At 38.6% G+C, this 72,089-nt stretch overlaps 1 protein-coding gene across 1 annotated transcript; it reads left to right on the top strand.

Moving 5' to 3' along the window:
* Positions 1-13,068: 13,068 nt before the first annotated feature.
* On the top strand, positions 13,069-66,227 carry RhoGAP15B (RhoGAP_ARAP and RA_ARAPs domain-containing protein RhoGAP15B). Its single transcript, XM_067156186.2, has 13 exons — positions 13,069-14,771; positions 20,420-20,710; positions 23,996-24,170; positions 26,864-26,981; positions 31,629-31,874; positions 32,403-32,615; positions 34,475-34,671; positions 44,935-45,171; positions 50,148-50,387; positions 55,089-55,208; positions 55,298-55,380; positions 62,630-62,671; positions 65,987-66,227. The coding sequence occupies exons 1-13, from the start codon at positions 13,069-13,071 to the stop codon at positions 66,117-66,119; spliced, it is 3,798 nt and encodes a 1,265-aa protein (XP_067012287.2). The 3' UTR covers positions 66,120-66,227.
* Positions 66,228-72,089: the final 5,862 nt, after the last annotated feature.

The following is a 72,089-nucleotide window of genomic DNA, read 5'->3' as shown; positions in this document are numbered from 1 at the left end:
AATATTTACGTACAGTTAGAATAAAAATGTAACATACCCTTGGCTGTATAGTCGAGGATTTTTAAAGTCGCTGGCCTGGAAATGATCTGAACAGATCTTATAATTCTTATATAAGCGTAACGTCCCTTCTTTCTTGTACACCTTATCCAAATCGCTTCTGTGACATTTCAAAACCCACAGATCACACCTACAACAACACATTGGTATTGAAGGTTAACTGCTGCGCTATACAATAAAATATGCGTATTACATTTTATGCCAGTTAAAATATGGGTCGAGCAGGTCAGGAGATTATGAAGTACTATAAAAATCTCTGTCATTTGAAGAATATATATGCAAACACAATATTACTTACATGTTCTTGTCACGAGGGAACCTGAAGAACGACCGCGCATTTTTCTCTACTTCGTAATTACTGCAGCCAAACACAGCACATACCTTTCCCCTCATGTTGAGAGGAGATATCAAGGAATGATACACGCTACTATTTAATTATGTCAACTCACTGAAAACGCATAAATAACACCAAAAACTTCACACAAAAATACACGTGCTCTTATGAGAGAATCAGTACTGTTCAAATCTATCCGCTAGAGTGAGCTCCAATAGCTGTCCCTCGATATCTCGTTCAGTGTCGCGTATTTTCTCTACTGTATTTGACTGTAGTTAATCACTGCACAATTTCGTTAGAGATATTTTTCTCCCTTTCTTTTTTTTTTTTTTTTTTTTTGCACACATTAGCATGATACCGGTAAAGTATTGGTACTGGGTAGGCATACATTGATTGTTACAAAGTTCGCATATACAATCCTCACTTGGAAAGTGAAATATTTTGTTGGTGCATAGCTTGTGGTGAAAACCATGCACTACAGGGCTATTGTAGCCACCTATGGATTGGAAAATATAGTATATGGATATATCTTGGAAAGAGGCAATTACATAGTATAGAGAAGGTGAACGCATTATATGTAAAGAAATTGCTTTGCCTATCAAACTACACTCCATCACACCTCGTATATCAACTGTCGAGGGAATTATTCTTTGTAGAAGAGTTCGTGGGACTTTCACCAATGTGATGCGATGATCAACCGCAACTGGACTCAGGGAGGCTATGAGTTGAGACACGTTGTGACCAGACTCTCAGTCCATGGGTTGCACCAACGTCTGTGTACTAAAAGTGAGTTTCCATGAGGCAAGTCCGGACTACAGGTGCAAAAGGTGCGGCGAACTTTGTGAACGCTATCACTTACTTAAGTGTAAACTGAGAATAGAATCCTTAACAAAATTCTGTATAGACGATTGTTCTTAAGAATTTTGTTCATGCACATTTGTACGCAATAAAACATTTATTTAAAACCATGTACTGCAAATCGCGTGATGGCGTGTGTCAGTTTGCAGTTGGCCTGTCTCCAGTCTTCTGTCAGTATGGCATCACCGCTACCGTGATTATCGTCACCGTCACTCTTTGGTCGCGGGCGGCCAGTATGGAAATACTATTGGTAGTTGATATGATGACTATGTTGGGCAGTATTTTTCGGAAGATTCGGGACATTAGAAGTGGGAAAAATAATATTCACCTTTATAATTTTGAAGTTTTAATAATGCATAGGGAAAAGTTGTTAACATAATGTGCAATAAATTAACAAACGAAATGTAATTATTAGTGTCGTGTCTCCGGGATACCAATTACTACTACTAAAAAGTTTTCATTCATCCCCTGAAGGGGGAGGCGGGCCTCTTAGACGGTGACGCCGTCTCTCAGGCTGGGAGATTTGTTCGGTGAAGGAGATTTTCGGAGGAGGTGAGGGGGTTGGCTGCCGTGGCCTATACTAGGAACTGTCCTGGCATTCGTCTTATTGCAGGAGAATGGAAAACCACAGAAAACCATTCTCAGTACAGCCGACGGTTGGGGCCAGCCGTGAGGTCTAGCCCGGCCCCATCTCCCGAAGCAGAGGCGTAGAACCGCGATAAAGCCGTGCCACCCTTCCTCTGCTCGGTTGGCCGGTCAGAATGCAGAACTGTTGGGTTGCGAAGCCACTTAAGGGCTAGAAACCCACTCTGCATCTACCGACCGATACCAATTGCTTACAGTACTTAAGTGTAGGTTTAATTATTATTTTCTTTGCTAGTGGCTTGACGTCGCACCGACACAGATAGGTCTTAAGGCGACGATGGGATAGGAAGGACTAGGATTGGGAAGGAAGTGACCGTGGCCTTAATTAATGTACAGCCCCAGCATTTGCCTGGTGTAAAAATGGGAAACCACGGAAAATCATCTTCAGGGCTGCCGACAGTGCGATTCGAACCCACTATCTCCCGCATGCAAGCTCACAGGGTTTAATAATAAAATTACTTTTATGACGAGTGTTAATCATACAATATAATATCATACAAGTACAACATACAGTAGGTGCTGATATTCAACCTTGAGGTTCGTTACAGAAACAATCTTAACCTTATTCATGTTATACACCTACATTACAATACCTAAGTGCGATGAAGATTGAAGAAAATGGAACTGAAAAACTGAGGCATATTATATTGATAGTTTCTTCGCTAACAACAGATAAGAAATTGATGAATTTAATACAAAGATTCCTACCATATCTATTTATCATTCAGTACTGTGTTACAGTGTAAACTGTTGCACACTTCTAAGCTTACCGTATCATAGTTACAAAGTACTGTAACAAACATTCATCAGCTTACAAATGGACACACTAGCTGTTCTGCATGATAATTTAAGTCCTGCCACAAACCAGTTTCTCCCGGTATATCTCTATAAGCCAACAACATTTACAGGTACTCTCTCTTTGCTTGTTGACTGTGCATTTCCAATAGACTTATAGGGTCTACTTTATCACAAAAGGTGAAAAATGAAAACCTACCACCTGTTTTCTAGTCAATGACCGGGTCAGGGATGAGAGTTATCTACTGTTGAATGAAGCCCCCAACTTGTGGCGAGGATAGGAATTGTGCCCGCCTCCGAGGCCTGTCGCACTCCTTTGGGGCAATGATTAATGACTGACAGATGACATGAAATGATAGTGGAGAGTTTGGCTGAATTAAAGATGACAGAGAAAACCGGAGTACCCGGAGGAAAACCTGTCCCGCCACCGCTTTGTCCATCGCAAATCTCACATTGAGTGACCGGCATTTGAACCACGGTATCCAGCGGCGAGAGGCCGGCACGCTGCAGCCTGAGCCACGGAGGCTCTCTTTATAACAGAAGGTAAGAGTAATAAATATTATGACATGTTCATCACTCTAAAAAAAACAGTCCAACACCAATATAAATTGAAAAATCACTGTACTTTCCATATATATTTATGGATTGTAAAAAAAAAATTAAAAATGTGTACCTATTAAGTGATAACATTGTACCGTCAAATGGGGTTACTTGGGACTACAGTCCGACTTGGAACAGTTTGAACCCATATTTTGGGAACTCTTTGCCGACACTTGCTTCGAGGCAGTATTACGGTAGGGCTATTACTGAGGTTGAATTTATATACATTGTTGATCATTTTCAAAGAAAATAACCATTAAAACTTTGTATGTATGAGCTGAGACATTGAAATGAGAGAACTGTACATATCGTTATTTACTAACCGCACTATTCAACAACATCGCACGTGCATTGCATTCTGTTTTCCTCCCAATCTAAGCAAGTGAAATTTATTCAAGTCATGAATTGCAATTTTGGGGTTACTTGGGACGATGTCCCAAGTTACACTTGTTTTAGAATGTGCTACAAAATTAATTTAGAACGGGTTTCATTATTATATTTCAGACTAACTATCATGGTGCGTCGGTATCTGTACCGGCGGCAGTTAGGACCCGAAAATACCATGATTTTTCGGAGGAAAATCTGCAACTTGCTTTGGATGCTGTTAAAAAGAAAGAAATGTCGTTGAGGAAAGCTGCTGAGATGTACGGTGTTCCTAAGAGCACAATTGCTCGCAAAATATCCGGAAAAAACACAAATAAATAAATATGGACGTCCGTGTATATACATAGAAAGCTCATAAAATTGATCAACAATAACATGACATTGACCATTGTTTGTTGCGATGTGCTTCGTGTCGTATGTTCCCAATCATCTCCGATAGATAGGATTACTGCTGCGTGCCGAGTATTATTTTTATCTGCTTTACGTCCCACTGAAACAGATAGGTCTTATGGTGACGATGGGATAGGAAAGGGCTAAGAGTGTGAAGGAAGCAGCCTTGGCCTCAATTAAGGTACAGCCCCAGCACTTGCCTGCTGTGAAAATGGGAAGACACGGGATACCATCTTCAAGGCTGCCGGCAGTGGGGTTCGAATCCGCTATCTCCTTTGATGGAAGCTCACAACTGTGCGCCCCTAACGACACGGCCAACTCGCCCGGTCGTACCGAGTGTAACAGCCTACCTGAATATTGACGGAAAGTAGCTGGGGAGTTAGATAACTTTCTTCTTTAGCATGCCATTCCTCTGGTTCATAAATTGAGTTCTGATACTACTGGTACGTAACACACTGGTTCATCATAGCATTCGAGCTATTCAATCCCTACTCTGTGGCACTGATTGGAACGAGCAGTGTGCATATTTAAAGGAATAATGACAGAGGAGTGTTCACGGCTGTTTCCGGCCTGGTCATTCCAGCTCTGGAACTTTGGACTGTCAGATCGGCACCGTAGTACTTTTCGTTAAAAGAGAAAATGTGCGGGTTTTCATTTCATCGAGTATTTTATATGATAGCATTGCTTTTAATTGCTACATTACTACTCATGTTTTTGTAATGACCTATGACGATTTCAGGTAGGAAAACCACAAAGTCAGTTTTTCTGAGAATCCCGTAGCGAAGCACGGGTACATCAGCTAGTTTAAAACAGTTTAATGTGCTACTGTAGGCAAGGGCGACCATATCCGGGGGGGTAAGGGGAGGGGGCGTGTGTCCTCCCCCCTAGCTCCCAGGAAAAGGAAAAAAATCTAATTTAGTCAGGTGTTTTTCTTTCAAGAAAATGATTTAAAAGTCGGTATTACGTAGAAGTGGTAGTACCGCCCCCCCCCCCCACTAACAGGCTGTGGATACCGTGGATATTATTCTACCGTGGAATACAAGTCGTCATTCATCTTCCAAAATATAAAAATACTACATACTCCCAGGTCTAAGGTCCATCACTACAAACTGTCATATGGGTGCCCATGAGTCTGTGGTTATGCTGGTATGTTCTTTTCCTGTGTGTTCCCAAGCATAATGTACTATGTAGAGTTGTAGAAAATGCGTTCGAATATGAACATAGAGCATTTCCGGATCTATGTGCATATAATATATTTTCTTCTATGTGTGCGTCCTGAAAGTTTGGCCTAGGCCTATCTTATTGTTACAACGAGAATATCAAAATATTAAGGTTTTGATACTTCGCATCGTTTACGATCGACGCTATTATGTGGAACGAAATCTCAGTACGTTCCAATAAAAACTGCAGCAGCAAATTACTGTTTTTTTAAATACGTAAATATTGTTGTGGCGTAATGGTTACTGTGATTAGCTGCCACCCTCCAGAGGCCCGAATTCAATTCCCGGCTCTGCCACGAAATTTGAAAACTGTTACGAGGACTGAAACGGGGTTCACTCTGCCTCGAGAGGTCAACTGAGAAGAGGGGAGTTAGATTCCCACCTCAGCCATCCTTGAAGTGGTTTTCCACTTCTCTTCCAGGAAAATGCTGGGATGGTGCCTAACTTAAAGCCACGGCCGGTTTCTTCCCTGTTCCTTGTCTATCCCTTCCAATCTCCCCCCCCCCCCCCACAGGGCCCCCTTCAGCATAGCAGGTGAGGCCGCCTGGGCGAGATACTGGCCCTCCTTCCCAGTTTTACCCCCCGACCCAAAGTCTCATGTTCCATGACACTGCCCTTGAGGCGGTAGAGGTAGGTTCCCTCGCTGAGACCGAGAGCGAGACCAATTACAAATATGTAATTGTAGTTGGTCTTGCCGAGGGAAAAGCCAACCCTGGAAGGTAAACGGATTAAGAAGAAGAAATATTGTTTTCGTAACGGAAAAAATCCACAGGCAACAGCACAGGATATGTCCGACTGCAAGAGACTGGTGGAATGTCATAAATGGACCGACACCAGGATCAAGATTCAGATCAGGCAAGCGGAGACACAGAAAAAACGAGAGAATGAAGTGGTACCGTATTGGGAAGAACGAATGCGTGCTGATTAGGCCTAAGTCGATCGTGATCCTGTGGGGTCGCAACAGATCAAATAATAAATAAATAAGTTATATATCTATTATTTCACATAGAATTACTATTACCATTAGGTTTATTGTGTTTATTTGATCTTTGGGGTCATCGATTTCGTTCAAAGTGCGAGAGGCTGATAAATAAACAGGTAGGTGAACATTTCCCATTAAGCCGGCATACCTGCCGGCAATTTGGTCTAGTAAGCGCCCCTGACTTCTGCGTGGATGTCTCGGGTTCGAGACGGTCCAGCACCTAATATCTTGTTTTTTCATTTCACCTTTCTTTTTCCTCTACCATTTGTATCTGTTTCTTTCTTTCCTCTTTTTGCTCATACGAACTAAGAAGACATTCATTCATTCATTCCGCTAGGCAGATTTGAACCGGGGACCACTATATATGTTTGCTCGTATGTCAGTAACTCGCAAACTGCAGTGAATGATGATTCATATGTGAGCCGAGGTAAACACTGCAAGCAAATGTTTTGTTTTTAAATACGGTAATGTGATAAGAAAATTGAGATTTATCTATGCTGGCAAGGCTCGTCTTTGTGCATGTGCGTTATCTTTCAATGGGATTGATTGTCTGTTTGCGTCAAGTAAATGAATGATAGATAAACTGGATGCAGGCAATATTATCACAGAGTTCACTTCGAGGAATGCTAGATGTAACATATTGCGACCTCCGAACAAAGTAGAGCACCAAATGTGACGAATATAGTTGGATGATCGTAAAACCTCTTATATTCATACTAGATAACGACGTCTGTCTGACTTAGTTTGACCTCAAAAGCATATAGGCCTGACACCGAGTAGGAAGTCGGCCTCCCTAACAATGATGCCTACCTGTCTCAACCCCGATGTTGATCTGGAACTCTCTGAAGACGACATTTTCATCGACCTCCGCACACCCGGCGTTCCTGTTGACAATATCTACAGACTGGAGGATGGCGCAACTTCCACACCATCATCACAGATTCTAGTATATCTAGGCAACGAGGACGACGTGCGACGACTACAAGCCACCGGCGCGACTATTAACCATAGAACCTACGCAATGGTGCCCACTCCTTCGTACATCCTAGCCCAGCTATCCGTAAACTCCTCTATTGTTCCCTTCGCCAACATGTCTCAACCTCGGACATCGCATCAGCAATCATCGCCTTCCTTCTCTACAACTACAACCACCACGACCACTACAACGTCCGCCTACACCCCTTCGCAACTTCCAGTTACTACTGCCACGACTTGTCACCCTTCGCCCGTAATGTCATCTTCCCTCCCAATTTCCTCAACTACTGCACCCCAGCAACTCCCTACCACCTCAATGACTTCGATCGCCACCGCTCCGCCGCTGCCACCTACACAGGACAACATCACAGCCGCCGCCGCCACACCATCTTCACCCCAGCAGTCGTCACCATCCTTCCACGCCATGTCAAGTTGTGTTCTCCGTGGGATAGCACCGGGCATCTAAGAACGGGACATCATACAGGAACTCCAAGCAGAAGGCGTTCCAGCTCGACGCGCATTCCGGATTCACAACGTCAACGGCCCCACATACAGTATATGTGCGACTCCATCTTCCCACTCCAGATGACGTCCATCATCTTCTTAGCACCGGCGCCCGAATCCATGGACATCGATACCGAGTGGAGCCTTCTCGCTCCCCGCCCTCAACAGTTCGCCAACCCCTCAACAACCCACATCGTCACCCCCCGGCCTGGCCCTTCTCCTGTTCCACCCCTCAACCCCTTTGTCCACCCTCCCCCCCAAACTAGTCACTTCCTCCTATCCCTTCCAACATTAGATATAATCCGCCTTCTCACCACATTTTATTAATATATATATGCCTATATGCTTTATTACGTCGACTAGGTAGATAGATAGAGATGTGGGCCACCCGGCCGAGCAAAAATATTTGGAGCTGCTGTGGAATTTCGTAGTCCTTAATGGGGAGATGTGTATATAATTCCCGTATCTATGCTATTTTACAGGGAATTCATTTGGCTAAACATAAGAGAATCTAAAAGGAAGGATTGAAAGCAAAAAAAAAAAAAAAAAAGTCATGTAAAATATTATTTTCGGCCTTCGCAAAAATAAAATCCGCTCAATTATTGGTACGAATGCAAAAAATAAAAAATAAATAAAAATGTAGCACTCATGTGATTATTTCAGAACTTATTAGCCTACAGTAGGGGAATCACGACTGTTGCACTTTGCCCTGATTGTAGCAGTACCGTACCTGTCAAGCAATAAGAAAATTCAGCTACTCCTTTTCATTTATTCTTTGTGCATTAGATTCCAACGATATTCCAAATAATGCAAGTTCTAAAATTTGTTATAAAATATTCACAGGTCTATGATGTTATCAACGTGTCAACGCATCAACGCTTGAGCCCGTGAGGCAATGAATCACAGCAGTAAACAACACTGATAATGTTTAATGCGGCGAATGGCCAAAAGTAATTACAGGATATACACATGAATTATTCCTTACTTAGTTCCTGACAAAGCGAGGCATGATATCTATCACAACCCCGCCACACCACAAGCACACACATTCTGGTACGTGATACGCCTTACGTTGGCAGCACTTATGATGAAACCCGTGAACAGCAAAGCGGGTCACCGATTGTCTCAATTCGTAACCGCTCGCTATCTGTCCACTCTGTCGTTGTCATCGCATCTTCCTCTTCAGTTCGTCCAAGAGGTCTCCATAGCTCGTAGTGTAAGGCAGATGCATCTGAATCCGAAGATCTTCAATAAAGAAGTTTTGTCTTGTCATTTCATGTACTAAACGAGATGGGATGAATTTTGATGCACTTAGAAATCTTTTTTAGGTAGATCGCTTTTACCTTCTCCAGCTCTTTTAAGTCATGTTTGCTAAGATAGTCCCAAATGAGTTGTATTCCGTAGGTAACCACAGGTGTTATTTTAACCCTAAACTAAATCCTTCCGGTGTCAATAGTAGGGATGGCAACGATTTATCGGTTTTTATGAAATACCGATATTTTCCTTCCGATTTATCGATATATCGATATCGAAATTTTGATTCGATTTATCGAATAATATATCGGTTTTTTCATTAATATATCGTTTTTCTTTGAATTATTATTTTCATTAACAACATCCGCACTAGAGAACGCCGATAATTCTGCAGGAGATGGTGCTAGTGAAGGTGGAATTGCAACCTGGAAATATCCAATCTAATCAATACCTTGCTCTGAGCCTCTGGTAGGCCGGACTATAATTCGAATACAAACGGTGGAATATGTAACACAGTTGCCTCCGCATGGCAGTTTACACAGCGCGAAATACGTTCTAGTTCCAGAGTCACCGCTAGACTTCGTGTTAGCCCTCCACCATTTAACAACACAGACTATATGGAAACTGTGAAGGAAAAAGGTAAGTTTAGGTGAGATAAGCCTTAAAATTCATTATAAAAGGCGTTGATTTGTGTATTCAGCTTGTGATGAGTATATGGTTTATATTTAAACGTAAAGTTATGAAAATAGAAGCCTCCGCGAGTCGGGTGGCAGCGCGCCAACTTCTCACCGCTGGGTTTCGTGGTTCAAAACCCGGTCACTCCATATGAGATTTGTGCTGGACCGGTTTTTCTCCGGGTACTCCGGTTTTCCCTGCCATCTTTCATTCCAGCAACACTCTCAAATATCATTTCATTTGTCAGTCATTAATCATTGCCCCAGAGGAATGCGACAGGCTTCGGCAGCCGGGAAATTTCCTATTCTCGCCGCTAGATGGGGCTTAATTCGTTCCATTGCTGACCCGGTCAAATGACTCTAAACAGGCTGTGGATTTACATTAAGAAAATGTTTTGCGCATATTGATAAATATACAAGAGCCGAGAGAGTATTTATTGTAAACATTCTATTCACAAGATGTTTATTGCGCGTGATAAACAATAGTTTATTGCTGTGCACCATTCTGCAAAAGTAAACTTCAGAAAGGTAGTGGCATTTATTTCCACGAGCAAATGTGGAACTACGAGAAAAATGGGTCTTAATTATGTCATGTCGCGGTGACGAGAAAAATAGCATGTGGCAACCTTCCTCGAAGTCTGTAGTATGCAGTGAACATTTTGAAAGCACGTGTTTTAGCATTTCTACTAAAACTAGTCGCAATCAATGCCAACACTTTTTTTCAGGGTATTTGCATGGCAAGACTAGGTTACGTACTAATACTAAAATGTTTTAATTCCTCCCCTGAAGGAGGAGGCGGGCCTCTTAGATGGTGACGCCGTCTGTGAGGCCGGGAGATTTGTTACGGCGAAGGAGATGCTCGGAGATGGTGAGGGGGTTGGCGGCCGTGGCCTATACTAGGAACCCTCCCAGCATTTGCCTTACTGCAGGAGAATGGAAAACCACGTAAAACCATTCTCAGGAAAACCGACAGTGGAGACCAGCCGTGAGGTCCAGCCCTGTCCAGTCTCCCGAATACAGAGACGAAGAGCCAACCTTCCTCTGCTCGGTTGGCCGGTCGGAGTGCAGAGCTGTTGGACCACGGACCAGCCGTGGCCACTTGTGGGCCGAGACCCACTCTGCATTCATCGACGAAGGCTCTGTGAATTTGTTTGTATCTATCTGTACATAATACTGAATGATTAAAAATTTTAATTTGTTTGTATTTAATTCCGAATTTGATTGATTCCTTACTTTATAAGGTAAGGCGGAAGCTAAGAATTTAAGTCCGTTAAAATATGCAGCATGCTTGAATATACTATGAAGTATTTTCATTTTTATTAGGATGTGTACTTTCCGGTTGCAATTATACTACCTGATTCGTATGAGCTCATCTTGAATTACTCGGTGATACATTTATCTTTCTTCATTAAACGTCATAGAAATATCACTTTCCTACTCAAAACGCAATGTTTTATATTTGTAATGTGCTTTTATGTGCAAGTTATCGTAATGCCAATTGGAATCGTGCTGAGGAATGGAGGGAAAACCTCACATCCATTGGCGATATTTGAACTGCTGCTACTTTGTCAATTTAGTACTTGAAGAGACCGTGCATGCTGAGGCCTTTACTTATCTCGTAGGCATCGATAACACCTAGGGACGTTCCGATATAATAAATATCGATATTTCATTCGATATCGACATGCCGATATTATCCTACTATCAAAACAAAATAGCGATATATCTCGATATAAAATTATTTCTTTTCCAAAATACAAGGATTTGAAATTATATTGAAGTTCTATAAATCGGGGATCTATTAACAATATGCAACTTGTTTGAAGCCATCAAGAAATATTTAATTTGTTTGTATCTATCTGTACATAATACCGAATGATTAAAAATTTTAATTTGTTTGTATATAATTCCGAATTTGATTGATTCCTTACTTTATAAGGTAAGGCGGAAGCTAAGAATTTAAGTCCGTTAAAATATGCAGCATGCTTGAAGCCACCAACAATGTTTTGATTTGTTCGAATCTGCTTCTATGTATTACTAAATGATTGGAAAATTTCATTTGATTTTATGTCATTCTGAATCTGGTTTGCACGTAACTTTGAATGTTTCAACAAAACAGTTAACCAAGAGACGTAAGCGTGGTAAGACCTCTGTAGTGTAGTGGTAAGTGTGGTTAGCTGCCACCCCCGGAGGCCCGGGTTCGATTCCCGGCTCTGCCACGAAATTTGAAAAGTGGTACGAGGGCTGGAACGGGGTCCACTCAGCCTCGGGAGGTCAAATGAGTAGATGTGGGTTCGATTCCCACCTCAGCCATCCTCGAAGTGGTTTTCCGTGGTTTCCCACTTCTCCTCCAGTCGAATGCCGGAATGGTACCTAACTTAAGGCCACGGCCGCTTCCTTTCCTCTTCCTTGTTTATCCTATCAATGCAATGATAAAACCATAAATACTTGCACGGTAGATGCTGCATCATATTCTTAACTATTTTCAGCCATTTCTACTAATTTACGAGGTTTATATGAACATCAAGCATTACTGACACTACTTCTTTCACTCTAAAAAAGCTATTTATTCAGGATCTATGCCTCGACTGCTGTCTTGTGGCTGCGGGTGAATGAAAATTTGTGTTATGGAAGTATAACCCCAGCAACCGTGCAGGCTAGTGGTCATCTGAAATTAGCAGCCGTTGATGGATATATTCCATGGATAATTAAACCGCGAATTCCAGTAGCAAGATAAACTCAACCAACCAGTCGCGTGCACAGGCAGAACAAACCAGTATTGATATACATGCATTGAGATCTGGTGATGATATTGTAGTTACTCTTGGGTTACGATATATCGATATCGCTTGAATATACCGATATATTATGTGCAATAAATATCGAAAATAAGTTTTCAATATATCGAAATATCGATATATCGGTATTTTTTAAAAACTGCCATTCCTAGTCAATAGAGATTTGGTTTAAATGCTTGATGCTGTTGATTGTCAATATCCCGGCTATGGTTCTCTCTCCTTGGTCAAGAAGGCAGTGAACATGCATGTAGGCAGTGGTTGAGTGCACGGTTGAGTGGATCGAGGTTGTTCAGTCCGGTTCAGTCGATCCCGTCCCGATCGAGAGGCAGTGATGTTTGTGATAACGAGTTTGTTTTTGTTGATAATGTTCATTGTTCTATTTTGATCAATTTTCCTGTACATTTGATATGAAGCTGTTGTTATTAACGCTTTATTATGTCTCTAAAAGTAGAAGTTGAGATAGAACGCCGGGATCGCTGAATGGGTTATACCTAAAAAAAAAAAAAAAGTGAAATGAACAGTGGAGTGACTCATGTTTTCGTAGCAGACGCAGCTGTGTCATAAATTCCTATCGTGTAAAAAGTGCGCATTCCACACAATGGATACCAGTGTTCCTGTTCCAAGACCTCGACCGAGTCCTCTGCCTAGACTTACTGCACTGGATGGCAATATGAAGAAGCCTATTCCCAAACCACGTCGCAGAATGTTGAAAGATCTGGATTCTGACAGTGCGTGCGCGGACGATGTGACAGGTGTCGGTGAAGATGGGAAAAGTGATGCTGAGGACACGGAAGGTGTACAGGGGAAAGCAGCTTCGAGCAGGGTAAAAAAGGAGCCTACGTTTACATCGGAAAATGTAAATAAAGGAAGATTTGCTTTCGATGGAACTCGAACTGTCAGTGCAAGGTTAGAAAAATCAGTGAAAAATATAGCAAGAAGACTCACTGTTCGGCCTCCTTCGCCAAACAGGGAAGATGTATTTACCTCATCAAAACTTGCAAGAAGCCAGTCTCTTCCATCTGAAGATATTTTCCAGTCAATTTCTTTCAATTCACCTCTTGTAAGTGAAAGTGAATCGCGTGAAACTTTAGTGGAAAGGTTAGAAGTTGCTGAAGAAGAGAAAGAAGAAGAAGAAGAAGTAGAAATATATAGCAGTGCTCCACCACCAGTTTACCCTCCTCCTCCTTTACCGGATGAATCTGTATATGATGAAGTTCAGTCAGTAATATCTAACCATTCTAGCCATTATAGTGATTCAATCCGTTCGATGAGTGTATTGAAACCAAAGAGTGAATCGGTGTATGACGATGTTACAATAGTAGATAGAAGAGGAGGTAGGCCCAGACCAAGAATTATATCCCAAATGTATAGCTCTGACATGAAGTCTGATGCAGCTGATTCTCTAATTCGTTCGGAGTCGTGGACGTACCAAGAAATTGGACCTTCTGACAGTGGAGATGTGATTGATACTAGTTCAGATTATTATGTGTATAGTAAAGATTCATCTTCATATGTTAGTGGTCGGACTCAAAGTTGTAGCAGTGTTCTTAGTGAACTGGATGCTCTGGGATATACAAGCGGTGAAGATATGTTTGATGATGAACAGAGTAGTAGTTCTCCTGCCAGATCAAGCACTTCACAGTCTGTTAGTATATATAATGAACTGTTTGACAACGGCGAACCAAAACCTGTTCGAAACATTTCCCCTGTAGCTATAAGGCAGAGTGAAGGTCGTAAACTACCTTCAAAATCAGTGATATTAGAATTTGACCCTTTGTTTGATAACACATTGCAGGAGTCTGGACTGCATAGCAAAAGTGAAAACCTTTTGTTATGTTTAACTAACAATAAGGAAGTAAAACCTGTTAAATGTTCTCCTTATGGAAAAATTAGCAAACCAGTAAAACAGCCCACAGTCGATGAACTTAGTGAAAAGGAAGACCTGTATGGCCCTCCTCCAATTCCACCCCGGAGGATTGATTCCATTGCCCTCTCAGCAGTAGAAGAACAGCTTGTATCTCCTCATGTTGAGTGTACAAAGGACCTTGTTATACCTCCACGAAAAGTAGTTCATATTTACAATGCAGATATTGTGGAGTATCATCCAAGTCAGGATGAGATGGATGATTTCATTCCGGAGTCGTCATCCAGTAGGACCGCGTCAAGTGATGGTAGCCAGGAGGATAGCCCTTCAAAGCGTCGGAATTTGGTCCGGTGGACTAGTATGAAACGAGCAATGAAGTTTGTTGCTGATTCCACAAGACCTATGAGATCGCCGAGTATGATTCGTCGGAATGGAAGGTACGATTATAAGTAGCAAATTTTAGCAGAATTCATATTTGTTAGCCATAGTCAGACTATCTTATTGGTATAAATTATTCTGATAGAAATTCGGTAAGACTTACGTTAATTTTATAGCATGATAAGGATGTAATATGTTGGAAATCTTAAGTGAAATACCTTGTAGAGGAGAGATGTGTTCACTGTGACAGTTAAGAACCTACCCGCCGTCCTCCAGAAGTAATTTTACTTTTATAACCTAATACAATTTATCACGCGCTATAGTCCATCGCCTAACTACGTACCAGCATTTTTATTGAGTGAGACACAATGGGATATGACGTCACTTCCAGCAATGAATTCTGTTACCTACCCGCGCACAAGAAATACACAACTGCAGAATAAATACACAAGTGAATGCAATCTGTAAAGAAAGAACTCTGTTCAACTCACCTTAATGTAGTGGAGGGTACAGCACGCTTGCAGCTTTAAAAAACTCGTGCACCCTCACCTCAGCAGGAAAGTTTGTCCTAAACAGGAACTCTGCCAAGTAGCCGACCAATGGCCTAACCAATCCAAACCAATGGCTTTGTCATTAACATACCCTAACCAATCCAGACCAATGGAGGTGTCACGTGGAATACTAGAGGCCTAGGGCCGCTTCGCAGCTTCTAACCTGGGGGTTTATGCCCCCAGACCCCCTTTGCTTGATCCAGACCAACGGCTTTGTCACTAACCTACCCTAACCAATCCAGACCAATGGAGATGTTACACGGGATACTAGAGGCTTAGGGCCGCTTCGCGGCTTTGAACCTGGGGGCTTATTCCCCCAGATCCCCTTTGCTTGATCCAGACGAATAGTCTAACCAACTCCAGAACAATGGCTTTGTCACTAACCTACCCTAACCAATCCAGACCAGTGGAGGTGTCACGCGGGACACTAGAGGCCTAAGGCAGCTTCACGGGTTCTAACCTGGGGGCTTATGCCCCCAGACCCCCTTTGCTTCATCCAGACCAATGGCTTTGCCACGAGATTCGTAAATTCAAAAGTAGTGCCGCTGCACTAGGACTAGTTCTTTATATGAACAGATGGCAGCTCTGTCCACCACACAATCAAGCCCTTGATTTATTAGTTTCATTTCCGTATTGATAGTTGGCTATATATAGATAAGAAAAGGTTCCACCTTATCAATACAATTTTTTTTTTATTGATAAGGTGGAACCTTTTCTTATCTATATATACAATCAAGCCCTTCGCGAGACACGAGCAAGAGAGAAACAAATGACAGTGCAATCGCACCTAGATGCGTGTGCTGGAAAATGTAAGTTGTTCTGAATTTTTGCTGGAAATTATTTCAAAATGTTGGCTTAAGTAGTTGTCGTGGTACCAACATTGATGTTGCGCCATCTTACCTGTCACTCTACTGTTCTTCCCCTGGCGTGTAGATGGACAGTGATTGTATATTGCTGACAATATAACAAATGTACGATGCACTAACTGTGGTGTGAACAGACATTACTGTTACTCATGTCCGGCTCCATGGCTAAATGGTTAGCGTGCTGGCCTTTGGCCACAGGGATCCTGGGTTCGATTCCTGGCTGGGACTGGAATTTTAACCATGATTGGTTAATTTTGCTGGCACGGGGGCTGGGTGTTTGTGCTGTCTTCATCATCATTTCATCCTCAAGATGCGCAGGTCGCCTATGGGCGTCAAATCAAAAGACCTGAACCTGGCGAGCATACCATGCCCTTGGATACTCTCAGCACTAAACGCCATACGCCATTTCATTTACTGTTAGTCATAATACCTCCAGATGTGTCCTTTTTAGCTTTTTTTTTTTTTTTTTTTTTACCAATTTGCTTTACGTCACACCGACACAGATAGGTCTTCTGGTGACAGTTGGATAGGAAAGGGCTTGGAGTGAGAAGGATGTGGCCAAGGCCTTCATTAAGGTACATTTGCATGGAATGGAAATGGGGAAATCGCAGAGCATCTTTAGGGCTGCCGATTGTGGGGTTTGAACCCACTATCTCCCGAATCCAAGCTCACAACTGCGCGACCCTAACCGCACGGCCAGCTCGCTCGGTTTCAAGTGTTCTGTTATTCAGGGAACTTGCATCATTTGATGTGTTTGTATCGATTTTGGTTTATTGAAATCTTTACTTTTTTCCCCCCCTTCATTTTCAAAATTCCTTTGTTGAATAAAATATTGTAAGTTGATTTCTTTTTTTTCCATTTAGTTGGTTAAGAGAGGAAGGCTGCCAATTTTTACTTACTCTTAAAACAACAATCACCACCACACAACACATCACATCACCCTACACTACCAACCACCATAGAAACATATCTCTCCGAATAGAATTGATGCCAGGAAGAGCTATTTTGCTTTACGTCGCACCGACACAGAAAGGTCTTATGGCAACGATGGGATAGGAAAGGCCTAGGAATGGGAAGGAAGCGGCCATGGCCTTAATTAAGGTACAGCCCCAGCATTTGTCTGATGTGAAAATGGGAAACCATGGAAAAGCATCTTCAGGGCTGCCGACAGTGGGATTCGAACCCACTATCTTCCGGATGCAAGCTCATAGCTGTGCGCTCCTAACTGCACAGCCAACTCGCCCGGTGCCAGGAAGAGCATTCACCTATAAAACGGGGCCAAATTCACAAGTGCTGTATAGTTTTGAACGTACAGCCCCATCAAAAGTGAAGAAAAGTATTGGAAGACCAGAGAAGTGATTAATATAGTGCATAGAATTTGATTTGCATCTATTCATTGAGAATGATGGAGTACTTGATTTGTGTGGTGATTTTTTTTTTTTTCCCTCATGAGTTTTGCAAATCTCAAGGGTTTGGGACTACTGTGTGAGAATTTCCTTGCTCGTGTTAATGTCTGTGTGTTTGTGTCCTGCATGTCATCATCACTTGATTCTTTACCAAACCAGTGAGGCTGCCAGGAATGACAAAGAGTATTGCATTAAAAAAAAAAGAATCACTTTCAAACAAAATACCTTTTTTTTGATAATGAATACAAAGAAGAATAAATTGAAAGTAAGGAGATCTTCTGGCAGCACTGAAGGTGAAATCAGGGATAAAGTGAAGTTTGTGTGTTCATTCAGAAAACTAAGCATAAGGAGTATGGATATGGTGTCTTAAGATGGGTATGGATTCCTTTAGATTGCGCATTCCTCAGTTGACAATTGTTTCATTAGTAATTACTAAACGCTTCAAGTTAGTGGAGTAGGCTATACAGTTGAGTCTAGTGTATCCACTGTGAGTGACAGAATCTCTTTCTGAAGTACTTTTAATTAGTTACAGATTTACAAATACAGATTTTGTATTTTGTTTGAACATTTTGATGTGTTCTATGTCTAGTGTTTTGAAGTTACGGCCAGTTTGTGCAATGTACTGTAGTATTTGGGAATCTAGGAACTGAGTAAGTTGGCTATACAGTGTTTTCAAATACCAGGTGAGGTACTATCCGCACACTTTATCTTGGTGCATTTACATCCTAGTGCTGAATCGGTCGACCTCGGCGATCTTCGAGATTCATACTGGCAACCTTTGAAACACAAACTATGAATCGCTTAAGCATCGTTGTGCGACATCTGGCGTAAACTTTACGTACTGGTACTGTTGTTGTTTACACATCAAAGTCAAAGTATAGAATTCATGCTAGGAACAAGATTCGCATCGAGAAATATGTTTTATAATGTTATATAATGTGTATGTGACATAGTTGTTGGCTTAAGATGACAACGGTTTAGAAATTTCATATCGATCGATCATATTCTCGATTCAATTCAGATTTCATTTTCATTCAGTTGGCAGCACCAGGCAGCACTATCGATACCGGGACAGCTCCCTCCTTACTCCTCACCCCGTACACAAATGCATCAAGATAAAGTATGCGGACAGTATACATGTTTGTTTACTAAATGTTGTTTTTGTGTTGAATTACTTTTAGAGAAAGCCATGACAGATTATTTTAAATCTAGGAGCCAGGTAATTTTTCTAGTACTCACATCTTTAACATACTGGCGCCTAGCCTTCTGAAAAAGGTGAGTAGGCAAGGGTGTATTCTGCCTGAAGGCAGGTCCGAACCTCCGCAGAGGTGTGCCTGAGCTGTAGTTTACGTAAGGTAGGGTGGCCAGTTCCTTTCCGCTCCTCCATTCCCTTACCCCCCACCAACAGCGCGTGGCAACCTATCCAAATCCTGACCACGCCCAATGTTGCTTAACTTCAGAGATCTCACAGGATCCGGTGTTTCAACACGGCTACGGCCATTGGCTTCTGAAAAAAAAAAAATCTTAGTAATAGCAATAAGCCCTAGGTATTGTGATTTTACAGTCTTATAGACTACAGCAGATTATCATAAAATGTAAAGATAGCAGGACGCTGAACTAAATGAGACATGCCACTGTGAATACAGATTTATGAAACTAGCAAATTGTTGCGTCCTTATATTTTGATGTTGTTTAAGAAACTTGTAAGTTGGAAAATGTAATTAGCAAAGTGAATATTGTCGTCAACAACATCAAATTGTACAATTTCTTTGTATATATTAGTCTACATGTTAAAGGATTAATAACTTCAGGCTTAAACATTATCTGTCTACCTATCTGAAAAAATATATGAGGAAAAACCCATACTTTACAAGACATTCATGTTGCGTAGGAGTTTCGCATGCTGTCAACGTTCTATTTCACTTTACGATAACAGTAAATGTTCAGAGAGTTATTTTTTAACGTAGTGCTGCACAATATCTCGCATGGTATGTACTTTTACGAAACCGTACGTGTCTTTACATTGTTTAATTTCTTCGATATATTGTGTTTTAATTTTGCTTTAGGCTGACGATGACCTACTACTAGGTCGAAACTAGTCCCTAATCATTTATGTAATTTAAACTATTTACATTTTGTATTGAAAAGGTGGACCCAAATAATACATTAATTTACTCTATTGTAACAGTAAAGTAATCAGTTAAATAGTAAAAGAGATTCTATTTTGATAGTAATGGAGCATAGCAGGATATTATTAGTGTAATTTACATGTGAAGTATATTTAAGTTATTTCTATGTTGGTAATACTTTCTTCACAAGAAGCTTTCTCAACACCCAAACGTTCGTACTTGACATTAATTTTTCTTCTCTTGCTTATATAATGGTTGATTATTATTTAAAATGGAATAACATTAATATCAAAGCAGAAATTGCCCCGCCGTTACCTAACCTCATTCTCTTGTTCAACTGAGTTCGATAAATCGTATGGAGTGTGGTTGTGTATTATTACATGTGCTTTGCAATAGTTCAGTGACAGTAAACTGGGAATTAAATATATAAACAGGGAGATTGTACTTAGTTCAAAAAACAGGGCGCCAAAGGAAGAATTTTAGGCGACATGGCGACCTGGCTTCCGGAATTTGTGCACTGTTTTAGAGTATTTAAATTTGTTCTGAATGCGGTCTTGCATCATCATCTGAATTTTTGGATGAGTTTTGCTTGTGTACATTGAAATATTAGTGTGATATGTCTCTTTGTTCCTGTTTTCTAGGTCTATTGGGCTTTCTGTTCTTTATTTTGTGTAGAAGGCTGTGATTGAGTGAATGGTAAAATAATCAGACAGTATCTATTATAGAAAATGTATTACATTTTTATTCATAATTAGGTCTGATCCAAGAGATCAACAACCTGGTAGTGGTACTTCACCTGTTGCTGGAGAAAGGGATGTAATTGTAGAGCGGCCGATCATTTCGGATCAGACCTTGCTCTCTCGTAGTGGTATAGTGTACAAGATGGCAATCAACAAGGAGCGGACCCAGGATCACGTTCGACGTTGGTGTGTGTTGGCCGAGGGAAAGATCACCTTCTATGCAGATCAAACCGGAGCTGTCATACGAGAAACCATCAGCCTCTCTTCTATTCTCAGTGTTCATGTTGTTCTGGATCAGAAGCTTAGGTGAGATTTTATATTTTTGTCCTTTTATTACTCATAGTTCTTCCTATAGGAATTCTGTTTAGATTCAGTAAGTCCTGGAAAGGAGCAACAAGGACTTGTCTCTTGTTTGTTTCCATTACTTATATTAGATCTCTCTGTGGATCACTGGTAAGAGTATTGGCCTCCAGATTTCAAGATTGCAGGTTCAAACTGGCAGAGAGAGTTGGATTTTTGAAAGGTGGGAAAAAATTCTTTTGTCACTTCATGTTCTACAATGTTGGCATGGAAAAGATCTGGTGACATTTGGTGCTTGCCCGACAAGATTAATTAAAACTCAGCCATAGACTGGCCAGGAAGTGTTCCTGTTTCTCTGCCACGTGGCAAATTAAATAGACTGCTGAAATTGACATGCAGGCAGCCTAAATGGCGTCAGATTAAAACAGCTGTGCATAGTAACTGTGCTGTTGGGACTCTTTTTCTCCTAAATGTTTTTCCTATGTTCCTAGCCTTTACCATGTGTATTAATCTCTACTTTCTCTCTTCTGCTTTCCTTTATTTGTTCAGCTTTCTTCTTATCCTACATATCCTACATGAAAGCTGAAGATCTGCTAAATGAGTGTCAAAACTTATCATCTTGATAAAGCTGGGAAGCAGAAAAATAATAATTACAATATACGAAGGGAGTTCAGTTTATAATGCAACACATTTTTTTCTAAAAGCAGGTTGGTTTTATTGAGGTTTCAAATACACCATGTTATTCCCCAATCCTTTTGCTACAGTACTCTGTTTTTCAACATGATCTCCGTTCAGTATTACGGCCTTACGCTACCGTAATGTGCGGGCCTGTATGCCTGCATGGTACCACTCGACTGGTTGATGTCGGAGCCAGCACAGTGCTGCATCGATAACTTCCCCTTCATCCATGTAGTGCTTCTCGCGGAGCGCATCCTTCATTGGGTCAATGAGATGGAAGTCAAAAGGCGTGAGATCCGAGCTGTAGGGTGGATGAAGAAGAACAGTCCAGATCAGACAGGTTTGGTCGACCTTGTTATGATGATGAAACACGCCTCGCCCAACGACTCACCGTGCTTTTGTCCAGTGCCTATGAATATCTGTGGTGCCCTGGTTTTCTGCCAAAAGAGACTCAATAACTGCTGTCTGTTTGGTATGCACCTCCATTACAGATGTCATTTTGAAGACTAGTTATAGCGCTGTCACCTATCGGAAATGAATGAAACTCAATGAGATGTAGTGGGAATATTCAGAGATGTCCTAAACAAAATTCCAATTTTTTAGAACTGAAATTGGCCGAGAAATAAAATGTGTTGCATTATACATTGAACGTACCTCATAGTAATAAGTTACACTTGGGTCCTACTTGTTTGATCGCTGCTGGGTTATTCTTCAGGAGATAATAAATTTAACATGATCAAATTTATACTACTTTGATGATAATCAGTATTATTACTAGCTTAAATTGTAAATTATGTCTTTTATAGTGGTATCAATAGCTCAGTGACCTGCTTGCTTGTTTCTTACCAAGGTGGTGGAGTTTGAATCCTGATTATTGTATGTGATAATTTATTCAGAAATGGCTTTTGTGTGTGTAAAAATATGGAGCATGTGGCAAGGTTAACAGCGACATAAAATCTATGGTAATAATAATCATCTTATGGTCTCAGCTACTTTGTGCAGGCATTTCGATTTGACACACTTTAGACCACCTGCATGCCAGTTTCGACTTTCCTTTTACTCTTGCAAGCTGTCCACTTCATGGCCGTATCGATGAGTTTAATCAACAAATTAATCTAAAAAGCCACCTAATCGATACTTTATTTCTTTTGCCTTTGGCAAACTTAAAAATACATTAACAAACACAGTACATGTTTTGACCACTTAGTGGTCATCTTCAGCTGTATATAAAAAATCTTAGATGATAACATTTAAAAGCAAGCACATTGGATCTTAAAACTATATCCCATGGGAATCCAAAAACTATTGTTCTAGATGCTTTAAATGAAATGGAAGATGGAGGGGGGGTTGGGGGTAAGGAGATTTATGTGAATGATACTTAAATTACAGTATCGTTTACAATTGTGTTTAAAAACTTAAATGATGAAAAACATATTTAAAATATTTAAAAGCGTCTATGGTAAAATTCTTTTTGATAACATTAGGTGGCGTGAATAAAAAGTTCGTGTCTGTAATAATCTTCAGGCATTTGTGAGAAAATAATAACTTAATTAAAATTCGCGTCTGTGGTGCTGTTAAGCACTTTGTTTTTAATAAACATACTTTAAAATATTCTAAATTGTCTATGGTAAGGCACTTATTCAAAAACACTTGTGCTTGAATGAAAGTTTATGTCATATGCACCAGTCTTCAGGTATTTATTTTGTATAACAGAAGCCACCACAGGGTTTTAGCAACACAATTTCTTTTATCACATTCCGAAGAGCAATTCTCGGAAGTTAAACAGTCAACACGGCCTTTTAACCACAAGAATATCACTCAAGGAAGTTATTAAATATAAACAATAAATACCTGAAGACTGGTGCATATGACATAAACTTTCATTCAAGCACAAGTGTTTTTGAATAAGTGCCTTACCATAGACACTTTAGAATATTTTAAAGTATGTTTATTAAAAACAAAGTGCTTAACAGCACCACAGATGCGAATTTTAATTCAAGTTATTATTTTCTCACAAATGCCTGAAGATTATTACAAACACGAACTTTTTATTCACGCCACCTAATGTTATCAAAAAGAATTTTACCATAGACGCTTTTAAATATTTTAAATATGTTTTTCATCATTTAAGTTTTTAAACACAATTGTAAACGATACTGTAATTTAAGTATCATTCACATAAATCTCCTTACCCCCCCCCCCCCCCCATCTTCCATTTCATTTAAAGCATCTAGAACAATAGTTTTTGGATTCCCATGGGATATAGTTTTAAGATCCAATGTGCTTGCTTTTAAATGTTATCATCTAAGATTTTTTATATACAGCTGAAGATGACCACTAAGTGGTTGAAACATGTACTGTGTTTGTTAATGTATTTTTAAGTTTGCCAAAGGCAAAAGAAATAAAGTATCGATTAGGTGGCTTTTTAGATTAATTTGTTGATTTCCTTTTACTCTACCAAATGGCAGCGGTGACCTATTACTCAGTTTTAACACTGCAAATGTGTTACCCGAAATCTATACATGCTGACATCGTACAATGTTAGCAGTAGTAAGAATGAAATTGACAATTTGTTTTGTGATATCTGGTAATTGGTTATTCTTGTTTGAATAGTGCTGATGGAGACTGTTTCGAAATCAACACAGCGTGCAAAAGTCGCTATGTTTATGGCACTGCTGGTACTTCTGAAAGGAGAGTGTGGATGCAGAAAATCTTAGAAAGTATGACTAACGCATTTCCGCTGCGTATTGTCTCAGAATACACTCGTGCTGGATGGTGCTTCCTAAAGGTGAGGACAACAATGTTAACAATAGCAGAATCTCCATAGATTCTTGTTATTGATTTCACAGTACTTACTTCTTCAGTGTATCCCATCTTTATCTCATCGCTTCAGCTTTTTGAAGCCTTTGTTCTTAAGCTATATAGATTTTTCCTGTTGTTATACAGTAATGGTCTATGCAAGCAGCCTTCAAGGAAAAATGTGAACAAAAATTAAAATATGAAAAGGAACATGAAGAAATTTAAATACACTGCCTTCTGAAAAATGTGTAACACTTGATATTTTAAAAATAATCTCATTTTAAAGTAGCAAACTTTATTCCTTATTCTCTTACTAGATAACTATTTTAGAATCCATGACTGACTGTGGCTGGTGTCTGGTTTTGTACGTCTGTAGGGGGCTAGGAGCTGCCAGGAGCCTTCATGTTCGCAGCAGATTTGTAGGAAAGTTGCAAACCTGAAGGTTATTTTGTGAATGATTTCGTGTTTTTCAGGGACAGGGGGTTAGAGGAGTGGCTTGTTTTTCTATTGAGAAAGGTTTGTTAAACTCCCCGACATGGGTACCAACATACTTTTCCTACATTTCCCAACTTGCAAAACCAGGATATGCCGGGCTGAGTGGCTCAGACGGTTGAGGCACTGGCCTTCTGACCCCAACTTGGCAGGTTCGATCCTGGCTCAGTCCGGTGGTATTTGAAGGTGCTCAAATACGTCAGCCTTGTGTCGGTAGATTTACTGGCACGTAAAAGAACTCCTGAGGGACTAAATTCTGGCACCTCGGCGTCTCCAAAAACCGTAAAAAGTAGTTAGTGGGACGTAAAGCAAATAGCATTATTGTTATTATTATTATTAAACCAGGATAAATCCTCCCCCTTTGTATTCTATAATCCGACCTCTCTCTTGTTCAAAGAACTTTATTTATTCTCATTCTAACCCTCCTTAACTGTTTATCTTCTGACAGGAACTTGGACATTTTTTCTTCTTATGCTTCCTTTAATTCTTTCCCGTGGGTTGTGTAGTAAACTGTATTTGAGTCGCACATTGTCTCCCGCGGATTACGTAGTAAAGCGTACTCGGTTTTCAAACCGACTTCCTCTGCCATCTGTGTGCTAAACATGTAACTTTTTGGAACCAGTGAATTTGCTATGCTTCCTAGAAACAACTGGCATACACGGAATCCTTAAAGTGTTCTTTTATACGTTTTCTTAGATAGAACAGACAGCTGACTGAATGTAAACACATTGCAGCAACATGGCTGCTCATAACCAGTTGAGTGCAGAGGATATTTGTTACAAATGAGATTAATATGTTGATGAATGCAATGGTAGTGAGTTTGAAGTTGTAGGTATGATAATAAAAATGGTGTGGGAAGCAGTCGGGACAGGATATGAATCTTAAGGAAATCGAAATACGGCACAGGGCAGGAAATGTTCATTAAGATACGTCTCCTGTTAAAATATTAGGCCTATTTGTGCGAAACATAATTATCAGTTTTAATTCTCCAGTTAATTCTGTTTCGGACTATGGGTCTGTACGTAATTACATACCATAATATTCGAACTAATGTCAGTTTATCTTCCAATCCCATTCAGTGAAAAATTGTTTATAATTTGTATGTCTGAGAGGAAGTATGATTTACTATCTAAATATCTTCATCCGACGGATCCCGAAAATGGAAGTAAATTGGGGGATTTAGGGTGAATTCCTGCGTTCTCTGCATTACCAAGGAAATAAGAACCCCATAAGGTCGAGCAATTCAGACTGACTTTAAGAACAAGCAATTTAACATTATGCACCATATTGGATGCTGCTTGATGTATCATTCTGAACAGGGGGAGGGGTTTCTGCATGTAATTAGGTGATATCATTGTATCATTTTAGAATGACTATAGTGTATTTTCCATTGTTACAAAATTTGAAAGCGACATCTTAAGTGGTTTTTACAGAATAAATTATTTAGTGAAGGTACACCACAACTATACCTGACAAGCAAATTATTACTCTAGGTTTCGCCAGACAGTGAGTCAAAGATAGTCCATGGGATAGGGTTAATCAAATCTTCCTAACTTAACATTGTTCCTTTTCTTCATATTCCTTCTTTCCTCTTCTCATTGCTGTCCCCTCTATTGAACATAATGTAATATTTATTTATTTATTTATAAGTGTTAGATATGCGTCATATCAGTATTTATCTTACTGTGGCTAGCTATAAGTTCTCTTTGTTTTACTTTCAATCTTTAATTTTCCTCGTTCTTTTCATTTGTCATTTTTTAATTGTTAATTGTTGTTTCCCTACAGTTATCTTGTTAGTTTATAATTTTCTTCTGCTACTTTTGTTATTAGTTGCTTTTTCTTTGTGCCTCTGTCATTTATATTTTTTAAGTTTGCATTTTTCTACTCTATTGTAAGTACCTTTTCACTGCGGAAATGTGTAATTTGGTATCTCGCTGTTTTGGTTTCCCAAATAAATAAATAAATAAATAAATAACGAATGAATGAATGAATAAATAAATGCTCAGAACTAGAGGAACACTGGGAAAGTTTCTATTTCAAGTAGGTTTTCCCGTTGAATATACATTGTACTCCTCCACATTTCCAAACCACCAGTTGCCACTGGTGTATGTGTGATGGTAAATTACAAAACATTTAAATAATGTTTAGATTTTAAACTCTTATAAATCGAAAATGTAATTCTGATTTTAGGAAGGTATCAGTGGTATGTGGTCTGCAGCTTGGATCCTGATTCACATGAGATTGCTCTACTACAGTATTGAGAAAACGGGCATCCAGGAAATTGATTTACGGAAAGCAAGATGCGTAGGTGAGAATTATTTTTCGGTACATATATTTTAAGCATTGTGTTCCTTTAACCACTAAAGCTGGTTCGACATACCATAAACGTATAAATAACACTAGTATCACACGTAAAACCACAAACGTCCGATGCAGACGGTAGTTAGAATGCCTATTACGCATGTAACATTGCTGCGTCCCGCGATCTTTTTTCACCTTATGAATTGAGAAGTTTGTACTTTCATGCCATCTCTGTTTCATTATTAGAACTAATACGAAGTTGATCTATATCTGTTGCTTTTGACTCATATCAGTCAGGGATGGAACATGAAACGCCCTATTGAGTTTCAAGGTAGTTGCTTTAGAAGGTATCCTGCCATCTAGAGAATGTTTTGTGAACTACAATTCTTGCTACTTATGAAGGGGAAGCACCGAAAGCAAATACCTCTCAGATAGTTTTTTGCTTCGCAGGTTAGAGGGCATTCAGTTCTTCTCAGGCCTTCTCATTCTCTTATGGGTGCAGAGATTATTGGTTTGATAGATGACAGTAGTGGAACTGATATATCGGGAAGCGATATTTTCGGTAGTGATATGAACAGTGACTATGCATGGCATGAGGTTACTGGAGAAGTGACAGACAGCACAGATGAAGAAGAAGAAATAGCTTCAGCTGTGATAACATAGATTGCTGTTTTGTGGTTGCAGCGAGAGGTCCCGTTCATGGGTATGCCGGGTACAAGGAAGCATTTCGCGTCTGTTTTAGATGCTTTCTTGCTAATTTTCAACGACAGAGTGATTGACTTAATTGTTCGAGAAACAAATAGGTATACGGCAGAATGTACATGTGGCGCCCCCTTGAAATCAAGGAAGTGAGAGCCAGTGATTGAGGAGGAAATTTATGTGTTCTTGGGGCTTGTAATGTTGATGGAGATAATGCAGAAACCCACCCTGAAGAGCTATTTCACCATGGATAAATTTATAGAAACCCCTATATTCCCTCAAACAATGGCAAGGGACAGGTTTGAACTCATCTTGTGATATGTACATTTTGTTGACAATTCTACACGGGATACATATACCGGTTCTAAAAAGCTTTACAAAATTCAGCCTTTCCTGGAAATTATACACAAAAATTTTCAGACAGCCTACATCCGCTTCAAAAAGATTTTTGTGGACGAGTCGCTTACACTCTGGGAAGGCAGACTTGGAATACAAATTTATATTCCCCTAAAGGCTGCAAAATTCAGAGTAAAAAATTTTGAGCTCTGCGAATCCTCTTCAGGGTATCTGTGGTCATTTATTTTTTACAGTGGGCTGACACAGATATCTCACCTTTAGTTGAGGTACCTGTTGATTTGAAGAGCTCAAAAATTGTGGTCACTCTTTGTGAGGCACTAATGCAAAAGGGCTACATGCTGTGGATGGACAGTTATTATAATTCTCCATCACTTTCTATTCTTATTAAAGAAAAGGGCATAAATGTTGCTGGCACCCTCAGACTATAGAAAGAATGTTCCGGATTCAGTCAGACGTTAAAAAACTAAGGAAGGGCAAAACCATTGCTGCGGAAAGCAACAGATTAATGGTGATGAAGTGGAAAGATAAGAGGGATGTCTCTTTCATTTCAACATTTCATAGCATTGAAATGATCTGCAAAACAGTTAAGAGAAAGGAAATTGAGAAACCTAAATGCATTTCTGAATACAATTCTGTAAGAGAGGAGTAGACAAGAAGTACCAAATGACAAGCCATATTCCATGGAAAGGAAGAGGTGGCAAAAGTGATATATAAAACTGTTTTAAGTGCTTCTTTAATGTTTCAATACACAATTCGTGCATCTTGTTTATGAAGAAACAGTTCACTGACAGACTGGGTGTGGCAAAATCAATCATACTTGCTCATAGGCCACAAATAACATCCTGTAATTCTGCATGCCTCTCAGTAAACCCCCCACCAGCAGGGCTAGTGGAAAGGCATTTTATTGAGAAAATTCCGCCAACTGGATTAAAAGCTAAGACCCAAAGGAAATGTTCTGTATATAAGGCACAAAAGAACAAACGGAAAAATACAGTATACTGGTGTCCGGACTGTGAAGTTGGGCTATGTCTTGAGTTTTGTTTCAAGAAATTTCACACAAAAGTAATCCTGTAAATGCGAAAGGAACGCCCTTTAAGTATATACCAAGTACATATGTAGACTGAGTATTATCATGTAAATATCTTGCTTTCTAGCTGCCTCTGTGGATCAGTGGTAGAGTGTCGGCCTCTGGATCCCAAGATAGCGGGTTCAAACACGGCAGAGGAAGTCGGATTTTTGAAGGGCAGAAAAAAGTCCATTCGACACTCCATGTCGTATGATGTCGGCATGTAAAAGATCTCTGCTGATACATTTGATTTTACCCGACAAAGTTCATTAAAATCTCAGTCATAGCTCCCAAGGGAGTTTCAGTTTACTCGGTCTGCCATCTTGTATGTAGGCCTAGAGTAAAACAGAACGTCGAAACTGATGATTAGACAGCCAGATGGCGTCAAATTGAAATGTCTGCACACGGTAGCTGGGGCGATAGGATTATTATTATTATTATTATTATCATCATCATCATCATCATCATCATCATCATCATCTTGATTTTGCTTTCTATGTAAATATATCTGAAACAAGTACCAAAAGTGGAACTTATCCCAATTATATATTTTTGTGAATATTGCATATGATTATGGACATCCCTGAACAGCGGTCGTCACATATATTGCTGAAAAACATTGGACATGATCTTGGTAAGTAGTCTTAAAATTTTCATTACGTTATGTATCGTAGATTTAACTTTATGAATTCTTTAACTTGATGGTGTCTAAACCTCTGCTGAGCTTCAATGTAAATACCGCCTGAGAAGTGAGTGGCTCTGGATTAAGTTGCTGGCTGGAGGGGTTAACATTTTCACTGCCATATTTTGATGACTGGGCGAGCCCTTTCGGCCAGGTTTTTTAAAGAAAGAAGTACTTCTACAGCTAAACTTTTTCCGTTACTTTTACTGGAATATTGTACAAAATTGTTGATTCCAGAACTGATGTCATCAAAATCGTGAACAGATGGGGAAAAAAAAAATCAGATAATGAAGAAAATGGACATGCCTACTTTATAATGTGTAATTTCTTCATTCTGTTTATTAGCAGGTGACAATTACTCATCAGATCCATTGCTACTGCGTTGTCTTGATAACTTTCTTGCAGTTCAGAATCGGCCATTATTTATTCTCCGTCTTCCTCTTCAGAATCCCTAGTTATGAAGAAATGGTCTATTGCTTTATCAATTCATCAACATCAGACAGTTGAGGCTCTGGCCTTCTGACCCCAACTTGGCAGGCTCGATCTTGGCTCAGTCCGGTGGTATTTGAAGGCGTTTAAATACGTCAGCCTCATGTTCGTACATTTACTGGTATGTAAAATAATTTGTGCAGGACAAAATTCCGGCACCTCAGCGTTTCCGAAAACTGTAAAAGTAGTTAGTGGGACGTAAAGCCAATAACATTATTATTAATTCATTGACGATAGATGAATGTGTACTTTGAGATGCCAAGATGTTTACACGGTAGTGGGAAAGATATACTTCAGCAACATAATGTAACTTTAAAAACTTTTCAGTCTGTTGAACACTAATTATCACACCTATAACACTGTAACAATCCTGTAAAAGACACACTGTTAAATAATGACTTCTGAAACAACTAGTACAACACAATCATGTCTCAAAGAACACCACAACAGGATGTAAATGGATGAGAGAAGTAAGAGAGGATCTGAAGGAAATAGGCCTTACGACAGAAGACATCACAAATAAGATAAAATTGAACACAAAAGTCAAGAATACAAACCTCCACCTTACCCTTACACGAAACAAACCAACAACACACATATTTTCAACCGAGGAAAGGGCACGAAGATCGGAGCGTCTGAAGAAGCACTGGGAGGACCGCAAAGCCCAAACAATCCCTTCAAAGAGACCTGACTGATTAAAGCGATCCTATGCAGTCATAAAAGAAGAAGAAAGAATGACATGTTTCGTTCTTGAAAGAACTTAATTACGTTCTATCAAATCACATTTTAAAATTTTATTTTATTAAAAATATGTTTTTAATTGATCCAAATTGTAGAAACATTTATACTGCTTGGCTGAGTGGCTCAGGCGGTTGAGGCTCTGGCCTTCTGACCCCTGTTTGGCAGGTTCGATCCTGGCTTAGTCTGATGGTATTTGAATGGGCTGAAATACGTCAGCCTCATGTCGGTAGATTTACAGGCACCCGAAAGAACTCCTGCGGGACTAAATTCCGGCAGCTCGGCGTCTCCAAAAACTATAAAAGTAGTTAATTGGACATGAAGCCAGTAACATTATTTAAACATTTATGTTTAAATTCTGTTTATACCCATCAATATTTGAAAATTAGAACTTATCATAATGAAGTACTCCAGTAGTAAGTCCTGTCTCCTCGCTAGTCCAACAGAGAGTGATATATGTATGTATAATGGTATAATAATGTGAAGATTCCTTGCAATTTGCCAGTATCAGTCGGCATTAAAACAAAAGATATTATGTCTAATAATGGTTGATGAGGTTTTGTTTCATCTAGTTCATCTTATTCTCATCATTGATTATACTGTTTTAATTTTTTTTTTTGCAGTGCTCCAGGATGCAGACAAAGATGTGCAGTTCTTAAAAGTATCTGAAAAGGGACCTATCATCTTGTTAGATTGCCAAGGGCAAGCCTTATATCTACGAATGGATACAAATCGTGAGACGGCTTCTTGGCAAAAAGAAATACGAGCTGCTGCTGTTGATAATGGGCCGAATTTAGCTCAACAGCAGCTGACCAAAGATGACATCCCTTGCATAGTTGACAAGTGCATAAAATTTGTGTATGCTCATGGTAAGTTTTATGCCTTTCGTGCTACTACTGCCCTTTCTGATGTTGAAAATATTTGTGTTGTGAGTTTCTTTCTTGTTAATGTGAAGCAGATGTTTGTATCACAGATTGTTTAATTTGATTTTATCTTGTCCTCTGTGTCTTCTGGTGTGAGGCCAATTTCCTTCAGATCCTCTCTTATTTTTCTGATCCATCTGGGTCGCGTTGTGAGTCAAGATTATATTCTACTGGTTGTTTCAGAAGTCTAGAATCCTGCATTCTCGTTATGTGTTCAAGTGTATACATACATGATACAATAAGCAAACAAGATATGGTTTCTTGTTATTTTTCTTATTCTGAATGTTTGAAAGGTTGATATGTAGGTTAACCTTAGGAAATGGCTTCTAGCATCTCCTGCCATGCATTGCCGGTGCCCATAGGCAATATTATGTATGCGTGTTATGATTCATTGGATTCTGCATAATTTTTGCTGCTCCACAGGGTTATACGTTAAACTTGAAGATCATAACAATGATTTGGTTAATCTTTCAGGTAGCATGTCTGAAGGGATATACCGAAAGAATGGAACAAACTCGAGTGTCACTCGGCTGTTGGAACTTTTCCGTCTTGATGCTTTTGCCGTTCAATTGTCTCGACAAGAATATTCGGAATACGATGTGTCTAGTGTGCTGAAGAGGTTTTTCAGAGATCTTCCTGAGCCATTGCTTACAACTGAGCTTCATGGTCCATTCTGTGACATTGCTGGTATGTTCACTTTTAATCTGAAGCTAATTGTCTTTACTCATGAAAATTCTATTAAAATATCTTTTATGTATGAAGTGGTGATAAATTTGTTAGCTAATGCAGAAACATTGCTGGTGTCATGCGCATTTTATAAATTCTTGCTCATAGTTTGAATGGTATTCCTTTCTGACAAAATAATTCTTTACTACTCAGGTTGCATTATTTTATATAGCTAATCTGAGTGAGATGGTTTTGTATTCTAAAACAAAATAATTTACACTCAAGTGCTGCAAAATCTAATGTGCGGGTGACCTATGTCATCCATCTTAATTCCTTTGTTTTACCTTGTGTCATTTTATCCATTGATTTATTTATTATTATTTATTTATTTAGTCTGATCCAGGACACCCTAGATTTGCCATAAGACACAGAATAATACACAATAACAATTTTGAGGGAAGATAAAAAGATTAATGTTTAAAAAAAAGATAGGTTACAATTAACCATGTTAAATGGCATGAACTCCATATAAATGGTGACGAAGAATCGAAACGGAGTACTTGATGAGTGAGACGACTATCTCATCTTGTAGGCTTCTCGCTAGTTTATATTATAACGTTATTAATATGGAGAAGTACTATTTTATTATTTTTCCCAGCTTATTATTATGAGCTAAAAAGAGAGTTTTAAAAAATATTTTAGACGTAATTTCCAAGAAATTTGCAATTATAGCTCCCCATTCATTAGACTAGCATTCAGCTTATCAGACGTGAGTGGTCTGTCTTTGTTATTGCTCTCTGCCAATGACCACCAGCCGTCGACCATAAACAGTGCATAGTTAGTTTTATGAGACATAATCAGCTTAAAAATGTTCGACGACAACATTTTCTTGAAACGTACTTATTTATTAAACAATGCTTAGTCTTAAAAGTCTATAAGGCTATTTAAGGTGTAGAGTAAAAGAGAACAGTGCCTCCAAATACGATTGTCGTAGCACTAATATACAAGGAGTCCATCAGAATTCGATCTAAAATGAAAGAATGAATTAGATGTTGGCAAAAATGATGAAATTAAAATTTGGTATTCAACAAGTAATGTAAGAAACATTTAAAAGCGTTTTACTCAACATTTAAAGATAGGCTGCTGCTGCTGCTGCTGCTGCTGCTGCTGCTGCTGCTGCTGCTGCTGCTGCTGCTGCTGCTGCTACTACTACTACTACTACTACTACTACTACTACTGACAAAAGTGAAAATGACAATGATCTTAGTGTTAATCGGCGAGATACAAGTCAACCTGATGACGAACCTAACCTCAGTTTTCAGTTTCAAAAACTCGAATCATTTGCTCATTTTGAAAAAAAGACATTTAAAACATTAAAAGACAATGTAGTTTAGTGATTCCCACAGTGACACTAAAATTTGTGTGAATTTATGCCAAATAGGCCTACTAATACAAATTTGCAAATTTAATTATAGAAACTGGAAATTAATATTTCATTAATTTGTTTTGAACATAAAGACATACTGTAAGTGACAAGGAAGTAAATCACAGGACATATACATTGATATATCATGAATCATTAAAACAATTTCATCTGTATAATTTCAAAACGGAGACAAATACAACATTTTCAGTAAGACTTTACATTTTGCCTTAATTTGGTTTGGCAGGTTTAGCAGTACTACAGCATTTTAGCTTGGCAGGGAGAAGGTTAACATAATGGAGGGAATATAAGTTTTACTTTCTGTCTGTTATATATTTTATGCATATTGATATATGCATTTGGAATGATTTGAGTATATATTTTATGCATATTGATGTATGCACTTGGAATGATTTGTCACAAAATGCTCTCACGGTGGTTTTTACCTGTTAAATAGCTGGGAAGTGTGGCAAGGATCGTGTAGCTGTTTATCGACGTACTCTGGAGCGGCTGCCTCCGATCAATTACCTCACTGCCCGCAAATTGATTGGTCATCTCCACTTCATCCATGAGCAGCAGGAGAAGAATCGGATGCCTGTAGAAAATTTGGCAGCCATCTGGGGGCCCACTCTTATGCATATCGAGATGACCGCGGTTAGTTCCTTTTACTTTCATTGCTGTTTAATCTGTAGAATTAAATAATGTTGAGGATGCATTTCTGTTAATTTAAACGCTATAAGGTCAAATATAGGCAAACATAACAAGCTTGACTACCTTAACACACTAGAAATTCTATCGTACAGTTGGGGACCCGCAACATACACAACTTGATTAATTATAGAAGGTATTACTAGGCAAAACTTCATGATTTTATACATCACTTGTTTGTGCTTTTTATTACTATTAATTATTTAGCAAAAAAAAGTGACTACCAGTAATTCAGTTTCCCCTGTGTGTGGGGACAATAATATACAGTACATCCATGGTATCTCCTGGCTATCGTAAGATATGATAAAGAGAAGAAAGCCCGAGACACTCTTAGAAGCGTAGGTTGGCGACTTGGGTCCCCCAGCTGAGTTTGGTTTGGCTTCCATTTACTTTACATTCCCGAATACCACCCACATACAGTTTGCAAAAATATTGCTTCCGAAAATCTGTTTTGGGTCATATTCAAGCCTTTCATACCGTAGTCTCGTAATGCATTGTCCCGAATGTGTGTTAAAGTGTCAACAGTGGTTTCATGTCACACCACTTGGTAATGGCTGAAATCTTGTTCCATCCACTTACTTACGTGTTACTGGAACAATGCGGTGTGTCAGCTAATTCTTTGCAAAAAATCAGAAAAGATACAAGGAAAAAAAACTTAAAAATTTGTATGAAATGACAATGGGTCTGTTAAAAACTTATAATTTTGCAGATGATTTCCCTACTGCAGCTTGCTCATTTGTTATTTTCTAATTCCAGTATCATGTGAATGTGCATGTTCAGTTTCATTCTTAAAAATTGTGATAATAGGCTTCTCTCAAATCATTGATACTTTGTCACCATATGAATTTTTCATCTAAACAGTGTTATGTGGCTGAAGATGTTAATAATATACAAAACATGTACCACTTTTAATCAATAAGCTGCCTTAAGCAATTAATGTATCGACAAGGTGGAAAATAAAAATACTTAGTTGTGAATCTGTTAAAGTGCGATACGGACCATGAAGTTGATTTTATGTAATGGTTCCAGTAATGCGGAAGTAAGTGGATGGTACAAGATTTCAGCTGTAAGCAAGTGGTGTGACATGAAACCTTTCTGAAATTTAACCAGACGTAGAAATATAAAAGCTAACTTCTGAAATAAGCGATGCATACTGTCGTATCACATTTTTATTTAATTTCAGTTTCTAGTATTAAAATTAACAGATTGTTTACTTCAGCCTTTATTTCTAACAACTTAACAACTCCACTAATTAGAACACAAGTCGACCCTAACGAAGTAAAGAGTCCTGTGTAGAACAATTAACTTCACGGCTACTTCAGCTTTCCTATGTATGTTTCTTTATGTTTTCCTTGGAATGAAATAGAACAAACATTCGAAAGGAATTCCTGTATTTCTGCAGAAAGATTTTAAGAGAAAGAGTGACATAGCTCTGTGTAAAGAAAGTGTTCTGGAACGTGTAAAGTGTCTGCTTAAGACAAGTGGACAACACTAATGGTGATGTCCGCTCTCCGTAATTCGAGGTGTCCGTTTAAATGAGGCTTATTTAACATGTGTCTTACGGCAAATAAAATCGGTTCCGTGGAAAAATGTCCGTATAGGGAGGTGTCCGCTGAATAAAGGTGCCCGTCAGGGCAGGTTTTTGACTGTATTTAAAACCGGTTGTATTGTATGTAATATGGAATGAAACTAATCAACAGAGATTGACAGTTGCAGATTGTGTTTTGTTGACTAACACATTCTGCGAAAGGTAGAAATTATTTCTTTGGCATATGTGTAATATGATTGACAGTATTTTTAGATTGTGTATAGTATTTATTGAAGAGAAATGAAGAATGGAGTAGTTGCGTTCAAATTCAAGGTTTAATGCAACAGTGCATGACAACTTGTAATCGCAATTGGTTCTTTTTAATGTGAATCTGTGATGGATGAGGACAGTGATGTTGAAACAGATAGCGAATGAGGTTAAGTCTTCGTGTTAATAGTAGCTATAAAATGTTTAGGAATGTTTTGTTTTACCAGTAATAATTACTGCTGTACTTTATTTCCAAGTTTAAGTTACGGTATGCAGTATGCCATCTGTATTTTGTAATGTAAGTTATTCAGCTGACTTTTGCTAGTTATCTAACGATCTTAAGCTTATTTGTAGCGAGACCATCAATATATGTTTGTAGTCACTACCGTACTGGTTTGCTATGTCATTATTGTGCTATTGATTATTTCTCATTCAGAATGGTGCATGTTTCATTATGCCTTAATTCTTTCATCACAAATTTTTCTTTGTGTAAAAGACTCCCATAGATTTTTGATCTAAAGATCAGAAAATAAAGTGCGTCTACCCTGTGGATAAATACAGTAATTTAAAAAGGGAGTGGGACTTTAGAGACTCTGCATGTGTAAATTAAAGATTAATCAGATAATGAATGTTTTATTAAAGTTCCATTGTTTATATTTTTCAGTATTAATCCACAATTTAATGTGAAAATCTATTATACTGTAGTGTGTGTTCCTTTTCTGTTTTATAATTCATAGCTTTTGTTTTGTTTGTTATAGGGGGCCAGGATAACAGGTAAATGTTAAATACATTTAAGTGGTAGTTGGTATCACTATCCCTTTTTATAACATTATGGAATTGACTTACGGTTGTGGTGTATCATCCTGGTTTGAATTTTGTTTCTACTCTGAGTTAGCATTTTCTGTAACATTATTAATTACATGTACACTATTGAATCTTTGACCATTTCCATGGTCTAGTGTTGGGCGTGTCACCATTAGCTACCAAGGTGACCATGTTATCATATCTATAAAATATTGGCTCTTCAGAAATGACTGCAGTTATTTCTTATTGGTTTACGTTTCTTCTGATGTGTTCTGATGTTAGAGATCTTGTTTCTGTTACTTAGGAATGAATGGTTTGATCTTTTGTTACTGTAGTGTTACTATTCTTGAGTTCATTGTTCATTGTGAACATTTACTATAGGTAGCTGCCTCTGTGGATCAGTGGTAGAGTGTCGGCGTCCGGATCTCAAGATAGCGGGTTCAAACCCGGCAGAGGTAGTCAGATTTTTGAAGGGCGGAAAAAAGTCCATTCGACACTCCATGTCGTACGATGTCGGCATGTGAAAGATCTCTGGTGACACATTTGGTGTTTACCCAACAAAATTAATTAAATCTCAGCCATAGATGCCCAAGAGAGTTTCGGTTTACTCGGTCTGCCATCTAGTGGGGACCTAGAGTAAAACGGAACGTCGAAATTGACGAGCAGACAGCCAGATGGCGTCAAATTAAAATGTCTGCACACAGTAGCTGAGGCCATACGATTATTATTATTATTATTTACTATAGGTATTTCACATTATTTTATTTCGTATACCGTAGCGGTTAAGAAACTGGCATGGAGAAAAAACAATAATAACAATGAAGAAGTTAATAGTGATGTCCCGACTGTATCCCATATTCAAGATGGTCCATGTTTCGATATGCCTTAAGCATCTGTGAAGCAAAGTGAGCGTATAACGTTGTTGAAATCTTACTGTTCTGTGGGAAGAAAATGTGATGAAGTTAATACATATTTTCTTGTTAAAAGGAAATTCTACACAGATTGATAAGGCCATTTTGATTCGTTGTTATTATAAGGTAACATGGCCAGACATCCTAATTTGAACAGGATATTACTGTTTTTCAACCCGTTGTCCAAACATAGACACCAGACTACAGACCAAGATCAACAGACAAACCATGGGAAGAGTGATTTCAGACGAGGAGAGAAAATCAAGATCCGAGAGAATGGAGAAGTACTGGGCTGAGGAAAAATCGAAAAAACCCATTGTATAATTGACTAAAGTGGTCCAATGAAGGCCATAAAATGTAAAATAAAGTAAGATAAAAGTATAAATTATCATACACACTCATATCCGTCTGTGTTAAGGTAATTGTTTATATTGTCGGTTATTTCTGTCGATGGTCATTGTACGTACAAGAAATGACCAACATGGCGCCACCATTGCTTGCATTTGTTTCCCTCCCTTTGCCATGGTTTTGGTTTGTTCTCTCAGCAGTGACAGTAGGGAGTCTGTTGTATAGCAGCGCTTATGTGATAAAAGTTTCAAGGTCTTGAAATGCAAGTGTATGTTTATTGCAGCATTGCAAGAAACGTAAGCGTCTTTATAAGGAATTTAATTAAAATTTAACTCTAGGTAATTATGTATAAATCAATAAATACTTTGTTTCTATTGTGGGTACACATTCACAGAGTAAACATGGACTGATTCTGATTTTTCTTGCATGATTTGTAATGCTGAGTTTTCTGTGTCCTGTGGATGGAAGAGTGATATTGAACAGCACAGAAATTAATGCTGCATTATTCTAAAGTTCATGTTTTTTCCATTTGCATTATTTTCTTGCACTGAGGGTGTCATTCCTGAGAGGTCATCATCAGTATTGATGTGGAAAATCTACAAAAAGGAGAGAGCCAGATAAACATAAGGGAAAGGGACAAAGGAAAAGGAAATTTATACAGGTGCAAGAATATAAAGAATACAGGACTAATGCTGCCATGAAGAGGGATGAGACTTACTGACTTGAAGGCATCTCCTACCTGTGGAGGTATTGTTAGTACTGTTCGTACTGTATGCCTGATTCTATTAATTAAAGGTAGGAAGTTAGATAAAAGGTAACTCCCCTGTAGATCAATAGTAGAGTGTCAGCCTCTTTATCTCTACATCCCCTTTTCAAACCCAGCGGAGGTAGTCACATTTTTTCAGGGGAGAGAAAGTCTGTTCGGCTCTCCATGTTGTACAACTTTGGCATATAAATGTATCTAGTGGTTCATTTGGTGTTTACCCAACAAAATTAATTAAAACTCCGCTGTAGATCCCACAACAGAGGGTTTTTTTCACCTGGTAGGTTAATACAGAATGCCGAAAATGCCATGTGAAGAGTTATGTGATTCATGGCTCAGTATAAGATTCAATAGTGTATGTTAATTTCTGTGTTAGTAATGCTTTAGTTGTACTTTATGGTTGTGTTATGTTAGTGTGGTTTGATATGTGTTTGATTTAATTGTTTTCAGTAACTAAGTCTGTCTGTCTAGTATTTTGCTGAATTTGATTTGCTTTAATATATTTAATGTTGATATCCATTATTAGGATTTATACAAATTCACTACTGCCTTTTAATGCTATACGAATGACCTTGTCAGAGCACTTTCAACAGTTGTATATGGTCATTATCACCTATGAGTTCTGCGACTCCCTAGCAAATTGAACAGAATTTAAATCCCATACACCGTATAACCACATCTAATTTGCCTTTCTTGCCATTCAAGGCATAGGTGTTCCTGTAATGGGAATCATCTGCTGACAATAACCTTTCATGGTGGTTGGAAGTGCCTTAACAAGGTGATTAATTTGCCTATAAGAGACAGGAGGAATGGTGTATAATTCCTGGTATTTGTTGTTGTGCAGTGTTTGCATTATTCAAATAACATGGGCATGGTCATGGTCCTCAAGAATGTACACTGACTTAGCAAATGTCATGGGATAGTCACCTAATAGAGTGTGGGGCCACTTCTGGCCCTGCAAACCGCAGTGAGACGCCGTGGAAGTGAGTTGACAAGTCCCTGGTAGTCCTCTGGACGCAGCTGACACCAAATCGTTTGCAAAGCGGCCGCCAATGCTGGCCTGTTCGTGGGTGCAGGGTCCATGGCACATAGCCTGCGTTCCAGGACATCCCAGATATGAGTAATGAGAGATCTTTGCTTCAATACGGCTGATGATGACCCCTAGATGGGTCGAAACTAGTACCGTATAATTTTGTAAATTTGTGAATATATTGTATTGAAAAGGTGGAAACATTTAAGTTATTATTATTATTACTTATATATTGTTCAATACGGACCAAAAACATGAAATTCATAACCATCAATCCCAGATATGCTCGGCAGGGTTCATATCGGGGCTCCTGGGTGGCCATGGCAGTCGTTGTACCTCCGCTGCATGTTCCTGGAACCATTCCCTGGCGACGTGGGAGCGATGTGGCGGGACGTTATCATCCCGAAACACCGCAGAACCGTCTGGGCGCTGGAAGGCCAAAAATGGGTGGAGTTGGTCTCTGAGCAGCTCAACATACCGCGTACCGTTCAAAGTCTCTTCCAGAACAACTAGGGGGCCCATTCCATACCAGGAAAATGCACCCCAGACCATAACAGAGACAACAGCTCCCTGGACTGCTTTCTATTGTAGAAATAATTTATATATTTTCTCTTGAGTTATTTGTTTGTTTTAATCTTGTCAATCTTATGTTAATTTTAAGGACACTTCCTCTAAAGCATTACTTTGTCAATTTTATATATTTTTCATCTAAACAGTGTTATGTGGCTGAAGATGTTGATTATATACAAAACATGTACCACTTTTGACCTTTAAAATTGCCTTAAGCAATCACTGTATCGACTAGGTGGAAAATAAATAAATACTTAATTGTGAACCTTCGAGGCAGGCGGGATCCATCGCTTCATGTGGTCTGCGCCATACATGGTGCCTCCCATCGGCATGGTGCATTTGAAATCGTGATTCGTCCAACCATATCACGTTACGTCAATTTGTTGGTACAACGTCCACTGGCCAAAAAAAAAAAAAAGAAAAAAATGGAATGATGCTAACTGGTTCGCAATTCATCTACCTTGGTGTTTGTTTTAAGCTACGTTATTCATCATCATTTATTGCTCTTTACAGGCCATTAAGACCCACAGAAGAAAAAGAAAAAAAGCACTTATATAAAACAGGTTACAAAAAAGTTGTCAGTCTTTTGGGAGGTAAAAATTTTGCAGCTGGAGATAATATCTATTGCAGATGTTGACCTCTCGATAGCTGTCTACCTTTGCTTCCACAAAGCAGTGTGCTCCCACCCTCTAGGATCTGCATGAAATTTAAAATGGTTACAAAAAGTTAGTTACTACACTGTGATAGATTACAGGCAGTATAGTTCATCGGGGAAGGAAGCAATAAAAGGGGTGGCATGATTTACTTTTATGAATCAACTCCTGGTAGGTTGTAGCACTTCTTAATGGAATTTTTCCCCTGTTGTCTTATGATCTCACTAGCAAGATTCCCTTGCTTCGCTATGGTTTTATACTGAAAGTTATAATTGAATGTTTAACATTTTGGGAAGTTCACTGTCGACTGAGCCCGTAAAATACACCCTCAGTTTGTTCGACAAACGGTTTTGGAAGAATGATTATTTATTTTTGGATGTGATGGTAATCCCATAGAATTGGAATGTTTTAAAACCATATGTTATTTAACATCTAGGACGCAGAAGCGATCAATCTCTGAATTTTTGATTCGTATGTGGAACGGTATTAGAGGTGTAGAATGTTTTAAAATATCTCTTAGATAAAGTCTAGGACAAGGAAGACCAACCTCCATGTCAAATTCTAAGTTTGTACGTGAAACAGTTTTGGAAGAATGAATATTGTGACATTCTGGAGATTTTTAAAAATGTTTATCTTCCATCTCTGTCGTGTATGGTTTCATTTCTTATTTAGCATCCTGTTCTTTGGTTCATTGGTTTGCACAACACACTACACTACTGACCACTATAGAAACACATAGCAGCAAATAGTAGCAGTATATAGAGTTGGCATCAGGAAGAACATCTGGCCGTGAAACTGAGTCAGATTCATATCAAATGCTGACATCAATAAATTGGGATTAAAGCCTGGAAGAAGAAGAAGAAGAAGAAGAATAAGAAGATATTTTATGACCTTGCTGTGGTCATTTGCTTAGAAACATTTTTCTGTGTCCATTAACCTTTTAAGTGCTAAGTTACCAGTTGATTGTTTAGTACCTCATTGCTGAGTTTTTTCATTCATATGTAAGAAATTTGTAGAAGCCTCAATTTTTAACTTACCAGTGGGGTGATCAGCTTAGAATGTTTATAAATGTTGGTTCTTTATAAATCTAAATGCAAAATCCTACACTTACTGGATGTTCAATATTATTTTGAGAGAAAACAAAATTACAGTTTTTGTGCCAATGTGTACATCATCTTTATACAAAGTAAAGAGCCCAAAATAAAATTATTTCCTAAAATCTGCAGGCAACTATTACATGTAACTCCTTACAAATATATACGTTGAAATTTTTAAATACTCTCTGTATCTGGACTGTGGTCAGAGCTCAGTGTTACCGAGCTCGATAGCTGCAGTCGCCTAAGTGTGGCCAGTATCCAGTAATCGGGAGATAGTGGGTTTGAGCCCCACTGTTGGCAGCCCTGAAGATGGTTTTCCATGGTTTCCCATTTTCACACCAGGCAAATACCGGGGCTGTACCTCAATTAAGGCCACCGCCGCTTCCTTCCACTTCCTAGGCCTTCCCTATCCCATCGTCACCATAAGGCCTATCTATGTCGGTGCGACGTAAAGCAAATAGCAAGGAGCTCAGTGTTTTCCACCAGTTGTTTGTAACACTGATTTGTTTCATCAACAACCAGCTTCACCAACTCCAATGGCACGAAAGTTTAAAAAAAAAAAAAAAAAAAAAAAAAAAAAAAAAAAAAAAAAAAAAAAAAAAAAATCAATGATTTTGGGGTTATCATCAAACACTAGTTGGCTCCCAGAGTGCGTTACAGTTACTTGAAAGTCTGGTGGAGAAAAGTTATCCGTCTGCCACAAAAATAGTGATGAAATAGCTTTTGAACTCAACTTGTTTTTCTTCTTTCGTTTAGGAGCAGGCTCTGTTTCTTTCTCCCTTACAATATTTTCATCACTCTGTGTATCACTCTCACTTTCAAAATCGCTTAACAATTCATTAAAATCACCGGCTTCATCATCACTTTCCGCTCTGATTAATAACTGAAAGATTCTTTGATCTGAAATATCATCGCTGCAAGAGCAACTAGCTTGTTGGTCCACCATGCTTGTTTACATCACAGACGAACGCCACAGATGTCTACAAAAAGCTCTGTAAGTTACTTCCCGAAGCTATAAGCTATGATCAATTAGTTCTGCATAATGCCCAACAGATGGCAGAACATGCCAGAGATAGAATTGGCACTCGAGAGTGAACCGGGAAACTGAATTGGGAAACTCAAAAAAAAAAAATTAAAGTTCTCATGCACCGTCTATAGGCGGGCGCAGCAATCATCGGGTTAATATTGTGTTATCCATGTTCATGTATCAGATTTACTTTGGTTTTACTTTTGTAATCTTACTAATAAATGGTGTATAACTTTTATCCTAGGTTTATACACCGTTTGTGTGCAATTTGTTACCAATAAACCATGTATAAGCTTCCTGTGTATACATCTGTTATAGATATTCACTGAATGGCTTATGCAGACCAGGACCCTTGTATAAGTATTGTGTAGCAGCGAGTGACGAAAAAAAGAAACAACATCCGATCAGTTTATTTTAGTGGTATTACTGTCTGCAGTTATATAATCATGTTAAAATATCTGACTTATCCATTAAGTACACATTGAAAGAATGGAAAATAATGTAGATGATCTCCACAGAAGGCATAGAACATTTAGAGGTTATGGAGGCTGGACATGTTTGTAAAATAAAATGCTTCAGGAGATGGAGTGGCCCATTTCTCCTAGATGATGAAAGTTTTAAAATGAAATATATGTATTTACGAAAAAATATGCTTGGATTGTCATTACCACAGACTGAAATTACTTTATAAAAGATTCTAGAGATGGCTTTATATCTTGCAAACTTTGAGTTGTCACAGCACTGTGGACATGAACGCCGAATGTGGTTTGTATAATTATCAGTGACATAATTATTACTAGTAACAATAATATACTGCTGAAATGTGTGTATTATTGTTCTCTTCTTGTTTATTTTGAGCATTCTATTCTATTCTATTCTATTCTATTCTATTCTATTCTATTCTATTCATGCTACCACGTAGCTGCTTGATAGGTTTTGCTCCTAGATAACCAGCAAAAGCGATCGTAAAGACGGTGAACGTGAAGAAATTGCATGTGAAGAGATTCCTACGGCTTGGAACAACTGTATACATGCAGTATAGTAATACAATGCATATACCACGTTTATTAGTAAGAAAAATATGCAACGCTTATACGAGGTTTATTCATTGTATATCTATACAGGTATTAAACAACTGTATAAGGATTTTTTATTAGTAAGCCTGTTAGATTCCAGGTATGAACCTGTTACTGTTTCTTTTGTTGGACTAGGCCTCTGAGTCTTACGAGCAATCCAAGTTGGAGACAGCAACTGTAGCAGACCTAATTCTTCTCCACCCGCAACTGTTTGAAGTGGATGCTGAGGAGAGAAACAGAGAGAAGCGAATGCAGGAAGTGCTGGAACGCTACCATGCCAGTAACAACACTCCTCAGAACAAACCATCTGGAGAGCTGCACGTCTGGGTGTACCTTGAGAGCAGAGACAGTGGCAATTGTGTCAACATTACGGTGAGACATTATTCCTTAGCTATTGAATTTTAACAGGCACATGGCTGTTTAAGTCTTATAGTGTCGGCCATGCGAGCTGCTGCTAAAAATCCAAGCGGGACCTCTAAACTAAGAAGGTCAGGCCGTTTGAGAGGTAATTCAATTAATAAATTTGGATTTTATTGACGTTTTTCACTTCCGAGTCACACACACAACGGTTAGCACCTGCGTCCTAGTAAATACTGTATGTTTGTATACTTTTGTTGCCTTCTAGACTTCTCGAGCATGTGACTCGATTGAAGACAGACTATTCCTCAAGTCTTATTTTGTGATTTTCGTCCTCGTTTTTAGTGTGACTACTGTGCTTTCCGACTTAGAGGTCCTCAACCTCTCTACAACCTTACGTTTTATCAACTTCATTGTAAAGTGAAAACTATCAATACAGAATAATTTCAGTATCTTGTAATTAGGTGATGCATTAGAGAATAATTTATCAGCTGACAGCTGTTCAAAGTAAGGAAGAGGTTGTGTATTTAACCTGCATGTGCAAAATTTAGTAAAAAGTCATTCTCAAAAAGTACTCTCATCTTTAGTTTTAAAAAATTCAAAATGAGCTGAATATTCTCACAAAGGTATCATACACATGATAAAAGACTTCTTCTTCTTCTTCTTCTTCTTGCGTTACGGCCTCTGTAGGAATACGGACAGCTCCTTCATGGATTGCATTTTCTTCTTCTCCTCCCAGAACCTCTTCATCCTTTCTCTTCTTCCGAGATATTCAGTATCCTCTTCTCTTGTCTACTCCACTGGTGACTCTCAAATCCTTTTCCTGTATCCATCCCTATCATTGATCTCTGGCATATTAGTCGGTATGTACTTGCTTCTCCAATTATCCTTTTCTTCCACCTTGATCCCCAATTCTGACCAATCTTTCCGGAGTTCAACTACCCACTTGGTTCCTGTCTTTCCTCGTGTCCTCGCTGTTGTTTCCCATACTCTTTTCGTCATTCTATCCATATTCATCCTGATTACATGTCCCGCAAACCTTGCTCTTTTCAGTCTGATTTCTTCTGAGATTATCCTCATGTTCCGGTATAGTTCTTCCCTGGGTCTCCTCATCCATCTCTCACCTCCTCTCTTAGGGCCTAGTATTTTCCTCAATATTTTTCTCTCCTCTTTCTCTAGTTGTTCCGCACCATTTCTTCCTAGTGCTATTGTCTCAGCAGCATATAATACAGCATTTCTCACCGTTGCCTTGTAATGTCTAATCTTTGCGTCACATGATAAAATACACTATAAATGTAAAAATTAGGTCAAATAATGAGATTTAAGTTTTTCAAAAAATAATAAAAAATTTATACTTTTAAATGATTAAAATGAAACTCTATTGGGGTTACAGTTACACTCACATGTTCTTTATTTATCTTTGTGCTATGGAAAAAAAGAACGTGGATTTACCTTAGTATTTGCATTATCAAAAAATTGTCTTGGCATTCTTGGCGCAGCCTGGCATCAAATGGGTTAAATTGGAAAAAAAAAAAAAAAAACTATTGTACATACAGGATGTGGTATTTCCAAATTACATAGCCTAATTACATAAGTACTGTTTTCCATAACATAAATTTTAAGGGGACTTCTCCGAAGGATTGCTGTTCTCATATTATTGATCTTTTGGTTCCACTTTTTCAGAATCCTATTTTATGGAATTGTCTTCAGTGCATGCATGATTTCATTAGGTTTGTAAGTCTTAAGGCATGAGTGAACGAATTCCATCATAGCACTCTATAATGCCTTTGTACAAACTAAATTTTAATATGCTAGCGTTCTATGGAATCCAGGGTTCGATAAATATATTATGTCAATCGAAAGAGTGCAAAAATGTTTTGAATGATTCCTATATCACCAAACACATGGCTTGTACCCATTTATGGTGCCCTACAAAAATTTACTAACCAGTGTCGGAATGATGCCAAGTGCCTGCATAAATTATTAAACAATAAAATAGATATCAAAAAGCTGGTTCTATTCCCGGGATTATAATAAAATAGATGATATATATTGACTGTTGTTATTGAATTTTCACGTGCCTCGCTTGCATTCAAGAGAATGCAGCACTAGAACTGAAAGACCTCTGACGACCGCCCACAACCATTCACCACTCTACAGGTTATGTAACAACTATAATGAAGCTGTTAGCATAGACAATAACTTGGACTTCGACATGTCAATATCCATAATCAAAAAACGTTGTACAGCTACACTGCCACAAAACTAAGAATTAACATCCCACTGAAAGCTGCTAGAAAGTTATTGTAGGTACTGAATAATTTATTTATTGAGAAGTTGATTCTTAGTTATTAAAATCCAAGACTTTTATCAATGTAATTGAATAATTTAGTTATTAAGAATTGTATTTTTAGTTATTAACATATAAGACTTTTATCAGTGTAGTTGAATTAATAATTTAGTTATTAAGTTCGAAGACTTGTATCAATTTAATTTAATAAGTACTTTAAAGATTTGTAGGTTTACTGTATTTGGGGTCTACCACCCTGTTGTAAACCAGCAATTAAGTAAATAAATAGATGAATCTTGCACCTTTGCAGAGGTGCTACTCATGTGCAAATTGGCTGTCGTTGCTGGGCACTGTCGTTCTTATTTTTCTTTCTGTTGTCCTCTCCATTAATTTTACTATTTGCTGTGAAAGTGATTTCTCAATTTACGTACCGGACAGTGATAGGAAGAGAACAGAACAAAATATAAGCTTGTTAAATGAATTTCCTGTTGGCTTCAACTGTTCTTTACCACATCCCTCAATCGTAATCTCCTACAAGTTCTCAGCTGCATATGCCGTAATATATGCAAAGGTTGGAACTTCAATAGTGGCAAAACTGTAGAGACCCCATACAACCGAACCTAATAATGTCGCTGATAGGACACGTTATTTACATACCTACCTTACCTCAGAGCACATGGACTCTCCCTTCCATCATCACACGTATGCGAACAGAGGAACAGAGCCTCATGTTAGCTGGCGATTTAAGGTAGTGTGGTCACAATGTTTTCATAACAGGAACAACTGAGATGGATAAAGATTGAATGTGCCAGAGGTTGCACAGCACGACAGTGTCATCGAGGTCTTCGAGAGGCTTGCAGGGAATCTGTATTGCCTTACAGAACAGTGGCATGGAGGGTAAAAGCCTTCAACAATGTACGCCAAAATGTAGCAGACATGCGTTGGCCAGGTTGTCCTAGTGTCAGTGAAGAAATAGTGCTTGCTCTTGTCATGTTACTGGACTCCGATCAACGCCATACGATTCGTGAGCCGGCCCGAGACACCGGATTAGCGCATACGACTGTGCTTCACATTCTGAAGAAACTCCTGGGCATGAGAAAAATTTAGGTTCCGCGTGATTTGACAGAAATGCAGAAATAATGGTGTGCGATACGACGCTGCTCGTAACCACTTGGAGCGCGAAAGAGAGGTTTTTTTACGCTTCATCATTATGTTGGATGAGACATAGCCCAAATCGTACAAGCCACAACAGAAACGCTAGTTGAACAAATCGTGTCATTACGGGTCACCACACGGAGCTCGATAGTTGCAGTCGCTGAAGTGCGGCCGGTATCCAGTATTCGGGAGGTAGTGGGGTCCAACTCCACTGTCGACAGCTGTGAAGAGGGTTTTCTGTGGTTTCCCATTTTCATACCAGGCAAATGCTGGAGCTGTACCTTAATTAATGCCACAGCTGCTTCCTTGCCACTCCTAGCCCTTTCCTGTCCCATCGTTGCCACAAGACCTATCTCTATCTGTGTCGGTGCGACGTAAAGAAACTTGTATATTAAAAAAAAAAAGGGAAGAAATAAAAAGGTCACCATGAAGATTGAAAGTTTGTCAGAACCCCAGCAGTGTGAAAGTTATGGTTATTCTTGTGTATGACTGTGATGGTGTTATCCTAACGCATTACATTCCTCCACAGCAGACCGTCAGTGCGCATTATTACTGTTTATTTTTGGAACACAACCTGCAACCAGCTTTGAGAAAGACGGGGTGGTACTTTCTGCATAACCCTACAATGCTCGGCCGCATACAGGGCAAGCTGTGGCTGATTGTTCGGTCGTTGGAGCTGGGAATTGCTGTACCATCCGACATACTCTCTAGACTCAAGCCCTTGTGACATTGACTTGACTTTGTGGCATTCTCTTCAGAACTGTTCCAGGGATTTGTTAGGCAGTAGACCACTTCATTCGAACTATCAACACAATAGGTGCTTCTATGGGTATCCTATGACTTCCACATCACTGGCAATGGGTTGTACACAATGCTGGTGACTACTTTGTTACATGTACCACTTTTGTATCAATTGTAATTAAAAAGTTGCCACTATTAAAGTTCCAACCCTCGTTTATGTATATTTATCGTACGACTTTTAGGGCTGACAGTGTCCGAGGACATGTCCGGCTCGCCTGGTGCAGTTCTTATTTGATAGTCATGGGCGACCTGCACGTCTGGATGTGGGATGATGATAATGAGGGTAGGGAGAGGGTGATACCCGGTGTCAGCACGTAGCCTACTCCTGTCATATAGCACCAAGGGTCTGCTCAAATCTTAACGTCCCCATTCGATGGACGAATCACCATCAACAGTGTCATATGCCCTCCCTCCATATGAACACTGCAGAAAGGCTTTGAATTGAGTCCAGGCTTTTGGCATACACGATCGTTCTTAGAAATTGTAGTAAATCATCACCTCTCCTACCCTGGTGTCTTCTCTTTGTTGCTGACTGGTCATTGTGCTTGTTCTATGCTCCTATTTTCTGTACGTTGTGATAAAATAGAATTGTTTTTATTCATTAGCTGCCAAGATACAAAGATATCCTAGTTTTAACTCTTGAAAATTATCTGCTTTTTTCTTTTCAGTAAATTACTCTCTTGGTATTTAGAAATTTCTCAGTGAGTGTCATTAGTTTCTCAAAGTTTTGTTTACATTCTGACAGATTGGCCCCCATAAGTCTGCCGGAGAAGTGTGTACGGAGTTGGCCAATAAGACCAAGTATGCAGCACATGAGTTGGGGCTGGAGGAAGTGATATGCGGTGGTTCTCTTGTGCGTATGCTTCATTACACAGAGAAAGTACTGGAAACTGTTCTCCGCTGGGGTTACTGGGACGATGCCGACCGCAAAGATAATGCCTTAGTCCTCAAGAGGAACAACCTTTACAGAGAAGTTCTTCCCTTGGTAAGTTCTTAAACATTCTGTGTGGTTTTATACTGCATTTTCTGCATTGCCTTGATTGTTGACTTACAGATTGCTAGCAATTGTGTGTTATTGTTTATCTTGATGCCTCTTGCCCGTCCTAAATGATGAATGGCACATGTTCATTCTGTAAAATCCCTCTGCCCTCCTTCTTTCAATAATCAGTGGATTGCTATAAGAATTATTGTTTCTATGGAACCTTCTTTAATGTGTTATCCACTTACCGGGCATGTAAGCTTTGCACAGGAGAACCAATACAGGTGCTGTTTACTGATGGCTTAGCAAGGACACTTAAACTAAATATAAAAATTTAACATTAAAGTTAATTTAAGTGTATTATTCTAAAGGTGATGATGGAAATGTTGGCCTTCTCTCCAACAAGCAGCATATCACAAGGATGTTCTCACCCATTCGTTCGAGCTCGGTAAAAGGAATTTTTCTCACTTCGTACTTTGTTAGCTTTCAGTTCCTGCAGTACGTGAGGCTCAGATCAGTATACTCTTGTCGTTCATCTTTATCTTTTTGTGACATGTCAGCCGTGGAAAATAATAATAGACATGGAAGTTAATAGTGGTCTTAAAATTCTGAAAGATGTGGTTTAACGATGTTGGTTTCTAAAATATGTTAAACTTGTCTATACATTTGAATTCCATTATAGCGAGAATTCATAATGGTGGTAAACTTCCTCACTATAGCAGATTGTCATTATATCTGATTTTCTGTTGAGGTCAGAGAAGATACAAGAATGCAAACATTAAAATCAGTGTGAAATTGCAATTGTTCAAACTTATGTTTTTGCAGATGATTTCATACTGCAACTTACTCGTTAGTTATTTTCTAATTCCATTATTGTGTGAACACTCGTGTTCAATTTTGTTCTTAAAAAAAATTTATAATAGTGTCACTCCAGAAGATTTCTGTGGAAAATGTTTAACTTTTCTTACTCAAACCTCGTCACCTAACCTAACTTAACAGTGCATGTATCATACAAAAATATTTCAGGACCCCAGTAGAGTAATGATAATCTTATTGCCATAAACAGCCTTTCTGAAATTCAACCAGCTGTAAGAATGTATAAACTCTGATATCTACGATATACTGAACGCTGCTGTATCTTCAGACATCACATCTTATTTAATTTCTGTACTTAGTGTTGAAAATAACTGATCCTCTCCTCAGCCTTTATTTCAAATGAGTTAACAGCTGTCGACTACGTACAGTAGAAGTCCGTTATAGCGAGAATTCATAACAGCGAAAAATTTACTCGCTATAGCGGATTGTCGTTATACCCGATTTTTGTATAAAAGTCGGAAGAACCCCCATACACATTAAAATCAGTATGAAAAGGCAATCAGTTTGTTCAAAACTTGCGTTTCCGTGGATGATATCCACACTATGGCTTACTCGTTAGTTATTTTTCGTGAGAGTGTGAGTTTAATTTCATTCTGAAAAATCTTGAGGTGTGCCATATTCTTACTTAATTTCAGCATTTATTTTTAACGAGTTGACAACTGTTATCAGCCACGTTATTTACACATGTATTACGGAAACGTGTTATCCTCTTTCATTTCGAATTTTCTTTAGATTACAGCAGTCGATGGGTATTACTAATCAAACCTAACATTGCCTTCGAATTTCGACGAGAGAGCTCGCAAATGCACATAGTGAGAAAACTGTACCGTACCGAAGATGATTGGTTGCATTTTGTGGCAAATGTTTCAGTTTTCTTACTCAAACAACATCACCTACCCTAACTTAACCGTACTATACGTATGATGAAAACACGCTTCAAGTGCCAGTAGAGAAATTATAACCTTCTCGCTATAAATTTACATGATAATAGCCTTTCCGAAATTTAACCAGATGCGAGAAAATATAAATTAACGTCTGAAATCAATTATGCACTCTGCCATATCTCGAGGTTATCTCATTCTTACTTCATTGCAGTATTTAGCATCAACATTAAGCGATCGTTTAGTCAGCCGTTATTTTTAATGAGTTAACAACAGTTATCGGACATGTTATTTACGCATTTATTACGAAATTGTCCTCTTTCATTTAGAATTTTCTTTACGGAATAGCAGTCGATGGGTATTACTAATCAACCCCGACATCGCCTTCGAATGTCGACGAGAAAACTCGCTTGTGGAAATAGCGAGGAAACGATACCGAAGGTAATCGATCGCATGCAACATAATCGCTGGGGTGCATAAATATTGGTAACGGGAAAAATTGCGTGCGCGTAAGGGCTCGCAATAACGGATGCGTCAGTGATAGAGCTCTCGTTGTAACCGAAGGATAATACACAGTTTAATATAGGAATTTTGAAGGGACAGCAAAAAATTGGCGTTACACGGGTTCTCGTTATATGCCGTACTTGCAGTATCGGACTTCTACTGTATTTTTACACACTTATTATGAAAACATCTTCTCCCCTTTTGTTTCGAACTTGAAGGTTTGTTTACTCCAGTCGACAGGTATACTAATTGACTTAGACATTGTGTTCAAATGTTGGCAAGAGAGCTTACTGGAGCACGTAGCAGGAAATCAATATGGAAAATGATTGATCATATTCAAGATAAATGCTGGAGTATATAAATGTCAATGTAGGAAAAAAAATAGCACTCACTGAATCCCTCACAATAAAGGATGTATCACTCAAAGGGTTATCGGGATTTACAAAATTTTTAATGGGAATTTTTGAGGCACATAAAAGGACCTGTTGTTACAATGGGTTCTTGCTATATGCCACACCTGCTATAGAGGACTTTTTCTGTATTACAACTTTATATTTGATCTTTCCTTTATGTGAAATGGGTGAAAACCTATAATCTGGCCGTGTGGAGTGCTTGCACATCCCGTGCCTGAGTATAGGTTGGGGGACATGTTTCAAGTTCTAGTTGTACATGTGAAACATGTTCACAAGCAACAGATTAAGCTGTATATATTTTCTTCAGGCTGTGTGATGATTGTACTTTGTTGCCTCTCATGATTAAAAGGCCAATCTTCTTCTTCTCCTCCTCCTCCTCCTCCTCCTCCTCCTCCTCCTCCTCCTCCTCCCAATTACCTGGGATAGGCTCTCTGTATGGATTTAGTCCAGTTTGACGGCCTGATGCCTTTGCTGACCCCAAGCCTTTTGCATGTTTCTGTGGTGATTTGTAGTGTGATGTGTTGTATGTAAATGAAGATGTGTAGCAAGACAAACATAAACACCTATCCCCCGAACGAGCGGAATTAACCGCACAAAGTTAAAAGCCTCAGTCCTGCTAGGAATCAAATCCAGGGCCCTCTGAACTGATGGCCGCTGTGCAGACCATTCAGCCAAGGAGCTGGACGTAAGTCCAACTATCCACCAGCTATTATTGCCAACTGTTTTGTCCTTTATAAAACAACTATTACAGCAGCTATACTGCAGGCCTCCTTTTGAGCACACTGAAGTGGAAGAGAGAGTATAGACCAGGCGAAGACGTGGGTGATGGGGGTGCGTCTACGCTCTTGTCACATGGTAGGAGAGGGAGAAGGGGGTGCGCGTTTCATGCCTTCTGTCAGCATGAGTTACGGCAATCCAATGCAGAGCTGCCATACTTAATTCAGTAGATGTCTTGACCCTGTGGGTGCAGTTACTATCATAGTCTATTTAAAACAACACTGAGAGAATTTTATCAGTGTGCTTCGCTGTTTAGATTATGATCTGAAATTTAGATAATAATAGTGATTGATAAAAAGTAAAATAATGTGGCCCTAATATATATTAAAATAATAATATTTCAATGAATGTTAAGTTTATTGAGGATGTCAAAAGAATTTGTTCACAATTCTTTAATGTATGTTGGGTATTCAGCCCGAAGGCTGGTTTGGTCCTCCACAATTCCGCCAACAGCTGTCATAAATTGCCTAGGCGTCACTGAAGAGGCATACTAGGGAAATGCTTTAATACACAATTTAATTCAGTAAATTAATTATTTTAAGATGTAGCCGTTAAGAGGCGGCATGGGAATTCACTAATATGAATACATTAATGGATTAATTATTTTAAGTGTGCTCAAGTTACAAATTGGCTATCTGTCGTGTGTTATAGTGTTGGAGTACAACTTTCAATTGCGCGCCAGTTCAAGGCGAGTGTGACAAGTCAGTGACATTACGTCCTCTTTAGTCTGTTCAAAAGGTGGCCTGGAGAATAGCTGTTCATTTTGAGAGGCACCAACAACTAGCAGTGATGTTGAAATGAATATTATCTACAGGCTGCAAATCCCATGCTTAGAATGTTTAACAACCTAATCATTTAAATACGTTCCTATCTTACTTCCTAGTTTTTTCTTCTTGATGTACCGGGTGAGTTGGCCGTGTGGTTTGGGGCGCGCAACTGTGAGCTTGCATCTGGGAGATAGTGGGTTCGAACCCCACTGTTGGCACTCCTGAAGATGGTTTTCTGTAGTTTCCCATTTCCACCAGAGGCAAATGCTGGGGCTGTACCCTCATTAAGGTCACGGCCGCTTTCTTCCCACTCCTAGGCCTTTCCTATCCCATCATCGCCATAAGACCTATCTATGTTGGTGCGACGTAAAGCAAATAATAATAATTTCTTGATGTATATTTGTATTATGAAATAACTTCCTTTCCTGAACTTGGAACTCTCTATCTGTTTTATTGCAATAGCCTTGATTATATGTTGCTTCTTTACAGGCTAAACCTCCCCTGGCTATGTGTGCAGAATTGAGGTTTGCCGATAGCTCAACAAAATCATTCAAAACCTTCCTATTCGAGTTCAGTCAGGCCAGACTCTGCTACTACAAGGACAAAAGGGTAAGGCAAGATGTGTCAGTCAAATTCTGCATCTTATTTAAGTTTGAAATGGTGATGATATAAAAAATTCTTATGGGGCATGTTTCTAGGGTTCTATCAAGGTCCAGGAGTGGAATGTAGAAGATATTATATGGTACTTGGGTTTTGAGCCGAAAAGAAATCCACAAGCGAGGTATGTATGTATGTATGTATGTATGTATGTATGTATGTATGTATGTATGTATGTATGTATGTATGTATTAATCAAATCCCTGCTATGTTTTCTTTGGTGTTCTGTTCGTCCTTTCATAGTGTTCCTTAAGCAGATCTCTGAAACTTTAACCAGGTTATGAACACATCATAATCCTCGGTGATTTTAACATAAACCTCCTGACTCAAACTGGTGATGTGGACCAAATCCGTAGACTGTTGACTTCATTGGACATGACCATCTTACCATCAGACGCAGCTTATCATGTACACCCATGTAACAACTCCCACATTCTAATTGATTACTTAGTGAAAAATAATCTACGTAAGGCTGTCAAACATTCACAAATTTCTGTTCCCAGTATTTCTACACACAATCTCATTTATCTGTGTTACTCACTGTGAGTGTCAAAATATTAAGCTAAATATATGAGGTACAGAGACATGATGAAAGATAAGAATGGAAAGGTGGCCCATAATGATTGTGACAATGCAATAATTTTGGCTGAATACTTAAAAAGAACATTACTTAATAGTGATGAACCTGAAAAATATTTTGAATTTGATCTATTTCCCAGAAATACAACACCTTTGGAGAAGGTCATACCACCGGTTTACGATGAAGTAAGTGCAGCTATTGATTCACTGAAAAATTTTAAAGCAGCAAGAGAAAATTAACTAGTAGCAGAACTCTGGAAGAATGTAAATATACAGACTATTCAGAATCTACGTAAACATCTCATTGACATTCGGAATACAGGAAAATTGTCTAAAGAATCCATAAAAAAGGTGATATATCAGATTCTAGTAACTTTTGGGGAATTTCTTTGATAGATATCACCTATATATTTTTCTTTAAGATCCTGTATTTTAGAATCCATGACCAGCTTGATAGTGAATTGGGTGAATATCAGGGTGGTTTTCATCTAGGATGAAGTTGTCTAGATCAAATTATCAGTCTCAAATGGATGATAAAACATCAACGCATTAGGAGCAAAAATTTAGTGATCACTTTTGTTGATTTTCAAAAGGCTTATGATACTATCCATCGTGAATCATTACTACATATCCTTACTGAATTTGTGGTCTGCATCGGAAACTTGTTAACCTTATTGCGGTCACTCTGAGAAACACAAAGTCTAATGTTACGTTTAGAAATGAAATCTCTGAACCATTTGAAATTCAGACTGGTCTTTGACAGGGAGATGGATTATCCCCATTGATGTTTCATTGTGTGCTGGAAAAAATTGTGCGTGAATGGAGTAAGGTATGTTCTCCGACTGTTAAGATTGGAGGAAGAAATATTCTATTAAATTGTCTTGCATTTGCTGATGATCTGGCACTATTAGGAAATAGTTTAGAAGAAGCAAAATTTCAAGTAGAGGAACTAGGAAGATTAGCAACGAAGGTTGGGTTGAAAATATCTTTTGAGGAAACGAAAATGATGCCATCCTTTAAAGTTGACACTCCACAATATATTAAATAATACTCAGAAAATAAAAATTGTAAATAAATTTAAATATCTTGGTGAAATTGTCACTTGGAATGCTAATGAAAAAGCTTTGACTTCGTGGGCTGAAGAGCTCAATTTCCATCTTCTTTATGACTCTAAAGATCGGTGTACTTTCAGATCAGCTGCTTGGAGGAGAGAGTATAATCCTGATTTATGCTATGTGTCTACTGACTACAACACTATACCTCTACCAACCATGCGAAGAATTCTCCCTGATTTTCCCCATAGCCAACATCGACCAGTTGTAGTGGAAATTGGAATTAAATTTCAAATAGTATCCTCAGTTCCTCATCCACGCTGGAACTTTCAGAGAGCAAATTGGATTGGCTCTGCTTAACACCTTGATAAGTGCCTAGAATGGATTCCATCTGTAAAAGACAATTACGAGAGATTTATTGGTGCTATAAAAAACACAGCAAAGAAGTTTATACCTAGAGGCTACTGAAAGGAATATATCCCTGGTTGGAATGAAAACAGTGATGTTCTCTACCAAGAGTTCCTTACAACTGGTGACCTGTGCATATCAGATGAATTACTCCACAGTCTGGATGCTGCCTACAGGCAGAAATGGACAGAAACAGTTGAAAGCTGAAAGTCGAAAAGCATGGTCCATTCTAAGAAAGCTAGGAGGGGGGTGTCAGGTAGATCGAATTAGTTCTCCAATAACTCCTGATATGGTTGCAGCACAGATTGTGAACACTTCACAAGCTCCAGAAGATCGGGATCATTCTACACGGATAAAACGTGAACTGAAATAATTGAAGGCAACCAGTCCAGAAGAGGGTACTTCTTCCAAGCCATTCACTCCACGAGATATATCAAATGTCTTACAAGGTATGAAGTCAGGGAAAGCCCCTGGGTTTGGTGGCATTCACCATGAATTTTTGATACATTGTGGAAAATATGATAGAATATGGCTTGCTAAATTCTGCTCTGACATCCTGCAGAGAGGGTCTATCCCTCGGCTTATGAAACGGGCAAAGATCATTGTTATCCTAAAACCAGGAAAATCTAACGATCAACCCAAAAATTACCGTCCAATTGCTCTTCTGAGCATAATATACAAACTTCTGGAAAGGCTAATCTATAACAGAATTGGTTCCATCATTTTTCAGAATTTGCCTGTTGAACAAGCAGGGTTCCAAACAAAACATAGCTGTACAGATCAGGTTTTGTCACTAACAACATTTATTGAGGCTGGCTTTCAAACCAGCTGAAAACTTCTGTGGCATTTATTGATTTGACTGCAACTTATGATAGTGTGTGGAAACAAGGACTTATCTGCAAGCTACTATGCGTTTCGCCATGTAAGAAGATTGCACGACTTATTGATAGCATGCTCACCAAGAGGAAGTTTTGTGTAATACTGGGAAATGGCATTAGCTGATATACCTGAAACTAGCTTTAGGAAATTCAGATATGCTGATGATTGGGCTCTGGCAGTAGGCCCTATAAGATAAATTCATGGAAAACACTGAAGAAACACTGGCAGCTGATCTTACTACTTTGGGACAGTACTTTCGTAAATGGAATCCAAATAAAAGTGAAGTTACATATTTTCACCTTAGCAACAAAATGGCCAATTGTGAACTGAAGGTTCAGTTTGCGAACACTTGTCTTGCCCACAACAGATATCTACAATATCTAACACAATATCTAAGGATTACTCTGGACAGAACTCTGTCCTTCAAGAAACATCTTCAGAATACGGCTACTAAGTTATGATCAAGGAACATCATCTTACAGAAGCTGTGTGGAACCACCTGGGGATCATTAGCATCTACCCTACGGTCTTCAGCTCTTCGTCTTGTGTACTCTGCTGCAGTATACTGCTCATTGACATGGCTGGACAGCAGTCACCAAATTAATTGACACTCAGCTGAATCACACTATGCGTATGATATCAGGGACAATTATACTCTGCACGGCCTTACTTCTAAATTGAAGTTTCGCAAAACAAATGAGCATCGCCTTTCCTCTGTTGCCAGCGCGCTACGCCCGCGAGAACAGCTGATGTAATACGACCGCGGTAAAACACCCTTGTAAAATGTAATACCGTACTCAGAAAAACTAATGAATATGGATTGAAAACAAATTCACAAAAACTACACTTACTAACAACATCTGACACTAATAAGAGAATATATTATTAAGAATAAAAGAGAATGAGGAAATAAAACATCACTCACCGCTAATGGCTGGCACAGGAAGGAGGTTATGGCCTACAAAGGGAGCACTACACTGATCTCAGTCACTAGAACCCTCCAACAATATGAAAAACACACTAATTACTGAAGGAAAATGCAAAAGATCGCGAAGCGTACCAGATACCATACACGCTGAGCGAGATAGGTTAACCACGTGGCGAATGTAAATATTAGAGTTGGCAACTGGGTTTCGAGATCGTGCTCTGCCGATATAAATCGATATGAATGGCAGATTGGGATTGGTTGGATGCCTATGCTTCAGCACATAATCACCAGATGGAGCCAAAATCTGCCAAAACGTCAATTTAGAAGTAGAGCCGTGCGGAGTATAGATCTACTCCCACTTTCTGACTACCTGTTTTATCCCATATTCCACCACCTCACCTCCGTCGGGAATATACGGGAAAATGCTCTCCTACGAGATTATAAGAAAATAACTAACAACAGTCAATTGCCAATCCATGGTGACATGAATGATGCTCTTATTAACTGTATTAGAACCTTGAAACTATTTGTGCTGAGTACCACTATGCGGTTAATACCATGGGTCGCTTTTACTTGCGCCTACTACCACTATGTTAGGTACCAAATAGGATTGTGATTAGTAGCACGCAGGAGCACCGTGCTGTCAGCCTCCCACTTTGAGTGCACTGTCGACTTTTACCGTACCTGTGTTTAGTACCACTACATGAGCGACACCATGGTTCTGGCTTGCCTGTGATTAGTACCCACTATATGAGGAACACCATGGGATAGTACGAGTCCCTGTGGTTAGTACACTTATGTGCTGAACACCATAGGTTTGCGTTGCCTGCAAATGGCGCTGCAATGTGCGAAACACCATAGGTCTGTATTACATGTGCAAATTTCATAAGCTGTGAGTAGTATCAATAATGTGTGGAATACTGCGAGTCTACGCTACTTTTGGTTAGTACTGCACCATGTCAAATACCATGGTTCTACTTTCCTAGCGATAAGTAGCATTATGCAGGATCGATGACTTGGATTTTTGACCCCTTTAGATTGCAAGCATCATCGCTGCAGCATTCTGCTTTAGAAGCAGTCCCTTGGTCAGTAATACTATTGTTTTATGTCAGTTTCTGTAAATGTGAGGCACTGTGGGTCGGATCCACTGATTGTTTTAAATTCATATCCATGCATTCATTTTTCGTCCTCACGCTTTGAATTCTGGTCAGTGGAGGATTTTGGACTTTTAATTTGTCATTCCATTTCGTCTCATTTCGTACCATTAAAGGCCAATGTCCTAGATGTTAGGCCTCTTTAAACAACAAGCATGATCATCATCGTTTCAGAGCTTGAGAGTTGGAAACGATACTCATTCGATCGTTACTTCTTTTAGCTACCCGTGAGCGTTGTGAAATTCATTGTGAATGAAGTAGCTCTACTTTGCTCTTTTGCTAAGTAAACTCCATGGCACTACAGTCCTTGAAGGGCCTCGGCCTACCAAGCGACTGCTGCTCAGCCCGAAAGCCTGCAGATTACGAGGTGTCGTGTGGTCAGCACGACGAATCCTCTCGGCCGTTATTCTTGGCTTTCTAAACCGGCGCTGCTATCTCACCGTCAGATAGCTCCTCAATTCTAATCACATAGGCTGAGTGGACCTCGAACCAGCCCTCAGGTCCAGGTAAAAATCCCTGACCTGGCCGGGAATCAAACACGGGGCCTCTGGGTAAGAGGGGCCGGCTCTTTTGCTAAGTAATGCTCTGAATAGTAATGTATTTGCAGCATTAATATATCTGACAGAAACTCTCCCTTTGGAGGAGTTATCGGTGTTGATATGGAAAACCAGACCATTCAGACCGACATTAGTACATCTACACTGGAATGGCTTATGGTTCATTGGACAAAAATGTCATCACAGGGGAAAGGATGCTTCAAACGAAACCTACACTGAAAAGCAGCTGCTGGGTACGAAACAAGCTACAAAGAATGTTTTATGACCGAACAAACTGGTAATCTGCAAATTGTATGGTGCAATATGAAATACTTTAAAATAGATTGCTGTCAGGAAGGGCAAATGAGGTGTCATTATCCGGAAGGCAGTAAGTAGCATGCTTTGGATTTAACTCGAATATTTTCTGAAGGTGGGTGTGGAGGGGATTACTGATAACCCACTTCAAAGATTGGCACCTCTGAAAAACTGGGTAAGGAAGTGGAAGGAATCAGCATTGGCTGATGAATAAGAACTGTCCTGGCATTTGCTGGGAAGTGAAAATTGGAGGAAACCCAGACACCATTCTCAGGACAACCAATGGTGGGGTTCGAACCCAGTCGTGGCTCCGTAGCCGTAGTGCGTGGACACAGGCGGCCACCCCGCTCGGTCCTGTCTGGAATTGAAATTCTTGGGTGAGCTGAAGAGTGAACTGAATGCCTGCGAGTTCTTCTTCAGATGGTTGATAACTTTAATACTGAAGCATAAAGAGAGTAAAATGTGAAGAACATTTGATATTTTTTTAAGTGTGCCGGTTAAACGCATTGAATCCCAGACGCGCTAATGGGAGGTTGATGAATGTTAACGGAGAGCATTTGGAACATGTCACGTCGGAAAGAGTTTCACGTGGTGTGCTGCTACGTTCTGTTCCTGTGTGTTTCACGTGGTGTGCTGCTATGTTCTGTTCCTGTGTGTTTCACGTGGTGTGCTGCTACGTTCTGTTCCTGTGTGTTTCACATGGTGTGCTGCTACGTTCTGTTCCTGTGTGTTTCACGTAGTGTGCTGCTATGTTCTGTTCCTGTGTGTTTCCCGTGAGTTCTAACATGGAAATAAAGTGTTTCCAGACCCATGACCGTATTGTGTAATATCTGAGGCCATCTCTTTTCAGCTTGAACTTAGTTGATTTATAACTGTTACGTTCTTCAGTCTGCCGAAACGAGTTATTAAAATGAAAATCTACAGCCTGTTTCCAGTCATTCGACCAGGTCAGGGATGGAATGAATTACGCCCCATCTAGTGGCGAGGATAGGAACTGTGCCGGATGCCGAAGCCTGTCGCACTCCTCTGGGGCAGTGATTAATGAATGACGGATGAAATGAAATGATATTGGAGAGTGTTGCTGGAATGAAAGGCGACAGGGAAAACCAGAGTACCCGGAGAAAAACCTGTCCCGCCTCCGCTTTGTCCAGCACAAATCTCAGATGGAGTGACCGGGATTTGAACCACGTAACCCAGCAGTAAGAGGCCGGCGCTCTGCTGCCTGAGCCGCAGAGGCTCCTGCTGAAACGAGTAATAATTAAATTAATTTTAGTGAAGTTGTTTCTTTTTGAAGTACAGCACTGTTACCACAGGTTTTCTTTTCCAGGTAGTTTATAAATGTATTACTCAAAATTAGTTTCAACAGAGTGGAGAAACTAACAGTTATAAATAAACCATGCCCATATAACATATTTTCTTCTTTTCAGTTTGACGGATGTTTGGCCATATAGAAAAATATTAAAAATACAAATCATTGTTCTGTAGTTTATGTTGTGCATTGAAATTATTTTTTTTCTTTCAGGTGGTCGATAACATTTATACCGAAGCATAAACAGAGCAGCAGGTAAGGAATATTTGATGTTTTTTAGGTGTGTCAAATCCATGCATCAGCTTTAAGAAAGTAAAAATGGCTTTGAGCTTACATGTGTTTTAGCCCACTCAAATTTTGAATCTGAAAGAACTGGAAATGTGACTTCCTTTAGAGGCGACCTGAACCCCTCACCCTCTTAATTGCTATTTTAACCATTTCTATTGTGGTAGTCAACAAGTGACAGAATCACATTTCTAAGTTTCCAGAATTCGTAATGATTGAAAGTTTCCATACTACTCTTTCTCCTCCAGCTGAATCATGCGTGAAATGAAAACAAGATTTTTTTTTCATAAATTAAGAACTAAGTGAGATAAGGAATTAGGGTTTGTTTGTTTGTTTATTTGTTTGTTTGTTTGTTTGTTTGTTTTAAAAATAACTTCTATATCCCAAGATTGTTTGCCTCACTTTGACAACTCCCCCACCATGTAAAGTCAATAGCAAAGACGTTGGCTAGCGACTGACATTTTCTTACCATTCGTATTAAAAATCAAACATATCTATGTTGAGGTGAAATATCTATTTACCAGTAGCAAAAATATTACAAACATAATGAGTATAAAATCAGAGTTATGACGTGTTAAGTTCCATGTAATGTAGATTTTGTACTGGCATAACTTTCCATAATACTAAGATTTTCACACTCAGTTATTTTTTAACATTTTTCTCTTGTTTACGGCATCAGATGTAGCTTGAAATTCTGTACATAACTCGATAGTTGCCAATTTTAACCAATAACATTCAGATCGATATATTTCCATATTTTTAACAGTTTTACATAAGTTCTAATTTCTGGTGGTTTTGTAAGAAGATATTTTAAGATTCAGGACTGTATGAAGAATACAAGCAATGTGTATAACTGCAATTTTTATTAGTAACATGTTACTCAAAAAACAGGAGATGCTACACACCTGAAAAAAAAAAAAAAAAAAAAAAATTATAAGACTCATTAGACTGTAGTCCATTTACTTTGAGAAGGATGACACGTTTTAATTATATGTTTGTTAATTGTGTAGTGTTTTTTAGGACCTATTCTTTGTGTTAATTTTAATTGATACTAAGCAAATACAGCTGATGATGTCCACATAGGATGAAACATGTCTCGCAATATTCACAAGAATATAAGAATAAAATAATCAAAGAATTATTTGTTGTGGTGAAAAGGTCGATCTTTAATATAAAATTTTATTTATATATACAGTGAAATCTTGTTAGTGCTCATTAACACATTTTCCCGCTTAGCACGTCGTAAATTCAAAGTCCCGATTCTCATTGTTTTAAATCTATTAAAAAATACGTCATTTATAGCGTCACGAATTTTCGCTTTTATCGGTTAGTTAATAGTTATAAATTTCATTGTGTTCCTTATTGAAGTGGGATTACAGTAAATTAAGGTTTTCAAATGTCCACCTATTCAATACAATAATTTACTGTATTACCGCTTAGTACGGTCACATTTTTCCTAGCCATGAAAATGTTATTTGTCCCTTGTGAAACAAACATGATTTTCAACTCGGTCGCCACAGTTGCATGATTACGGAAAAAGGCCTTAAATTCCTGAACTTCACAGGATAAGTTGCACGTTCGGAGAGCAAGCCGTTAGCCTCAGCAATGTTCGATTTTGTTTGCCAGTCAACAGCAAGATTGCTGAATAACACAGTGAGACTATTTATGCTCGTATTTTGCATTCCACTCAGTAGGTAATGTATTTTGTGTTGAGAGGTACAGTGAAGTGTAGCGAATATTTGTCGCGTGATACGGTTGTCTATATCTGGATTAGGAGCATTATCGTGTGAAATTGACTAGCACAGTGCATATTTGTTTTGTGATAGCCTAGTTATGGATATGGAAAAGGTCGTGAAATTCGTTACTAATGAAAACAAAATTAAAATCTTTCAGGAAGTGAACTGGTGTCCGCATCTTTAAGTGCGCGGAGGTCGCGAATGTTGAACTCGCACCTTTGAGTTTCGACTCAGTCATTTGACTTGGTCGAAGATTTTCAAAATTGCACTCAAAGTGGTCGAAGATTTTCAAAATTGCACTCAAAGTCATTCTTCCTGATTCCTCCCAGTCGCACAGGGTTGAGTTTAACCTCCAGTTCAATGTCTAAGAGTGTGACCAGAAAATAATGTTTAATAACCCACTGCTCCAAAATAAAACGCTTCTGCTAACATTTGTTTTAGAAAGAGTGTGATCTGCAATAATACTGGATATTTTTATTGGCCCCAGTGCATATGTTTTCATATTTGTTTTTCACACCTCTCAGTGCACTTGTTATTTTATAAGCCCCAGCAGAAAAGGTTTTCATATTTGTTCTCTCATGTTTTTGACACCTTTTAGTACTTTCCTCTCATCTTTAAATATGGTAGATATAGTTTTCACTGTACCCACGGATACACAACGTAAAATGCCCTCACATCAGAAAAAATCGTTTCTAGTGTTTCCATATCCCTGTTGGATAGTTTTTATTCGTATATTCAGTAGTGTGCTTTCTTGCTTAACACGTTCATTTCAGATTTGCAGACATTTGACAAACCCACTACATAAAGAAGGCAGCGGTAACTGCAAAACATGGGAGAAGGAAAGAGATGACTTTTCCCATTACCGCTGTATTGCATTTTAATGTCCGAACACACTACAGCACCTATGGCCTTTGATTGAAATATGAATTACAACATTATATTTTGCTCCATTTATAATAAAGCTTACATAATACAGAAATTGATCTCAAATGGTATTAATGAGTGCAGTATTTTTGTAACACAGTATAAAAATTTTCACCTGTTCAATACCACGTGTTTTAATCTTAAAGATTAATTAGTAAACATTACATAATAATGTGTTTCAGCTCTATTAAGCCATTCTCAGTACAATTGAGACACAAAATAGTTTACAGCTTGTTGGATGAAATGTCTCTTGATAAATTCATTGTTGGTATTCTTAAAATGTCAGTTAAAATAAGTGATGGAGACAAACCCAGTTACAATATGGTGAAAGTAGTAGAAATGTACAATGTATATTGCTCCATATGCTCCAAATTCTTTAGTTTTAATTTTCCTTCATGTTCTACTGTCATTAAGGTTTGAATTTGTAAATGGTTAAGATTGTCTTTTAGAAGTGGGGTTTTCTAAAACCTGGAATCAATTATGTTTTTTATGGTAGTTCTGCTGGAAGTATTGTAATCTTTTGTAAGAAGGAAAATTTCTTTAAATGGGGTACCTTGAAAAAATAAGTTTTTACTATGTGCTTCACAACTCAATGAGGGTAAGATTTAGGATTGATTTGTTACAGGACAAAGGAAAAGCCCTACTTTGGATGTACTATAGCTGGCAGTACTAAGGATGAACAACTGCGGTGGATGGCAGCCTTGCTCATTGGGGAGTATCCACAGGGTCTCATGATGTCACCAGTCTTGCTGCCTTGAGCCTGTTGGTTGCAAAATTTAATTGATTTTTAACTCATCAGAATGCTCGCAATTGCAGGTAGCATCATAAAAAGAAAGTTGAGAGCAGCAACATAATGCTGCGTTATTATAAAAAGAACGTGACCATTTTACCTCAGTAGAGGCTTTCCGAGATGTATTTGTCCAGCTTGTGAAGACTTTATTAAAACACAATATCACAATATACAGTATGTAACGGATAAAAATAGGTTGTATCAACATACATCCAGAAAGGTTTAGTTTGTAAGTTATCTGACCTTCAGGTACAATCGTAGTGTGAGCCATTGTGGTTATTTCCTGGCATTGTGATGCATTCCGTTGATATTTTAAAAATTCAGTAATCCAAATGTGCACCCTCTGTCTGAATACAAGTCTCAGTTCATCATGTTGTGGACTTACGAACATGCACTGGCATTCCTCACTTAGTTCGTATTGTCTGATAGGTTCCACATTCCTGACAGTACTGTGTCATTCAGTTCACAGTATAATATATCAGTGTTTCAGATTAAATCCAGAAAATTAATGTGTTACAGACAGCAAGATCATATTAGACAAGCCTGATAAATCACAAATTAAGCATTTTCACACCAACATTGGTATGACCTTTTTTTCTTCTCAACATGAGGAATCTGTTCCTGAAATATTACTGTGTAATTTTGATCACCATATATTCACAGTCTTTAGTTACATGTGTATAACACATAGCTTTATTTTCACATTCTTTTAAATTTAAAGAGAGAAGTATAATAATCGAAATTGAAGTACGTTACGACACGTTTGCGAATCTGGCCCAATATGGCGTTCGGACTGGTTCCTGAGAGCACAAACTGTGTGCAGGCTCATAAACATAGAATGATTAAAAGTATTAAAACTGTATATATATATATATATATATATGTTTGTTTATTTACACATACGAATGCACATTCACATAAAAACAAATCATTGACATGATTGTTTAGATTTTCACTGATCACATCCGCACAACAAATTCGCTAGATCGTTCAGGTAGCCAGCCTGCTTCATCTTCTTCTCGAGGCGCTTCTCCTGTCTCTCGGTCCCGTGTCCACAGCCGCACAATGGAGACAAACCACCCCCAAGATGAGACAGTCGCTCCCTTACTTTAGCTGCACCAGTACAGCGGTGCTGTGTTCAACCACTAACGATGTTTTTGATTGAGACAGTAGACTTTGAATGTAACTTTGTGTTAACTGGACTAGTTATCGGTATCACTAGAGCCTATCACCAACTTCCGCGTTCTATCACTTGGTGCTATGAAGCTTCCTGTTTGAGCTGTTTTGTGTTCACTACATTCCTTTATAGTGCTTACAGAGGAACTTTGTGTGCTGCTGAAACTCCGATGTTCCGTCCTTGGAACAGACGTTACAGGATCTTTGTTGATGAATTCGAACAGACTTGCAGGAGAACTTGTGAGATCCGCAATATGTGCGTAGTTGAGATTAACTTTCGAAAATCTGTATCGTCAATTGTTTAATGTAATCTCATTTGGCACCTTCTTTCTAAGGTTAACTCAAACACTACGTGGACAATGCTTACTAGATATAATATTTTTGATAACTATATTTTTTTTTTTTTACAATTTGCTTGCCCTCACATTGACACAGATCGACGATAGATAGAAAAGGGCTAGGAGTGAGAAGGAAGCAGCCTTGGTCTTAATTAAGGTATAGCCCCAGCATTTGCCTGGTGTGAAAACGGGAAACCACGGAAAACATCTTCAGGGCTGCCAACAGTGGGTTTATTATTATTATTATTATTATTATTATTATTATTATTATTATCATCATCATCATCATTATTGGGGCTGAATGTTTTTGCTTTCTTCGGTGTTTATCCCATGAATTGACAGAATATGTTAAGTGTCATTCTATTAAAAGTTCAGAAAGCTGATAATGAGTTTCCCGATAGTGGATAAGGTTGAACTGCTTCCCGAGTTGGTGAATATCGGATATTTTATCATTCTTCCTGTAGGCTTTTCAAAGTCGACCCTAAATTATGCTTTATGAATGTACATTTGATCAGCTGTGAATCTGTTTAGAAACCCTTGTTTACCCAGAGGTAAATCTCGACTCTGAGCAACATAGCTGAGTAGATAGAATGAATGAGTGAGGTTGGGTCCTTCATATTGGGAGATATTTAACTACTTTTCCAAACTTCCTACAAGGGTTCTATAAGCTTTTCTCGATTGGTAGATTCCCTAAGGGCATAAAGACCTGTGAGGATCCTACCGCCATGTGCAACTCCGTTAGCCCAGTATGCCATAAAAGGGAACGTTGTTCTAATTTGATACATTTTCACCGTTTCACAATCTAAATGCATATTTGTAAAATTATACATTGTTCATTAAAATATGCACGCATGTGCAAAGACAGCATTAGTAAACTGGAACACGGTGTATTACATTCAAAGATCTACAATTATAGCAGTTGAACTATTACAGATTTAGCGAAGTTACATTTTCTGATTGTCATATAAGCTAGAAACATATGAAAATTTGAATTTAAGTAAAGCAGAAGTTCAGTGTTTTAATGAAGTTTTGACAAGATTATAGTATGAATGCATGAATATCTGTACTGTACTGATACATCCTTAGTTCTAGCAGAATTCCATCTGAACCCTTGATTTAGGGACTTTTCTTAATTAATGGTACAAAATTTCACAGTATAATTATATAGAGAAGATTTTTAAAAGGAAAGGAAGAGCAATTTACCAAAGCTAGTACACAATATAATCACACATCGCAGAGCAGGACAATTGTTGTGTGTTCTACCATATGGCTTGATTGTTAGTATCTTGATCGATAGCTCCTCAGACTTTATAAGCCTTTTAAAAATTGGAATTAAGTTCAACTGTCTAGGTAAAGAAAGCAAGCAAATATTTGATGTCCAGTCTGTCGGCTGTCTGTATTGTGTACTTCCCTGCATGTCCCATTAAGCTGCTCATTATTTTCAATGTACTAAATTTTTTTAAGTTCATAATGTTTCGGTATGAAGGCTTCTCATGTCTCTGATACTCAGATAAGTTATGATTGTGAACACTTTCCTAGTGGTGCATATATTTCATGGGACCATGACATTTCTATTTCTGTTAGTGCAGGGAGTCTCCATATAATGTTGTCCACCAAGGGTACTCCTAATGTGCACATGGCATACAGATTTCAAGCTAGGAGATACTGAAACTTGACTATTGTCTTATATTTTTGACATTTGTTTACCTTGTTGCTTTGATTGCAGCTTTTTGTGCTGAAGAATAGAATACCCTCATCTGTTGGGCAACAAACCTAATAGACATTTTAAAGAATTTCCTTAACAGTAGCCAGTGACATCTAACATTTCTTATATAAAAATTTCCCCGCACTCCGTTCCATGCATGTTTTTGTGTGAGTTTCCTTCACTTTAAATTTATGTACTAATTCATAGATTGCTTCATTGAGGTGAAATCTTCACACCAAGAAATTTTTCTGCAAAACATTTTCTAACTTAATAAGTTATGCATATATGTAAACATAGAAAGACCTCTGCTTTACAGTTTTCAGGGACTGATGGAAAAGAAGTGTAAATAGCAGGAAAACAAAACGTTAATTGCCGGATATGCAGATCTACATGTGTCTTAATTGTCATCTTTCCTTTGAATGGAGTGTACATTAGAAGTCCGCTATAGCAAGTATGACATATAGTGAGAACCCCGTTTTAATGGGTGTTCTTTTACGCCCTTTGGAAATTCTTATATTATTTGTGTAATACCCCTCGGTTACAATGAGAACCCTTTCACTGATTCTTCTGTTATTATGAACAAATTGGGGTGTATTATTTTTTCCATTATTGATATTTGTGATATACCCTGCGGCGTTTATACTGAATGCAATCGATTATCTTCCATATGGATTTCTTGCCAACATTCGAAGATACTGTTGACATTGGTTAATTATACCCGTTGACTCATGACTCGCGCTGGTATAAACAAACATTGAAGTTCGAAAAGAAAGGGGAGAGTGTGCATTGCTGATTTCAGAGGTTAGGTTATATACTCTGGCATCTGGTTAAATTTCATGAAGGCTATTCCCATGTAAATTTATAGTGAAAAGGTTATCATTACTCTACAGGAGGCATGACATTTTTGTTTTCATAATATGTGCAAGGTAAAGTAAGAGTAAGTTTTAAATAAGATAAGTGAAATGTCGGAAATGTTTATCACAGAAGCCTGTGGAGCGATGCTATTACAGTTTTTCAGAACAAAACTGGAAGTGCATGTGCACAGAATATTGGAATTAGAAAATACCATAACTAACAAGTGAGCCATTGTACGGAATATATCTGCAAAATGTTTTGAACAAACTGATAACTGTTTCATACTGATTTTAATGTTTTTTAAAAATCTATCTTTTCTGAATTTTTACAGAAAATCAGATTTAATATCAACCCTCTGTAGCGAGTAAATTTATTGCCGTAATGAATTTTCACCTCTACTGTACTTTCTGTCTTGGTTTTGTTGTTCACAAAGCCTCCTGGGTTTACCTACCATAACCATTTAATGCAGTTATAACGTCTGCTACTCCTGACTGTACACATTAAATAACATAGTAGAAATTCTACTGCTTATCTGATTGAATTGTGTCTGTAAGAAAACAGAACTACTGCCAATAGCAATGGCATCTCGTAATAGAAATATGCAGCAACTATTTCTGCAGAAATTAATTTGAAAATCATTGTTGTAACCCATGGAAAAATTGCAAATGACAGGAAATAATAGCTTACATGGTAAAAAAAATAAAAAAATAAATGTGCTAGGTTAACTCGGATGGACATAGGTTCGATTTCCCTGTTAGGATGTCAAAAATTTAGATACGAGATTTCCACCTTTGGAGAGAGACATGACCCTGGGATTCACTCAGTCTGCAGCTGCCTCTGTGAATCAGTTGGTAGAGTGTCGGCCTCCGGATCCCAAGATAGCGGGTTCAAACCCAGCAGAAGTAGTAGGATTTTTTTGAAGGGCGGAAAAAGTCCATTAGGCACTCCATGTCGTACGATGTCAGCATGTAAAAGATCCCTGGTGACACATTTGGTGTTTATCCAACAAAATTAATTAAATCTCAGCCATAGATGCCCAAGAGAGTTTCGGTTAATCGGTCTGCCATCTAGTGGGCCTAGAGTAAAACGGAACGTCGAAATTGATGAGCAGACAGCCAGATGACGTCAAATTGAAATGTCTGCATACGGTAGTTGAGGCCCTTCGTCTTCTTCTTCTTCTTCTTCTTCTTCTTCTTCTTCTTCTTCTTCTTCTTCTTCTTCTTCACCAAAAATGTGCACCAGGATAATTCCTGGAGGCAAAGGTGAGCAAGCATAGAGCTCACCACTATGTTCAACTTAGTGCCAAGGTTATGGGTAGTGGAAACTTGAACTTCCATTTCTCTAAGGGCCGTCATGGATAGCATTACTTTCTTCTGAATATCAGTTATCAATGATGGGAAAACAATATATTATAAGAATCTTTCTTAAGTTGGAATCAATTGAAAATAACATAAATCGCAGGAAGATGTAAATAAATCATGGGAACTTAAAATCATAGTTGTGACGGATGTAAAACTTGCTTTTTAAGAAATAGAGAACTGTAATACACAGCCACTTTGATATGATTGTTGAAAGACTTTAAACTGACTGAGAGCTCACTGCATGCTTGGGGCTACATTATATTGAGACTCCCTGAATTACCAAGCTCATAATAAGCATTCCATAAACCTTTCTTTTTTACATTCCTGTTATCTAATCAGAGAGGTGCATTTCATGGAGATAAAGAAGTAAAGAATGCTACTCACATCTGAAGACTCATACTGTAGCATAATTCTGCCATTGTTAAGTGGGAAATTGTTTGTTCCTATAAAAGTGTAATTAATCTAATCAGATAATTTCCTCACTACAGATACAAGATTCAATA

The sequence above is a fragment of the Anabrus simplex genome, chromosome 12 (genome assembly GCF_040414725.1).
Source record: "Anabrus simplex isolate iqAnaSimp1 chromosome 12, ASM4041472v1, whole genome shotgun sequence".
Lineage (NCBI taxonomy): Eukaryota > Metazoa > Arthropoda > Insecta > Orthoptera > Tettigoniidae > Anabrus > Anabrus simplex.
This window is presented reverse-complemented; position numbering and strand designations above follow the sequence as displayed.

Excerpts from the sequence above, each read along its gene's own strand:
- RhoGAP15B (XM_067156186.2), top strand. The coding sequence starts at position 13,069 with ATGGATACCAGTGTTCCTGTTCCAAGACCTCGACCGAGTCCTCTGCCT. Across the intron at positions 34,672-44,934 it reads TGCATATCGAGATGACCGCG|GCCTCTGAGTCTTACGAGCA; the intron begins GTTAGTTCCTTT and ends TTGTTGGACTAG. Across the intron at positions 45,172-50,147 it reads GCAATTGTGTCAACATTACG|ATTGGCCCCCATAAGTCTGC; the intron begins GTGAGACATTAT and ends ACATTCTGACAG.